This window comes from Varroa jacobsoni, unplaced genomic scaffold (assembly GCF_002532875.2).
Source record: "Varroa jacobsoni isolate VJ856 unplaced genomic scaffold, vjacob_1.0 scaffold_1403, whole genome shotgun sequence".
Classification (NCBI taxonomy): domain Eukaryota; kingdom Metazoa; phylum Arthropoda; class Arachnida; order Mesostigmata; family Varroidae; genus Varroa; species Varroa jacobsoni.
Genome location: NW_019214305.1, coordinates 2,884 through 74,972, shown reverse-complemented (window position 1 = coordinate 74,972; position 72,089 = coordinate 2,884). Strand labels below are relative to the sequence as shown.

At 44.8% G+C, this 72,089-nt stretch overlaps 1 protein-coding gene and 1 long non-coding RNA gene across 2 annotated transcripts; one reads left to right on the top strand and one right to left on the bottom strand.

Moving 5' to 3' along the window:
* The first annotated feature begins 24,539 nt into the window (after positions 1 to 24,539).
* On the top strand, positions 24,540 to 70,644 carry ss (aryl hydrocarbon receptor spineless). Its single transcript, XM_086972190.1, has 11 exons — positions 24,540 to 24,655; positions 27,666 to 28,135; positions 53,841 to 53,929; positions 62,939 to 63,031; positions 66,731 to 66,869; positions 67,108 to 67,181; positions 67,416 to 67,544; positions 67,849 to 68,017; positions 68,244 to 68,400; positions 68,678 to 69,945; positions 70,271 to 70,644. The coding sequence occupies exons 1-11, from the start codon at positions 24,540 to 24,542 to the stop codon at positions 70,285 to 70,287; spliced, it is 2,721 nt and encodes a 906-aa protein (XP_086828316.1). The 3' UTR covers positions 70,288 to 70,644.
* LOC111269660 (uncharacterized) lies at positions 37,857 to 41,551 on the bottom strand. Its single transcript, XR_015314667.1, has 2 exons — positions 40,865 to 41,551; positions 37,857 to 39,996 (listed from the first exon to the last, which is right to left on the bottom strand). It is a non-coding gene; the product is annotated as an uncharacterized LOC111269660 (long non-coding RNA).
* Positions 70,645 to 72,089: the final 1,445 nt, after the last annotated feature.

Here is a 72,089-nt window from a genome sequence, read left to right as displayed (position 1 = left end):
CCGCTCTACTGTACCGTTACTGAGCGAGACTAGCTATGAGTGAACGATAAATAGCAGACGGCAAACACAGACACACACGAGCGATGCTAGTTGCTTAGATAGCTTGAAATCAGCCAGTTGAAGTTAAAAATCATCTACTGATGAAGGTAACAGCCCCTGTGCCCCTCACGCCCTCATAATACAACACCCCACCAAGCCACCCAAACATCTACCGCAGCTTGCTCAATAAAGTGTTGAAGCGTTGCATGCAATTGAGCGAATGACATTGAAGCCTTTTCGTCGTGTCACCACCTAACAATGATGCCGGCGACGAAATAACAACAATAGCAGTGGGGGCGTCCGGGGGTGGGTGTTTAAAACGGACGGAACTGCAGCTGCGTCAGTTAGATCCGTGATTGGTAGCAGGAATAAATGATCACCACTTTCCTATCGAGGGTGAATGGGTCTGGTAGACTTTTTTGAAAAATGTTGGATGCTCCATTCAACAATGAATTTTGTCGACGGGTTTGAACGGTTTGTTATTCTCGGTACTACAGAATTTTTTTTATTTGGACAGAAAGTGACGTAGTGTGCCTGCCAGGAAGTCGGTTTTGTAGTGTAATCTCGGTCACATATTACAGAAGAAGATAGCACCTTGCTTTTTAAGATTAGATTAGAAAATCGTAGATTTCGTTCGATAACTAAGTTGTCTTTTAGGGACATTTGTAATAATTTCGCGAAGTGATCTCACTGGTTAAGCTAAATGTTTTTTTCTTGTCTCTGTTTGACTTCATTCTGAACATTAGGCCAAATATATGTGTCATATATATATGCCACAAGTGCTCTACGGGTCTACATAGACACCAGACAAACGTCTGCTCCCTCCATATTTCTACGATACGATTGATCTTGGAACAAGTTATTCAAGTGCAGCGGCACATCGTTGCCATCCCCTGTTGGTGGAGACAACCTTGTGTGTATCATTCTTGTGTTTTTAGGCCAACGAAAGATTAACAGTGGTACAGGTCCATGATTGTTTAATGGACTATCTTAGCAGTCGTCGTATCTAATAGACAGATAAATGTTTCTGTCACTCTGATCAAGCGATGTTGCTGATTGAAGAACGCAGCCTGCGACAAGTATCTTAATGAGATGAACGTGATTCAGCCAACTCATATAAAAGTCGTCAATGGTCACACGAAATTAAACCGAGCGGCTGGTTCTGAAATTATTCAACTTTTGCGCGTTAAATATTTAAATCGGGAATGGAATAGAGATGCCTATGGTGGAAGTTTGAAGCTTTGAAGCTATAGGTCCATCAACATCAATGTGTCCAGATTAGCCACCGTCAGGCTCAAGTAGACCAGTACGTGACGCATTGTTGTACCTGAATGGCGTTACGGAACTTGCTACCTAGACCTTCTTCTATAGAAATTCGATGTGTGTGTATATTATTTGCTTCGACCATGGGACAGATTCGGATAGAGGACGCCTCGAGGATTTTGAGGTAGTCAATCGAGCCCATCCATCGAATTGTTTCCATCATTTTTGTCAGTTACCTTTCTGCTTTTCTATTTAAACATCGTGCGTTCGTGTTGCAGGGGTATGATTGACATTTAGCGACTCCCCGAACATATATATATATATATATATATGCGCTACTGACATAAAGCTTACTAAAAGTAATAACAGTCACGTAATGGTACTGTGATACCTAGAAGAAAAGCTGCACCTCGCAGGCCTAATCCATGTTCTGTCCCCTAGTTTATTATTGATAGCGCTTTCGCTAAGGGAATCGAGTACACCTTCGTACAATAGTTCGTGTCCTTATTAAAATCGTTTCGTAGCATATGTGGTCTAGGAAATAAACAAGGCAAGCGTGCTGGCTCGTAAGATCCATCTGTCTAGTCTTGTGCTAACCACTAGATAGGAACTAAACGAATACCACACTCATCGTTAACGCCGGCGGGGGTCTGTTTGAATTTCGCGGCAACGACAACTACCGATAAATGGCAAATTATTGTCCTTTCGTAAATCGGCCGTACTAGCGCATATGCACACCTCCGCACGGTCCTGACAACCAGGACGGTAGTAGCGGCGACGTCCGCAACAGCAGCCACAGTCAAATGGGCTGATTTCTGTTTAAGTCTTCGTCATCCTGGTTCACTCATCTCACAATAGTGATGTCGTCGTCATGCTCCAAAGCAGCGTTTAGCACGCTATTCACGCTTTACCCATTATAATAGGCCCTATTGTCTCTCCCTATATTCCATCATATAGATATATATAACGGAAGCACTGTTTGCTACATTTAAAAAGTTCATCGATGCCCAGCAGCAGTAGCAGGTGTTCACTTGAAATCTGCTGAAATCCGGCGCGTTGTTGTGCATATCACTGTGCTTGTTACTGCTGGCCACATTGCCGTGCTTTTTTTGTCGATAAAAAAAATTATCCTCTTATTATTATTATTATTGCTGTAAACTAATCGAACAGTGCGAGACTACGAGATTGGCTATACAATCCCGCTTCCAGGTTAATACCAGAAGATTTTCGCAGTATGTGAGGAAAAATAGGGTCTGTTTAGGCGGCGGCGGCGGCAGTAGCAAACTTTGTTAAAGCGCCACTCCCTCCATTCGGATAAACTACGGTTCTGTCGAGCAGTCCGCCGATGGTTGTGGCGATGCATTGATTACTGTAGTATATATGTAATTACTTTTTTATAGTTGTTCTCGATGATCTCAAAAGGAGTGTCTAGGTGAGAACCTCTGGCGCCGGCGATTCGTTAATTTTTGATTAATCTACCAAAGTGGCCGATGATAACTGATTTCTGTGTCCTTCTAATCAGTAGAAAGGAGACATTTCGCCATAGGACTAGTTGAACGATAAGGACAATCAGAATGCGTTGAGAAGACATGTTTGCTTGTGGCGCTGGCAGAAACGTACTTTTTAAAAATGCATTATTATTTCAAAAATACCTTATAGCTATTTTTCGAAGGCTACCAGTGCACAACGGGGCAGATAATCGACAGACCCCGTGAAAAAGTAGAGCCATTCGAAATGGTTAAGCGTTTATAAGAGTTTATCCCAACTGTGCAACTGCACATTGGTGCTGATGGTGGGTGATGATGGTGAGTATAAGTGCGCAGTGAAATTTCCACGGCGTAGTCGAAGCTTACTTGGTCGTCTTTGCTTTCTGTCTTGTTTCTCTAATAGGCTGGCGTTGAAACGGGCGGGGGTAGTCGGGTAATGTCTGCGTACCGTCTGGTGGCACCCTGGCCCTGTGCTGGAGTCCTATTCTGCAACTGTTTCTCGTCTAGTTGATGCCAGGCCGGTAAAGGCGATACGAGTGCTCTTTAGCGGGTGATGTTGCTTGCGATCGAGATGAAAGCTCTGCCGGAGTGCAGCAGGATGGGGCGGGAGGAAGCTCCAAGGGTAGAGATCGTTCATGTTTGATGGTTGTTGCTAGTTCATTCTTGTCCGTTGTCTCCCTTTCGGGCTAAAACTCGAGCTTCACCTCGAGATACTAAGGAATGAACGAGGAATATATGTATACGAAGTAGCTGAGGGAATACCCTATCAAGGGGTAGAAAGCCGCACGGAGGGGGATGCCGAACGAAAAAGAAGACGAACGCCGCAGCTATCAGCAGCAGTTCATCCTGGTGCGCCTTTACTCGTGGTCATGATGTGCCAGTGACGGCAATAAGTAATTGTACGAGCAGCAGCAGCAGCAGTGACTCAAGTGAGGTCGCCGCTGCTGAAGACGAGGCAGATGGCAGAGCCCGTGATGACTGGCCGACGAGGCTGCACAGGGCTTTTAATGACGCCACGTCTCTGAGAAGCAGTTCTTAAAGGGATTTTGATTTTTCTACATGGTCGACTAGGCGTCTTTGATTGGAGCAAAGAAAGATACTTTTCTGCGTAGCTTTATGTACAGTTCCATGATCGATATCAGCGCAGACTAGACGTTGTGCTCAAGGGGATCAGCACAAAAACCAATACAGTTACCCTTCAGTGATTGTGTTATTATTTTACTCATGGTGCGCAATAACGAACGAAACGAATGTTGGGTGTTTCTTGGGCCACGTGTGTAATTTGTGTACACGTTTTTGAGTGAGTTACCGCGGCAACCATTACAATCTAAAATGCTGCTCTATTGTTTCAAATTTTAATGTTATTAAAAACGAGTACCAGATTTTAATGAAAGAAAAAACATAATGACATAAAGATATAAGATAGTATTATAAAGATCAATAGCTGCTTGTTTGTAACGCTTCGTAGACCTGCTGGAGAAAACTGAGGTGAGTGCAGCGAGGGATCCACTCTCAACGCTATGCCTGCAAGTAGGCGATTCCGAACACGGTTTACATACAATAAACAGTTAATAGAGGCAAATAAAAAAAAAAACAGCTGTATGAGATAAAAGCCCCGATTAAGAGCGAGGCTCGCAACGTCATTTTGCGATTATATGCAAAATGTGTAGATGATCATTTGGAATGATAGAAAAAATATCAAAGTATGTCTCTGTCCACGCCTAATCATAGGACCTTGCCGGCCTTTAGTATACAGGCACTATAGGCCGCATTATCCATTATAAAAGCAGTCCTTCAACGATTTTATGGAATGTTTGCTCTATGGCTACTATTTGAGACATATCCTAACAAAAGAAAATTGTATATATTGATGTACGTATAAAAAATGAATATCTTTAAAATTAGGCCAGACATTCTATCGTGTTGTCCTCGGTATCCGTAAGACATAATATGCTACTGACTGTGTCTGCTATATAATAGAACATAACACACTGATATAATAACAAGTACTTCCAGTTGTTTTTTTGTATAGTGTAGTGTTATACAAAATACTAGCTTATACGTACTAGTTCAATAATTACAAGCCCGCATTCTGCTATTGTTGTCCGTCCTCACTTCGGCCGCCCGACCGGCCAGTGTTTGGTTCTGAACATTCCTTTTGTCGATGAAGCCTTTCCCTGCATTCTCCGTCCCGTTCGGTTGTCTGACGGTTCCGTGTATTGAGTCGGCCTGTTGTTATCATAGTGCCAAATCTTGTGCACAAATTATGTTGCTGCTTTTTTCCATACGTTTTCTGCCTGGTCCGTCCATCCGTCCATCACGGTTCTGTTAGCACCACCATCGCCATCGCTTATTGCAGTAAGAACAGCAGCGGCCGCGGATTCGACACTGGCCGACGCTACTGGCGCTTTTCTTTCTGGTGGCAGCTTCGTTCGTTTGCCGGCTGGTCGTCGTCGGCGACGCTGCCGACTTGTCATCGTCGTCAGCAGCAACATTACGTCTTCGGCTTGGTCTCTCGATTTCTGTTGAGCAGAAGCAGCAGCCGTCCGTCCCTGCTACCGCAGTCGACGATATTCGTTCTGTTCCCCTACAGATTTCGCCGTTGCACCACCGCGATTGTGGCTGTGGTGTTCTGTATTTGTAGTGGTACCAATGTTGTTGTTGCTGCTGCTGCTGCCGCCTAAGGAAGGGACCCTTTCTTTTTTCGCTTCTTCGGCTATCGGGTAGTCAGCGAATGCAGTTTATCTAGCGTGGCCCATCGCTCACTGGCCGATGCTTTCGGGCGGCCACATTACCCCGGCGATGCAGGTTGTCGTTGACGCCGCTCCTGCTGATTCTGTCGCTATCCTAACGTCCATCTACTAACATCATGGCGAAGCAGATGAAGGCGAGACGAAGAAAAAGAACGACGATGACGGAGTAGAATACGCAACGGAAACCAACCAACTACGAGAACAACAACTAACCGACGATTCTCTTTCGTGTTCGCTGCGTGGACGACGAACCAACGCCGCGCACTGCAGACGCTCTGCCGCCGTCGTGAAAGAAACAGATCTCCTGGCGTTGTTATTGCTGCCGCCGCCGCCGCCGCCGCCGCTGTCGTCGTCCTACCGCTGACCTGCCGCCGTTCAAACGCAGCCGCAGCAGCATCTTCGCCGAAAATTCCGTGTGTGTGTGTGTGCACTTCAGCAGCCACTTCGCGGGCTACTTCGGACGTCATACAGCTACTGCCGTAGAAGGAGGGTGCCATAGTCGCTTAGCGAACAAGTTCCGTAGCTCAACTTGAACTAACCCGCAAGTTCAGCCCATCTCCTCAGTGACTGTACTATAAGATGGCCAATGGTCGGTATATGTCTGCGCACATATACATGAGGTAGACAGACGCGTGTGCGACGTCGAGGCTGCTTATTTGTTCTCTCCCTTCATTCTCGCTGCAGCTGCATCGGCAGCTGCTGACGACAACGATGGTGCCGTCGCTAGTTCGAATGTTGACTCCGCGGTTACCCGGTTCCATGTCGGGTTGTTACTGGTTTTCGCTGTTGTTTCTGGTGCAGAAGACGAAGAGATCGTAGACGCTCTCTCCTCCCTGTTGGTCCTTCGTTTGTTCACTCTGCTTCCTTTTCATCATCGTCGTTATTATTATTATTATCTGTTCTGATCTTGTCTTCTTGACTGGTGTATAGCAGTCGGCCGCTGCTATTGGCCTCGCCATCGTTGTCGTAGTTGTTATTGAGCGTCTTCTCCTTCATCTTGTTAGCAATAGCATTATCATCATTATTATGCGGCGGCAACGGCTCGGAAGACGGAGTCGCCGGCCGCGGCCAAAGCCAATAAAAACGGCCCGCTCTAACGCAACTTGAATAATAATAAAGTACTTTTGCTATAATGCTGACTTATTAACACAAGTTGTGACACGCATTAGTCCAGGGTGCTTTTGTCGACGTTTAAAGCACGCTAGAATGGAACGATCACACGACAGAACGTAGAAATTCGAACATATACCATACTAAAGCTATCTTTCTCCTGGATTCAGGCTCACGCTGTTCAAGTCTGATGCTTTTGCGATGCTCCGTGAATGATACGAGCATATTGTCGCGTCAACACGGGAAATCGATTTTTTCAGTCATGTTTCCATTAAACAAGCTTCCCTCTTACAATATCAGTTACCATTATCAGTGATCTTTTAAAGTTTGCCTGCATTTAACTTACTGGCTGGTGGCTGACGTTTAACCAGAGACACTGTGCCTGGCAAGTAGATTTATTTATATATGGCACATCTTAGAAGGAGCTTCATCAAGGCCTGTCTCGTACGATTCAGGTGTATACGCACATAATAATTATTACGTGCGTACACTATCTACTACCTGCATTTGCTGTTCCCTGTCGAAGCGAAAAATGACAATTGCAGGACAGGGCCTTGAAGTAGAAATGTAAGCGAATGCGACACAAGATATGACTCGCTACTGCTGCTGCCGATCCCTGACTCTCTTTGAGCGTACATTCAGCGCCAGTTTAGGACATCTGGGCCTGGGATGGGACCGCACGCAGATTGAAGCACGAGGCAACACAGGTGTTGCTAATGATGATGTTGTTGTCTGAGATGCAGCAATGGATAAGCAGTAATAGAGGCGCATCATCATAATCATTCTGGGCATAATCAGCATCATCTTCCCCTCCACCCGTAATACCGCATGATACTACCCAAGCCGTCGGCAGCAGATGTAGCGCCGGCGATTTCAACTCGATTTGCATCAGCCACGCAGCGAGCCCTCTGGTGGATGCTCGTACTAAAACCAGCAGGGCCTGCTATTACTGTAGTGCATAGTGTGTCCTGGTCTAGGATTACGAATGTATGGCTGATTGCACCGTAGCCGCAGTCTATCCGAAATAAAGGGGACCCAGCGAGAGAAACAGACGAGAGATTATACATATCAGTCCATGATCTTTGCAATATGACCAACCTCCAGAAGAAGCCTCGATAATAAACTATTCTGTTAAAGCTGTTTATCGGTTATTTGATTTACTGTAATTTCGCCATGACGAACGTTTTATTCATTTTCGGTGCGGCAAAAGCACGTTTTATCAGTTCAGTGTTAGTCTAATTTTCAGCTTCAAGGACCACCAATCTGATTAGGGGCGCTTAATCAGTCGTTCGTTAGCCACCGTTAATATTCATGCTTACTCGGCTGCACCTTCAAAAGAGTATCGTTCTCCTTAATGACTCCTGAAGCTCTCTCTAATGAGCTAGAGCTAAACTTTCATTGCACCATCATCAACAACAGCGATGATGTCGGCGGGGCTATTATCGGTGGCCAGCAACGTCTTGTTGTGTTAAGACTAACTGTGGGCGTGTGAGAGCGCGTATGCGTATGAGGGACGTGTACTTCGCTCGCTGTGTCGGGGTTGCCTGTGGGTTACTGAGTATTATTGCCTTCTCTCGATGACAATCCTCTTCCTCTGACCCTGATCGTTCACGTCTGGACCGGCTTAAGAGAGGGAATCGAGTGGAGGAACAAAATGACCGCGCCACATTATTGGCGCATACGAACACACACACCCACATGCCCACACGTATCCACATATAGACGCAAATACGTACACACACACACACGAACAGACGGACCCAGAGCGATGTCCTGTCTCAACGAGTTTTCTTCTTCGGCCCAGTCCCCCGCGCCCCGGCGTTGCCTCCAAATCTCAATGCTTCGGCGTCTCTCTGCTCCAGCAGTCGGCCGGCAGATGCAATGAATGGCTATCGAATAGATTCGAAACCCTCGTTCTCATCGGATGGGCTTCTGAACGGTACGCGTCTGTATTGCCAGCGGACCACTGCCATATTAAATACACTGTTTTTGGCAAACATCTAATTGCGGTAAATCTTAATCAAGTTCTGGACGACTGGCCGTAACAGAGAAAAGCTACGAGCAAAAAAGTCATTGCTGAATAGAAAAAATGGAAACTATTGAAGAAAAGTAGCGCCCATAGACAATTTACCTAGCTGCGTATTTATGATGCTGTTGCCATCCAGGAAACTAGGTAGCCTTTATTCTTTCCAACACGGACACATATAATGATTGGCAAAAATTTCCAAAATAAACTTTGTATCAAACTAAGCTGAAATTAGTGAGCTTTGTTTTTGCCGCTTGATGTGTAGAGGTGGGTAAAATTAATTTGCAAAAAGCTCACGCTCCTCATAATCTACTCCATTAAGGTTTTTTGATAGAGCTTGCAAGCATTGCTCTGCCAGTTGTCACCTAACCTCGCATCAGTTTGGAAGCCGATCGGCATACGAAGACACCTGTACGCTCGAGTGAAAAGGACCTATTGACAGTCAGGGCAAATAGGCCCTATGCTAAAGGTCGACAAGAGCTCACTCAAACGCCAAATAAGCGCATCGAGCGAAGCAGGACTCCAGAAATATTTGGAACGGTAGAAGAATGAACAAAAACACACTCATTTATTTTATTTACCCTTTTGCAAGCTTTTGGGCTTCATTTCTCGTACCACCATCGACCAGAAGATATTGGCAGTAAAAATGGGCTTCTACAAGGTCATGTAGCCCCATAGTTTCTTTTTTTAGACTACCCCGTAATTTCTCATGGTGGTACAATGTATCGGCTAGCCTTGAATTGGCTTTGTGTAGCAAGGTGAGCTCTGACCGCCAATGAAGATTCGTACGGTATTTTTCTGTTCTAACGGTTGTGCTCCTGCGACCCACCAAGCACCGTGGTTGTGCGTTTTTTCTGTCCCATTGAAATGAGTGCCATCGCTAGGGACATCAAGAGGGTCTCCCCTCAGTCAGTTTGGATGACAAATTAGACTCTGTCGAAAGAGAGAATTGAACAAAAAGCAGCAAACAGAAAGAAAAAAGAACGGAAGATAGGAAACATCGAAAGATGACGCGATGGGGGGGGGGGGGGTAAACCCGTCCAGTTGTTTTTTGCCGGTCCTTGTGAGTTCCTGTGAGGACTGACGCACTTGCTCGTTTGCTTCGCCGATTGACTGCCCGTTTACATAAACGGCTCGAGTAACTCATGGTTCAATAATGTTGTAGAATGAAACTAAGGGTACAACTGGCTGAGCAGCTGGTTGATTTAACACTGCTGTGGGGCATTTTTGATGTACCCGCTGTAGGAACAGGCTGATAAGTCAGGATCCGATATGTATATTTTACGTACGGATCTGCACGTTATTGCTTGACGAACGTGTCACAATTGTGCTATATATATTTCAGCCTATCAAAAGAAGACATTTTCAGCCGAAGTGTTTTTTGTAACTGCTGCAACAGTGACAAGGTCTGCGCCTACTGCGAACAAAGGGCTGAGTATCATTTCCTTTGTATTATATTTAAGTTTTCTAGTTATGCCCACCGGAACTGATCGAGTTCACAGCGCTTAACGCTCTCCCTATATATATCGGGAAACATGAACATATAGTATTAATGACACCTGCATGGCCGTTCAGGTGAATTTCTGTGGCCTCTACACGTTTAAACTATGTGTCCTAACACCCACAGACTTGGCAACTGAGATCTGACGGTCACATCGAATAACTCTGATCGCATCGTGATCTGTGTTAGTATGGACGGACTGACGATTACGTAATTGATTTAGTATCTTGTTGATGTTTTTTTCTCATAAACATAAGGCTTGCTTTCAGCATTAGCATGACTCAGCTGTGCGAGCTGAACGCGCAATTACTAGTATCTTTTCCCTATACGTAGAGAAAGTTTAATGGTGGGTGCGATAAATACTCCAACCAAGTCAGTCACGTGAGCAGATAAGGAAACATGTAAAGCTATGGGTAGTGCAATAGCACAATCGCAACGTCCTGAAAAGTCTCTACATGGCGGTCGCTGTGAGCATAGTTGCTTCCAGTTGGGTATTCTTACAAAGTGGGTGTTCGAAGCCCGGGCGCAAACAGAAGCACGATGCTTTATTGATACTAAAACTCTAGTTACTTTTAAGTTAAAATGTTCGATCATCGGAACATGATTATGACCTACACAGACCGAGTTATGCATAAAATCAAATTTTTGTCAAACAGAAAGCGTTTCTGTATATGCAATCGATGAGTAGGACAGCGCGTAGCGGTTGGCAAGCTTAGCATCAAGTAGTACTAATAAATACTTATTATTACCAGTATTATGGTTTGTAAAGCCGACACATAGCCGGTGTTCGGAACAAAATGGCTGATGAAGTGACAGTAAGTAAACGCCCATGACGTTTGGGAGCATCAAGGAGCCGACTGGGCAGACCGACGAAATGACCGACGAATTGGTCGATCAGTTTTGCCCCTTTTACTCTGATAAGCGTGTTCGCCTTAGAACTTGCGAAGAAATAACCTCTACTTTTTATACTGTCAGCTCATTTCTCTGTCGTTTCGATTATCTGAAACGATATAGCAAATAATGGGCATTAACAACAAAGCCTAGAATGGGACCCTAATTTGTCGTTTGATGCGAACTATGTTAACAGTGTACAGAAGGATTGCTTCTGACATGCTACATTGGAGAAGCTATACGTTCTGAAGACCAGGCTCCACGAATCGGCAGACGCTTCACCCTACGTAATAACCATGTATAGAGACCGATTAGCATAGGACCAACCAGATCATAAACAAGTCCCTTCTTATGAACGGTTACTGTTGTCGCTTTTATATAAAGTCGGTTCACCAGATGAGCTATCTGAGAAGTAATACTCTGCATAAATCTAATCGCTCTTGTATCGAATCGCTGAGCGAGTCTGCTTTCATGGATGTCTTTGTGTGTGCGGCCGTAAACGCCTCTTCGGTATAGCACAGCCCAAGCGCCGTACCGGACTCATCTGTCGATTCGCCCAAATTTTCTGGCCCATGCAGAGGCAGCAACGAGTCGCTGATGATTCCTCCGACATTCTGCACTAATCATGGTTGGCCCCGGCCGATCAATCAATCAATCAATCATTAGCGAACCGGAGCCGAAGAACCAAACCGACTCTACTTCGGACGACAATAAGAAAGAAGAAGGAAATGGAACGAGAGTTTTTGCTTCGAGTCGTTGCCTATCGATCGGCGGAGTGTGACCCTCGGGAGGGACGGCAAAAACAGCCGTCCATCGATAGCTACTATGGCCGCCGTCGTAGGCAAACGTGCCGAAAGGCCGTAGGGCCAAGTTACGATGACGGTTCTATCGCCAGTCAGCCAGGGGCGGGCACGGAGATAGGTAACCAATTTGCACCGTGTGACGTAGCTCTGCTGGCTCGCTTTCCCGTTCACTAGCTTCAAGCTTGAAGAAGTTGAATAACAACGAAAAAAGACGAGCAGGACCTCTGGCTACAGACAAATGGACGAATCCGAAACCTGTGGCAAAATATATGAACAGAAACAGACCAAGGGGAGGAATTATAATAAGCTTGAAGCGGACAGTCGGTCGTGTCGTTAATGTAAGACAATAAACAACAGTTATATTTCTTGGCCTTTGTTGTAACGGCGCCGCGTATCACACAGCGCTATAGATGTTAACTTCGACTAATTATGTCACGTAACTCGCTTCTTGCCCCTCTGTAGCCTCCGTGTTTTTTCATCCGATTTTTCAGGCTCGCGACAAGACAGCCGGTACCGAATCACTACACATGGCGAAATCTTGCCCACTCTAATGTTCGCTGCCGGAGACGCTGTATGTTAATAGTGTGATAATGATGCGGCCAACCAATTGTCTGCCAGGGAAGTTTAAGTATTAGCTTATTTTTTCAGCTCCGGGATCTGCTATTCCAAAATTACATGTTTTTTCTCTTCGTACAAGAATATTAGAATCGTCCGGTGCACTGACATAAAGCCCAGTCGCTCCATGCGGTCCTACTGCATTTTGTTAGATATTGTTTGCTTCGAAGTTGCCATTACTGAGGCTTTGTTTCAAGTTGGATAAACTGGGATACAAACAATCTCAACCTGTACTAACCAGATCATCTCTACCGCTGATGTCTTATCTGACACGCAGTGGATGCAACTCCTCTGATACAACGCCTCCGTTTAAATATGTATATATATATTTCTGTGTGGATTCAACGTGTGGAGACATAAGCTATATTATGATGTTATCTGTATGATCGTTACTCCTCGGGTGTCGATTCTACTCGAATTTGAAGCATTAGCTTGTTCCACAGGCACAGCCTGGTCTGGTTCGTTGTCGCTGATACCTGTGGGCCTATTCGCCTCAAACCTCGAGACCTCGAAAGACGATCGTGCCGAAGTGCAGCGATGCATGGCCTATGATGCCATAGCATTTGTGTCTATTGAACAGATTACGAACTGGATGACTGAGTGTTCCGAGGCATCCAGCCGATGCTAAAGCATAACCATTGACGGTGGCTGAATGAAGTCGATCTTCGAAGGGGCCAAAGTATAAAACAGCACAAACATATATGAAAAGATAGAAAAAAAAAGCACACGCATCCGTTCTATACGGGCTGCAACCATTAGTAGCACTACGGCGGCCACTGATGTCATGGGCAGCAGCAGCGGCCGATCGGATCCGATTAGAATAGAACACTATACCATGCAATAACATATGCCAAAATGATAAGTAATTTGAAGAGGAACACAGATATAATTCTGCTACAATGAAAGAGACACGGACACTTGGAAAGTTGAAGAAGTATACCTTGAGAGTATTGTTGTTTTTAGACTGGTGTATGATACAGTATGCGTAAGTTTGTTAGTTAGCGAACTTACACGGGCATCGCTATGTCACTGCGGCGCTCGTTCTATTATCCTCCTCTAGGATAATTTATCTCGATCTCATCATGAAGAAATGACAACTAGAGGTGATAGATAGCTCTGCTCGTTGCATGTTACAGAACTAACAGAATCTACTGAGCGCCATCTTTATTTGAGAGGAGCATATTTTATTATCAGAGTTGATCAGAAGCCGTAGTACTGTAATATTCTACATTTCAAACTGCTTCTATTTCTAAGAAGTTACTAGAAAGTCAATTCTTAATGAAAAAAACCGCATTAAAACATCCAGTATGTGTAACTGAAAGCAGTATCTAAATGACCATATCGGACGGATGTGTACACAATCATTGAGATACGTAATGAAAAGAATGACAGCACAGGAAACACAGTGCCGCTGGTCACATTCAGCGAATGAATGGCTTCCCAGAGCACACATTCGAGTAGATCGGGCAGCGCCATCTATTGTCATGTGAGCTTATCACGATATGCCACTATGGACGGTTCATGCGCATTGAACCGAACACAACATGAGCTTATTTGCGGGATCGAGTGGGGTGGTCGGTGTCATTCAATAGCGCCAACATTATAATAGATACTCGCAAGATTTGGCTTTTCCATTTGGTTATTTTATCTATTGCTCACATGCAAGGAAGCTATGTTTAGGGTATTTTCGTGGATAATCTTCGGATGTCGTCCCGTGGCATTGAGTACGAGCTTTATTCATAGCGAGTCATATTAGGGGACACAGGTGTCCTTCGGTTGGATGCGTGAGGATATACTTACTGTTCTATACTAAATATCATTAACTTTGTTTCGAATAACACAACGCTTGCTTGTTATGTTGATAGCAGCGACTGCGTATCATCATTAATTAACCGGGATATTATGCTTCGATGATCACCATTGCGTCCTTTAACATTGGCGCTCTTTTGTAGCCCGAATTTTTTCTGCTTTGTATATGTTAAGCGATCGGCCCATGTTCAAGATACAATATTGTGACATAGATTAGCTTTATCCGCACGATTGGTTTCAATGATCCTATCCAAATCTTCAGTTATACTTTGAAGGTCATCATCATTCTAGTAATGTCTTATTTTTTGCCGCTTTTCAGTACATATCATGCTACTAGTTTATGAATTCGCCTGCTGGCCAACTTGGCTAGGCTCGTAAGGTCGTCCAAACGCCTCCTGCTCTTTTGGAGTTCACTGCTAACCAGAGGTCTGGCCGTTGGTAATGGATAGTTGTTCACGTTCTCCTGCTTGTTTCTTTACGCCATTTGTCCTTGTTATGGCGAAGATATGCAATTAAAACAGTGTCAGCAACGATAACACCTGGCGGTCAGCTAGATAAATTAGCATGAACGTAGACTGAGCCGATCGTATATAAGCCCTCATTAAACTGTCACTTAAAAAAAAACTCGATTGCACTTCCTATACTGTTCCGTAGCATCGCGTGTGAATACGATCACAATAAACACGGTATACAGAGGAGATGAAGACTTCAGCGATTGTCTACAGTGTGACCATGGAGACGAAACTCAAGGTCTCATCGACGTGCTTAAATCGGAAGTCACGACTTCTGACCTTCTAGGTCCCCCTGAGGTTGTCTTTTCTAATTTTTTTAGTGAAAATGGTGCATTTGTACGTTGTCCGCTGTGCGATGTGGGCCGTTAGTTAAAGGGGGCGCGAGTGTTCTGATGATGTGTGTGCATGTCTACCTCCAACCCCCGGTGTCATCGGCAAGCCATTCGGCGATTCGGAACAATCGGCTTTGCGCAGAAACCACCAGTGTACCGACAACTCTTGACACTAAAGTCGTTCTTTAACGCAGCCACGCACTATTCCCTTGGCACGCGAGAACCGTGCACCGCCACTGAGCCCCCTCTGCTGCACGCCATAGCCGCCACAGCTATGACACAACTACACTCACCATCAGGAGCAGTAGGTGCAGCACAAGGGGCGAACAGCCACATAATCAGAGGCAATGCACGCACTGCCACCACTTCGCCGACACGTCATAGGGCTGTCTCTTTAAGACAAAACTTTCAAAGCAGTTCGTTCATCCCGTCGCACGGCAGTGGTCACTAAAGGCCGAATTGGAATGGAGGACTGGACAGGGGCTAGAATGGAAAATTTCGACTATCACTGAGCCCGCAAAGGGCAGCCGAATTGGTGCCCCCGACTGTCGCCCCCCACATTATGTATATGTACGTAGAAAGTGTCTTTAGAGACATTTTGATCCTAAAGCATTTTTTGCTCAGCGTAATATTAATAATTTGTTGTAGTAAAGCTGGGTAACTACATTTGACTGAAAGTTCTTCTATATATAATCATAATTCGGACCGTATTCAACTTTTCAGTAGATCTTTTCAGTGTTGTTGAAAAAAGGGAACTCATTTGGTGGCAAACTTATCCTCTAACTAAACTCTGGTAGACAACGCAGCTAACTTGTTCTTTGTACGTGCGTATACAGTCACTCCTGCTTTTTGTTAGTTTTTTTTCATTAGCTATTATTTCTGATCTGCAATATAAAGTGGTTGTCAAGGAAATTGGAAACGATACCCTCCCTAGTATATTAAACAGAATAGGCTAGGCCCATTTTTTGGAGGTTAGTCGAATGTAGGTTTTAGGACGATTACTAAAACTGGTAGTTGATACAAATTGCCGCTCTAATTAATGTGCCAGTTTTACATGAGAATAGAAGATAAACAATATCAAAGTCATATAATTGAACTACAAAGCTATATTCTGTAGACCATTCCTTCTTGGTCAGATTTAACAATCATGACAGGTAACAAAAAAAAAAAAAAACACCGTTCCATTTTCTAGTCCATATAGGTAATAGGTGTTCAGCTTGACGCACCTCTCTCAAGTGCATGAAGTGCTAAGTGCGTTGACATTGCCATACCCAACTGTGGCCCCTTAGTCTGCAAAAACACGATAAGACCTCGAAACGTTTGATCACAGGAAGCAGGCCGAGCGATACTGGCTGAGCCAATTTGAATATTATGACAAATACAGCCCGGAAACGATGACAACGGCAATATGTCTCCGCTGACGACCGTAATTGTAATACTGCTACTGAGGTTATTGTGGTTAGTGATGCGTTGTCAGCTTTGTAAAATCAAGTTTCTCATCGCTTTATTTTCGTCGTTCCAGCTACTGTGCAGTCAGGCTTTGCTACCTCCGTCTCGAAAGATTCGTTCGGTCACCCCCGCCTGACTAAATGCTTCGTTGATTTTGCCGTAAATTAAAAGGCGGACAGATATATAGTGAAACTTTTAGCTCGAAAAGTTAAGACGGCGGTAACTGACTCGCCCGACACCTATAAGCGAAGCCTAAGGTGAGTTGACGATGACGATGTGGCCTGTGACGCCTTGTAGATGTTCCGTGGTAGGGTCACCTTGTCGCATCTGTATGTTTTCTACCGTATTATAATTCTATTGTTATTCTTAGGAATGATGAAGCAGCAGCAGTCGACATTTCAATGCTGAATGGATTTCTGTGAGGAGTAGGTGGTCGAGACGGACGATCCAAGCTGAATTGAGTTTTTATTTTGAACAGCAGAACTATCATATGATGAGATGAGCGGCTTTCCGCTCTCATCGTCATGATTATCATTCACTGACGTCGTCATTTGACTGTTGGCCGTTCTATTGTACTTCTATGAGAACGGTAAAACAATTTCGCCGCGACCAGAAACGTGTTTTACTTAATGTTTTACTTAATAAAGTTAAATGCTGAGCCATTATCGGGCATTAGTTGTTGTCCCGCCCTGTTCCAAAAGTAGGAATTGTATCACCGTTCAACATCTCACAGCTTACCCCTTATGGAGCTGGAGATCTAATCGTGTATTCATAGATAGAGTCGATTTGTGAGATGCCTCCTACATCAGGTTGAATTTGGTCAGAGGTCAAAGAATTGTCGCAAGACATTCGACCGAACGCTAGTGTGGACATCGCTGTGGTCTGCGGGATTCGGGTGTCTCGTTTGTATCCGAACCCCCGTACTATAAGTTGTATACGTATGTATGTGACGATCTCCCCCGAGATTCCACTCACCTGTCCTGTCGCCTCCGCCTCCGCCTCCGCCACCCCCCTCGCCGAGCTGTTCGACTATATGCATTCAAGTTGATGAACTCAAGCGTCTAACTGGCTGGGGGAAGGAGTATAACTTTACTGATACGAACCACAGAAGTGGCGCACTTGTTTACGAGAGATCAAAGAGTAGATATAGAACAATCCATCAGTCAATTATGCAAAATCCCTTCATTCGACTGCCCCCACCCTGAAAGCCATTTCAACTCGTAAAGTCAACGACCATTGTCTAACTGGCCAGCCATCTAACCGACTGGACTATATTCGTTGGTTATGCACTATTCCGAGCCATGGTCGCTCCAAATGACACTGCTGCGCTTCGTTGACGCTCTAATAGATATCCATGTAGATAGACGCCATTCTTTCGTATCACGAGCAGTATATCAGTGATGCTTGACACGATATCAGAGAAGTGTCTACAAAAACATTATTAATGCCATTCTACAGAACTAATAGCAGAAACGAACCTTGGTCCTGACATCGAAAACAATTAGGATAATTATACGCAAAAAGAACAACAATTCTAGTCTGCGATTAGACAGGAATTATCAGTTAATACTACGGCAAACTAGAATCTTTCATTTGGCACCATTTTAACCTATCAGTTTCTCAAAGTCACGAGCCGCATGCCCAATCTCTAAACCGTCGTGTGCCTGGGGAAGTGCGCAGTGGGTAGATAATTCAAGTAAATCTTATTATAAATTTGTATAACCATATATATAAGAAGAGAGTCGATATGGATTTATTGGATTGAGGTGATCGATCGTTGTGTCTCATATTGTAGCCAATTTGTCACAAAAACCGTCGCGATAATACGGCATGTTAGTTGCCTAGCTATTATTGCTGATTTAATGTTCATGTTCTATTGGTATGTATAGACAGGGAGAGAGAGAGAGCGAGAGAGAGAGAGAGAGAGAGAATGGCCCACCTAAAAACACAAGTATTCTCTCGGGGAAAGGGGGCATCCAGAGGATGGCAGCTCAACTGGGAAGCACAGAAGAGCTAAGAGAAAAGCCAACGCAGCCAGGTAGCAGAGATGCACTATGCGGTCCGATTTTGACGACATCATAAACAGATCGAGGCGATCAAGCGGGCTCTGAGGTTGACCCTTAAAAAGCCTCAGCGATGGCGGCTAAAAGAAAACAGCTCTAACTGAGCAAAATGATGATGAAAACCAAGAGAAAGAAGCGGAGAACAGGTCCCGTCGACCAACCCTCTCTGTCACCCCCTCGGTTTCGTCCTGTCTGAAGTCATGTTCCCTTCGGCTAACCGGGTCGGCCGGTAAGCCATAATAAAACATTTAATACGAATACTACTATTATACTGTTATTATGAACCTCTGGGCCGCTTGACCCTTCGGCCTCTACACGGAGAGTAGAGCCCTGCTCGCAATAACCTATTCTACCCAAGGCAAGCAAGCGTACAGAACACGGCACGGCACGGCACGGGCTAGCAGTATGATGGCCGCTCTCTATCTTCAGTACCAGTCGCGTCGTCAGCGGCAGTACAAGTAGCGTCATGATGAGTATTCGTCAGGGGTCTCACAACGTCGAATAAGCTGAAAGCATGTCGAATAATCGGCAACCCTCCAGGTTTGTCAGCCGGCCGGTTATAAACTACCTAAACATTTACCGCGTCTCTTCTGCTGCTGACAGACTTCATTGCGGACCGCGCATCCAGCACAGTCTATCTATAAGAGCCCAGCACACGAGCAGGCCGGGATGTATCTTAGACCGCCAAGACAAGCAAACACCTTCTCTACAAACACACGAGGAACATAAACAAGAATAACGAATGGAAGAGGCAGTGGCGGTGGCGGCTTCTTTTTGCACAAGCAACGAAAACGTGTTCGTCTTTTGATCCTTTGTGGGACCGGCCCCTCTCAGATGTTGACGAGCTTGACTGACTGAGCAATGGCGGCCGGTGTGCCACCTGCTGAATCGTAAGGTGCATGAAACGCCTGTGTACATCGTATAACAACTAACTAAGCAGTTAGCTAATCATCTATTGCACAAAACACATCCGTTAATCGAGCTCAACGGTCACAGATGTCTGCCGCCATGCTAAAGCGTCATTCTTCCAAAGCCGCTTTTCAAAGGGTCGCTACATATCACGTTCTCATAGCTCTAGTGCACGACACCTCCACACCGCACGGCCATTGTGCGTGGTCACAGTCTACTTATGTGCATGTCTGTATCTGTGTAAACGAATCAATATTTTAGTATCCACAACTTTCACATACGTATGCGGTAAATAGTTAAGGCTAGGATGTGATGGCACAGCAGTACGATGTAATTGTTTATACTGTCTCTTTTATACGTTCACCTCAGCACCAGCGTCGCCAAATACGTTGCTATTATCGACTGGCGTTGATAAGAGGGGACGAGGTCAAAAGGGAGTAATCAAACAAGCTTCGTCTTGTCTAGTAGACATCAACAAGGTCATAAAATCAATGAAAATAGCTGCTGCGAAGCCTCAAAATTAGCTTCCATTCGTGTGCAATCGAAGTTTCGTACCGTGGCTGCTGATGAAAGCAATAATCCGACGGTTGAACACCTGAGAGCTAACGCTAATTGACTGAGGGGTACGTGAAAATATCCCCTTCACGCCATAAGAAAAAATTTAACAGCATTTTCGATGCCGCTTCTCAAATCTGCCATAGGCAATAACTAACATTTGAGGATAAACCCGCTTCGTTTTTACGAGGCTTGTGAACGTACTATCTTATTGGAAGTAATGCAGTACTGCCATCATTGATGCATAATATAAGCCTGCTCGTGGACGACCTCTGTTTCACACAAGTCAATACAAAATGGCGACTCGGTACGATTAACACGCGTAGGTATACAAAGACCAAGGTCTACGAGTACTTCACGTTTCCACCGGTGTTTATTATCACATCACTCCTTCCACAACATGGATATTGGCAGCGAAAATGTTAGGGAGTCTTGAGCTGCTCGTCTTTTACGAAGCAGATATGAGAATTGTGCTAAGCCTCAATTCAGTATGACAGCATCTTCTCTAGGGATGATTAAACCCTGTCTACGCCCAAACACTGCTGCCGCTGTCAAACGTCCTGCTGTTCTACATTGCTACAAAGGCCCCGTGGTCTCACGCCCATCGGCCCGTTGATTGCCAGCCAGCCAGCCAGCCAGCCAGCTAGTTACTAGTCTGCTGATTCACAGGTTTTTCGGCTGATAGGATGGTTCAGCTACATCAGATTTCTAATAGCGCTGCTGCTACTTCTACTAGTGGTGCCAGTGTGTAGGGACCTCCACCTCCCGCCCTCTGTTGTCGTTGTCACCAGTGTTTCGTTTCAGGGCTCACCTATCTCCGGTAGAGACACGTCTATGGCTATTTGAATCTGTCCTACATGGCCATAAAAAAGGGACGGGGTCGATATAGTTAACGAAAGTCCTTTGGGCCTGTAGTGCACAACCTCAGCTAAACCTCATCCATGCGAAACACATGAGCGTGTATGATGAATGTATACGAATATATTGGAGGTACATGAAGACAGGCGGTTCGTCGTTGATGGCTTATAATAAGCTTCGATTTCAAAAAGATGAAGGTTTCTTTCGGAAGCGGACATCACTGGATCCCAACTTGCCTCGATGATGACCTACAAACTTTCGGCGACGCGGCGTCCCTGCGTAAAAGAAGGAGCGAGAAAGAGGCCAAGGTAGATCAATAGCGTGACAATGTATTGATAACAAGAAGAGTGTCATGTGGACGAAATGACAAAGTTCGATCATTCTGAGCATTATCACAAGTGAATTATTTCTTCGCGGTAAAGCAGTATCAATTGATATCCACGAGCGTTCCAACATAAGAAGCCGATATTTACCGTGAAAAGGGACGCGAATAAAATAAAAAAAAAAGCTTGATTCTGTCCCCTTAGCATATATCCGCTAAGTGACCAGTTTCATCGAATAAACTTGGGTTTTCGGGATTTTACTTGCTATCTCTTAAAATATTTGGGAAATTGACAATTGTCCTGGAACTATCGCATAACTGCGAACTATGTTGTCTGGGACGGTGTCGTGATGTGGAGTGCTGACGGGGGCGGTCCTGATGCGCGATAATTGAATTTCCAGTAGTGTAACCGCATTCAAAATCAATAGATAATTCTTGTCAGGAACACATAGGTAAGTATATTGATTTAACCAATTCACGGGAGCTATTGTAATAACTCCACACCCTTTCTGATACGATTGTTAGCAGAAACAACAAGCGACTTGCTTCCACTTCGCAATGTGGCGGTCCCGCTACACGTCGGAGGTGGACAGAAGGGAAGGCCTTGATGCTGTCGAGGCTGGAGTGCCTATCGACAGCTGATTAACGAGTGGTAGATGGACACAAGTCTTAGTTAGATAACGAACGAAGATATAATTAACGAAAGTGAGCTGTCTCTCACGTAGATAGAGCGAATAATTAAGGGATGGGGAGGGCTCCCAATGAGAATATTGACTGCCTGAGTGTAACAGGTGTATAATACTGCAATTTACGCGGGTGTACAAATTGGATATTCGACATGGATTCGTACAACCGGCCATCTGACTTGAGTCGTATAAAGTGTACTTTGTTGCAGTTTGTTGTAAGCGAACGAAGCAAGGACATGATGCCGTCTGCGCTGTTCAGGACACAAGCTACGGCAATGGTCGCTCAGCAGTACATTACCTGACTAGATGGTAGCTCTAAGGCCAGAGCTGGACAAGCTGCCCCGACACAAGTAACGACTATTGAAAATAGTCCTTGTCGAAAAGATTAAATGATATATTAGAAAATTGCTACTGTTTATGCCACATATGCTGACATTGTCGAAGGGTCGTTATCACGGTCCATTCGTAAATCTCAGATTTGCTTCTTCGAGCGCGCCTTCAGACGATGCTGAGCCAGTAAATATGCGCTTAAATGTACATACGCGGCTTTCTTCAACCTGATACTTTCAGCGTTTCTGACGCACAACTAGAATGAGTAAATAAGTAAATTGACAACAATGTTATTTACCCAACCGACCGTCCGTCTCTAAACGTCTAACGATAACGATACGGGACGAACGAGCCACGTGAGAACACTCAGCGATAAGAATGATTGCAGTACGGATAATCACATCACTATATCAACACGAACGCGACTGTTACCGCCGTACATCAGCACTTCAGTAGCGGCAACACAATGCTATATCCAAATCAATACGATACCATTGATCGCTGACGCTTGTCCTTCGCATTGTCACAGGCCATGACGGTTACATCACCCCCCACCAGCAGCAGCAGCGTAACTGACCGATCTTTGTCTTCAAATAGATGAGTTATTTGAATGATTTTACGTTGCCAGCGGTTTATGCTGTAACAGCAGAGGCAACTCAAGGAACAGATAGAGAAGAAGAAGATCTAGAGAAGGAGGCATCGAGATAACTTTGGCAAAAGTGAGACCGATGGTAACAATCACGGTACCGCTAACTCTGTTGACATCGTTATGATCAGACACGTATGTCGCTGTTCATTATTCCTTCCTACAAACTCACTTCTGATTCTTCTTGTTGTCGCTGTTGCTGTTGTTGTTGTTGTTGTCGTCAAGGCTTGGAAGTGTTTCTAGGCGCGACAGAACCAAGATTGCCAGCGGAATTAGGGAAGTCAAGACAGTCATGGATATACAGATGTAACAGGTTAGTTAGGAGTGTGTACCTGCCTATTTTTATAATTACAACGACCGCTGATAGGACCAAATGACAATAACGTAGTAGATACTGATTTGAAATATCCGTGAAGAGCAGATTTGAGGGAGAGGTTAAGGACTAATTTCTACCTAATCCTATCCTAAGAATTCCTCGAAGGTTATTTCGTTATCCACGGAGCTCCGTATGCACTCACGAACAGCTATATAGAATTGACAATTGCAAAGATAAGTCTTCTCAGAAAAGTGAGGTTATTTAAATCAAGATCAAATGATTTTCCTAAAATCCTTTAAGGCACGAAAGTGCCGTTCAGATCTTTTTGTTCATTCGCTGAGAAGACGACAAACGTGTGTTCTTTGTTCTGCATCAATGACAGAAACGTTTACTGATCACCTTCCGCCTATGCGTCATCGAAGAGCGCGCAGAAGCAAAACGGGGGGAGGGTGGTACGTAGAGAAATGTGGGGGGTGTATGATAGTCGAAGGAAAAATGAAGGGGAACTAGAACCCCTAAGCGCGAGAGGAAAGCGGGCACTGAGGAGTGTGATAGACAGATTTGAAGCTAAAGCACAACTGGAATTAATTAACTGAACGCTATCACCCTCATTAGGTGAGTTACGAATTCGGTCGCTTTCTTGTAGTCCCAGTTAGCAGGCTATGTACAGGGCTGGATATAAACGCCTCATCTATTACACCCAAGACAGTTTAGGCATTTAAAAGGAAAAAAGAAAGCTCGCTGGTAATGCTGCACATCGATTTATACCAAGTAAGAATAAACACTGTTACCAGAAGCATCCGAACCACAATCTAATTGCGCTACAATTTAGGACAGATTGGCACGTTTATACACATATACATTGGTGTGGTGCGGATGACGAATAGATTACTGCGCAGGGCAGCGGTTCTCCTTTTTGTTGAGATCATTTCAAACTAAAAACGAAGGCCTAAATATCTCGATGTTAAGGACTGAATGCCGGCTGGCGCGAATCTCGACGATTAGATGGACTTTGGCACCAGCACAGTTTCGCTTGGGCTCACCCGATCTTCTCTAGGGGAACGAGTACGCCTCTAGCCTCTGTCTAGATACGTTGGGCCAGAGAATCTGGAGGAACTTTATAGCAAGCATTTGATGAAGGTGCGGGCGAACGAACGCTCCCGGCCTTCCCACTATCTGTTGGTGCCGCAATCCAGATTTAGAAATGAGGTCTCTCTATAGTAGCCCGTTTGGTATCCAAGACGGACGGTGGCCGTCAACAGCGATGTCCGTTGTGGCCACTGGGATACCTCGTCCGCTTAATCGAGCACGGTGGTCAGTTCGTCCGCGCGCCGCCTCTCCGCACCTTAAGAAGGAGAGCCTTCTAACGCCACCCAGTGGGTGAGTGACGGCGCACATGAGGAATGTCAGGAGGTTCAGAAGAGCGGTGTACGGGTTGCCATATTCGAATAGCGTGTGTGTGAGAAAGTGAGTGCGTACTGTATCCAAAGCCAAACAGGCCCTAGGCCGATCACATGTGTTCTGTACTGTAGCAACACTATAGCACTATGTGCGCTCGAAAACTCACACGATCTTTTTGGCCTAGACGAAGCCAGGCCCCTCGTCACGGCTGCGAGGAAATGCTTTGCTGGCCGTCAATAGCCTACAAGCGCGGCTAAGCGGGTTTCTTGGTAGCTAGGGAACCACCTGAAAAAGATGGTTTTGAAGAAACAGCCGTTGTTGATGCTGATGGGGAAGTTGGCGTGAGTGCGTCCATCATACACTCGACAAGAGTGGCAGCGCGAGACCAAGTTTGTGCATTAAATTTTCACGCCACAAACCTGGTTGGTAGCTGGATAAAATTAGAGCGACGCGGCCTAAACCGAGAAAGGACCTACTCGTTTTAAAAGAAAGGCGTATATCGAAATCCGCTTGACGAGTGCCGAAAAACAATAGCAGGTGTAACTATTGTAATAATCAGCCAATAGAGTGTCCAACGGTATGTGCTCCTCGGTTCTAAAGTATAGACTAGTTCGCGACCGCTAGGATCCTATGCCTTCAGTTGGCTTTCATCATACGGCGTCACAGTTATTGAAATTAATTTTCATTTCACTAAACCTTTTCAAATATATTGGTGGCAAATTAAATGGCAATAGTGTTACTTCACCATTGATTAAGTCTGCCAAATTCAAGAGACGGATCAATATCGTTAAGAACCATGGTATTGTGTCCGTATAACTTCAGAAAAATCTAGTGGATAATCAAGCAGGATAACAAGCTTTCGCTTTGTCTTTACCAAAGAAAGCGCTCGTTAAATTTTAATGACAAATTTGACTGACTGGTAAAACTGGCCCAGTGGGACTGATGGCGGCCGGCAAAATAAAATCGCCCACGGCAACAGCAATATCAGCAGCAGCTATGTAGTCAAAAGTAGGTTTTGGGTTTGAGAAGCGAATAGGCTTCCTGAAGGGAAACCATTTCTGCCTCATAGAGCAATTCGGCGGCAACGATACTCGAGGGGTTGGTTGGCAGATCTCAGCGGTACTTGCCATTGTAACGAGTCGAACAAGGAACAGGGCATAGCGAGCTAAGGAAGAAGGAGGGGCAATAAGGAGACAACAACCTCCTTCGTTCAGGACGACGATGACAGGGACGAAGCAGCAGCAAAGCTCAATACGAGTTTAGAAACGAAGGGGGAAGGGTTCGCCTGGGGATCGCCTGGGGATGATGGCGTGAGCAGATGGCATCGCTCACCCCTGCCCAACCAACGGATATGAGAAGGCACAGCAGGTTTAACAGTAGCGGCGGCGGCGGCGGCGGCGGCGGTGGCGGCGGCAGCAGCAGCAGCAGCAGCACTGCACCGCCGTCACCGCCGCCGCTGATATAGCCACAGTCGGAGCGAACTATACACAAAAGCAGACGACAGGGGCAAGGGGACGACGATACAGGGATGAGCGCATCGAGGATAGCGAGGGGCGCGGAGAGGTTGTTGAGGTGGTCTGGATGGCCGATCGAAAAGCACGAAGTTATGGAAAATAGAGGAGGGCTATTGAGAACAGTGGCGAGCGGACGGGACTGATGGTGGTTCAAAGGGAAGGAAGAGAATGCGTGGCGGGATTGTTCGAGTTATTGTTGTTCTGATAGTATCTTCTTCTGTAAAGAGATCCAGCCCAACCCCTTATTCCGGTCGCTAGTGAAATGCTCGGCCTGGTTGGGCCTGCTGTTTCCGTTTCTGCGGCGGTAGCGGCGGACGCAGCTAGCAAGCCAACCACCATAATGCTACATACATACGTATTGTGTACAGTATACACACACAGACACGCACGCTCAATGACAGTGGACCATTGGCCGTCGTCGATTTCTGTTGTAATCGACCATCGACTGCTGCTGTCATGCTTTCCCTCTAAAAATGAGAAGCGCAGAAAAAAAGAAACGAAAAACGGCCAGTAACTGAGTGGCCGCTGGATGGCGCTGTTGGAAATGAACGGACTGGGGGACACCCCCAGTCCGTTCATTCTTAGGAAGGTATTTCAGTAGAACCACAATGAACAAAATACGCGAAACCTTGCAGGATCAACACAGCAGCAGAGATCTAAAAGACAAATACGTAAAACTTTAGCAAGATACTTCTCTCCTGCTCCCCCTGCTGTGTGTCTCTGGTGCTGTGGTAACATGCAACGGGCGACTCCTGCCACCGAATGCGCGATACAAGCTGCGTTGATATGGATACCTTATAACAAATGATACACTGATACTGAAGGAAGATCTCCCGACTCGAAATTGCATTAGTATATTACTTGCTTACACAAAATAAGAGCTTGTCTTATGCAAAAAGTACAATTTAGACAATCTTTGAAACAAGACATGATATTCTATTAACTAAAGTTAGACGTACCATACAAATAATTTGGATATAGTCAATGGTTGAATGTCATTGGGAACCGACCTTTACCCGTAGAGAAGCAGGGTTAACCGTAGGACATATGAGAAGGCCCTAACAACAATTAACCGTAGAAGAAGGCATGATGATATGCTCATCGGTCCATTGGGCCTGTACAAGCGTTTTCGCTTTCTCTTAATAATAAGTATTTAAGCGATTAATAAGTAAGCCAGTGATCTATTTTCTGTAATTCTAGGTTCAGCCATGGTAAATCGATTGCTACTCCCATCGAGAGCTTAAAAAATAAATAGCGTATTGTACAAATGGACGATTAATTAAATGTTACTTACCTAAACGTATTTTTTTACACCTTCTTTAGGTAGAGTAACAATATTTACTTTGTTAACGCTAAAGATGAATGTGGTTCATTCATATCATTTTTGAATTATTTTCGTAGAATTTTTAGGCACGTAGTTGTATGCAATGTAGAACGCTAATGTGCATCTATTTTTGTCCGGCGTGTCGTTGTAGCAGCAGCGGCCGAGTGAATGGGTCGAGTGTGACAGTCGGTTCCGCTGTCTCCCTGAAGGAAGTCCATCTCGGCCTCACTAATTGCAGTAACACGTCTCCGGTACCGCCTCAAGCGTCGCAGGTGACGCCGGTGTCGACGACGAACGGTGGCGGCAACGGCGGTTTGGGCGTTCTCGGTTCGTTGGGTGCAACAGCTGCTTCCCTATCATCGCCTCTTCTCGGCGCTCCGACGACTCTATCGACCAGCGTGTCAGGCCAGTCAGGCACAGGTGGTTCACTCGGCGGGGGCGGTGGCCAACAGACGCAGACTAAGTCCAACCCATCAAAGCGCCACCGCGAGCGTCTTAACGCGGAGCTGGATTCACTCGCTTCTCTACTTCCATTCGATCAGAGTGTGCTATCTAAACTCGACAAGCTCTCCATCCTGCGACTATCCGTATCCTACCTGCGCACTAAAAGCTATTTCCAGGGTGAGTACCAGATGAAGCTCGCTTGCCTTACCATTCGCAGCAGCAACAGCAGCAGCAAATATGTTGCTTACCGTAAAACGATTTGGGCCAAGCTTGTGGCAGAAAAGGGCAACGCGTCCGGAAAGTGCAGGAGTGCAAAGTTAGTAACTTAAGGCGTACAAGAACGCTGCCCTTTGAGTAGATTTTGCCATGTGAAAAGAACGCATTTTTCTCAAGAAATTGCGCTATACGTTCATCGATGATTAACATCGAGAGTTGTTTGTTGACCATTTAATTATCTAATTAGTTAAATATAATTACTGTGGTTTTATAATAATATACATGCACCTTATAAAACATAAGGGGCAAATAAATGGCTGCGGGATTGGATGAAACACATCTGTTCCAGTGAATAGAACCAGTACGTCGATATACTGTTTGCCATCGTTTATAATGGGGTTCCTTTAAATAACATGGACACATCCTTTTTACCGTAACGAGAAAACGAGACTGGGCTGCCATGATAAATGCTAGCGTTCACTTTAAAGGAGATTTATAAGTACTTTCGCTAGAGGGAATTCAGGCCGTAAACAAGGATTATTCGCTGTATCGGACAGGCGTTTCGATGAAGAAATCCCTGAATTTATCCAAAATCGCCCGTTATCGTCACCGCATCGACAGGGTTGCATTATTCTATCCTAAAGTAGAAAAAAGAAATGTTTGATTCGTACGTTATCGCTGCTGGTTCAGTTAATATGTGTGCCGCCGATGTTCTCCAACGTTACATTTACAAACCTCGACGTTTGTACGTATTTTTAATACACTATCTTTTTGTGCCGGTGATAAACATTGTACATGTGTTGCTACTATTATGAACACTACCATTAAAAATGGATTGTTTCTTTTCGGTAGATAGAAAAGGTGTGGGGCTAGATAGTTTCCCATGTACCTGAGCTTTATGCTGGAATAAACATATTTGTAATTAAATAGGGATGATAAGGTCACTGCCCATTCGAAGTCCAGCCATTTGATCTTACTTATAGTCTATTGTTGTTATTGTAATTGACAGTTATTGCAAATTTTTCACACACTATCCACTTTTATCACCCCAGGTAAGAGACCCATTCTGTTGTTTCTCAGATACGTGGAGGCTACATAAATGAAGCCGATCAAATAAAACAAGGCCTGGTAAATAGGTATTGTTAATAGACGATAGGTGGAGGGGGATTCCCTTTCCAAGCGAAGTTATTGAATCATGAAATTCACTAATATAAATGAAAAATCTGTGTTTTGTTACGTTTCGATGAATGATGGTGGTTCGCCGTTTTGCACGATACGGCGGGTGCCATTCTTGCCCTCTCAGGCTCTGATCTGTGAATGACAGATAACGCGTTGCTATATTATCATGACGCTGGTACCGGTGATGATGGCTGTTGTACCACTGGTACGAGATGTCGCGTATCGCGGTTGTTATTCAAGCACCAGCATGAAGCATTACTTCAATACCTCGTGATGACGACCCCGACGGAATGTGCCTATTTAACGCGTTTCATCGTTTTTTAAATGATGCGTGTACAAATTAGCAACGAGTTAGGAAGACAAGGCCAATATCGTTAAGTAGGCTCTCTTTGTTCATAAATGATTCTAATAAATTATATAGCTTTAAAAAATCTTCTGTACATCTCTATGTAATCGAGTTGGTTATGTCGACGATGGTTGACATCGCTTGGTAAAACAACAGGGCAATAGAGACAACAAAAACTGTTGCCACATGAACCGGTACAACTAAGCGCTTATTATTAGTGCAGTCTATTTCCATTTGTTGCTGGTCGTCTTCTTACCCTGCGACCATTCGAGTGATCTTAAGATGTTGGCAGCGGTGACAACGATCTCTGCAAGCATAGGCCTTGCCAAATACCAGCAATAATAACGAGAGGACAAGAGCCGTCTTGTCTTCATGAACGGAGAGGAGCAGAAGGACAGCGATAGGAACAAAAGCGGTTTTTGCATGTTGTAAAACGCACACCCGCTTCAGCGTCATAAAACGTTTCCATGAAGCAGATGTTGAGAATGGCGTAAAACAGAAACGGAGATGAACGAGGGTTGGGAGGGCGGCGACGGCGTTTAGGGGTCTCAGCTACGGCAACAAGAAGCGCCGCCAATGTGCGCAAAGAAGATGAATAGACCCACAGCTTCGTGATGATCGAAAGTTGCGAGGAACTGAGATGAATAACGACCAAGAATGAAGAGCGACGTCGAAGTTTGCAGGATCATCTGAAGACGAGAATAAACCGGTAAGAATAATTGACCCAATAAGTCGGAGCCGTCGGGATCATATGGGCTTTATTACTGCCATTACTAGCAGGTTCGTGGCGGATATCAGCAGAATTTAGCAATCGACACTCTTGTTAAGCTGCATCCCTACCGACATATACTTTTTCTCTAGTGATGGAACAGATGAGAACAGTATTTAAGAAAAAGGACTAACTGTGATATAACAAGCATATGAATGCTTCCAATGGAATCACTTAACCCATAGACAACAATGCTGCCTCGACCGATTTCTCTAAGTATATCCAACCATGTCAAATGAACATGATGACCTCAAAGGTAGACAGGAAGGAAGAGATGGTGTCGGGCCAACAAACGTGTTTTCTTCAAAAAGAATATTTATCAAATCATAAAATCTATTATCATATCACGACACGTTTATTATCAATGTTATTAATTGGCATTTCGTAGATTTGGCCCTCGGTGGCTTTGTTGGTGGCATAATTTGCGTTCATTACCTAAGGACAAGCCAATCGAAGCGCGAAAACGCTACGTATAATTATGTATTTTTAAGCGTTGCGTTCAAATAAGAGCAGCGGGGTGTCCTACGAAGCGTGAAACCCACGTTCGCAGTATAATTATGATTATGTTTTTATCACTTGATACTTTTTTCCTACAAAGTTTGACCGTACGCAGAAATAAGAACTGAAAAGAAACCCTTTAACAGCGACAACATTGCCTCGTGCTTAGCACATCGTCAAATTTCGTTTTCTCTTGTTTAACAAAAACGTCCCGAGGCGTTATAAAATTCGTGGCTTTATTCGTTATATTGCACGTATGCATGCTAAACTATTTTGATCTTCGAAGAAAACAACCAGCTGCGCTGCCTCTCGACGCGGAATCCACTGCCTCAACCCTCTAGCGATGGGAAACCAAGAAACAGAATCTAAACCAAAATATATCCCTCTCGATACTTTCGTCTTGTCGTTTAAAATTAAACGGTGGTGATAAATTCCATCTATCGTTAGCTGTTTCTTAAAGCAATAAGTGCAGATGATTTCACAGGTAGCGTCATATGTTCTAGATTGCATTCAATACGCTATAAATGAATAGAGTTATTGAAATCCTATAGGCTGTTGTATAGCATTCTCCATAAGAAAGAGTCTTGTTTATTCTCTGGAGGAATTTCCAAATGACTGCATGTTGGAATAACAACATGACATGCTCGAAGACTCTCCAAGAGATGTATTAGACACAAGCACACTTAGTTATCAGATCTCGAAGGTCATGTTTTATGCCTAATGGTATGTAGAAAACTCGACCTTTCTGCAGAGTTTGCTGTTGTTTCGGGTCGTTCTAATGGCCGACGCGAGGTTCGAGTTGTTTGATGGCCGGTAGCCCCTACTGCAACTGTTCATCCACATTGGTTACACAGTTCAGTATAGCCTTCAGTGGGGCATTTTGTGTATCAGCGGCACCTCAAGCGTAAGACAAACAAAAAACATCTTCTCCACAACGGCACCACTGGCCATAGTAATAGACTTCCGCTGTAGACGACTATTGTGAGCAAGAGCCAGATTCGTTTTTGTGACTTGAATTATTGCCTTCGCCTGATACATCAATAGGTTACGTTAATTTTAATTTATAAAAGTAGTAGGTTAATATGGTAACGGTTCAGCGCTTCGCAAACAACACGAGTGTGCTTTGAAGACCTCATGCAGGGTATGCGGTATATTAGTCAATTCGATCTACTCAAGGCCAGAAACGATTTAGATTGTGGTACGTTCAACAGTAGCAATAGTGATTATATAGTGGTGCTTAATCGTGGGCGACTACATCTGTTCGCGTATGGCGGACCTTATGTCTGCTTTTATGGCTTGCGCTAGCACCACTGCATGACAGACGAACTTGTCATCTTGCTCCATCTCCTCGATTTGCAGGTAGGATTTCACTCCCTAGCAATTGTTCAGTGGTAAGCTCACCTCTTTCTTAAACTTCTACGATTTAGCTCAAATGGAACAAAGCTATGCGGATTAGAAGATCGAACCTTGGAAAGGCGAAAACAACCCTATCAGTTTTATTTTTCTCAAAAATTCAAGGAATTTTGCGCAGTACCCCGCCAGATTGTGCCTTAATTACAAGAGAGAAAAGGAGGACATCTTCACACATGACTCAGTATTAGCTGAAGAAACGTTTTAGCTAAATACGTTAACCGTTCGAGCCAACTAGAGGGCAATAGCTGTTACAGCATTGCGGCAAGACCAATCATTCAACGTATCAACAAATTTTAAAAAAATTTCACAAAAATAATTGGAAAGGGCGAATAACGATCGGTCCACTATTGGAGGCAGAGACGACAAAAACAGATAAATCAAGGGACTAGCTCAATGTGCGGGCCATAAGCAAACCGCAAAGGTACCGTTAGAAATAGAGATGACAGCCCAGTCCACTAAATGGTCATGGCTTGCGCAGTACGGGCAGCTTTTGTGGCCCGTGGACCGCCCCTCTGATGATACCCTGTCAAAACGGCAACAACGTTGTCTCCGAGAGTGGGGACAAGCTAACAGCATCCTATTCTTCATGACGCCCTCTCACTGTGTGTTCATGGTCCTTCTTCGACATTTCATACTACATGTACATCTGGGCTTCTTTTTCCTGGTAGGACTACTCCGAACGGTAGATTTGGCATTTGTACGCGGGCAAGCCTTTTACCGTCTAGTACTAACATCACGAAGCATTCGACCACCCAATACTTCTACTATAGTTGTTTTGTACATATTATCGGCTTAAAAATCAAGGGTTGCTCCTATCTAAAAATCAATTCAGTTACTCCTTTGCGTTAAAATTTTTTGAATTTTTGTGTTAAAAAAGTGTAGATGTTAGAAAAATCCTCCAGCCAGATTTTGAGACCCCGTCGCTATGAAACGTACTATTATTATAAATTCAACTGCCTAATGGTCTGAAAGGATAATAACCTTTCGGCACGAGGTCTAGAGAATACATGAAAGCGATTGCAAAACAATTTCCCGTTTGACTTATCAGACGGCGGCCTCTGTTATCTGTGGTCTGGGATTGTCCTAGAAAACGATAACTTTCCTTTTGCCCATCGAGCCTTTTTTTTTTTTCAGTTAAATAGCCTCTTTCACTCACAGACAGTGAGAAGTTGTGTTTCTTTGTGTTTTATGCTCAGTTTATGAAACGCCCGTGTGGCTTTTAATGTTTAAAGGGCTGCCATATGCTCCAAATGCCTGACGAGTGTCACATGACTGCACTTCATTTTGTCGGCCACTCCACGAATTGTTTGAGGGCTTTTATAAGCGTCTCTAGATAATCCTCATGCGAAGTCGGATGGCCGACCGACGTGGCGCACGCTCCAGTTCCAAAATCCCTCCCTTATTGAACCTCTTAAACCATTATTTTGAACAGTTCTCCTATGCGTAGAGTTCACACTGTACGTGGCCCAAATATCCTGGGCTGTTTTGGACCTTTTTGGGTTGGCGAAATGAAGTGGGTGCCAACAGTGTGCTTCTCCAACCAGAAGCATCAATCTCTAGTGCCTGAGCTCGAAATACAATTCCATTCACTGTGCAATAAAAGTTACAACTACCTACGGGGCACAAAGGGACGACGAGCACCTTCAGGCTGTATATAGAAGTAAGTAAACGACGGAGAGATAAAGAGGGAAAGCAAGCATTTAACAAATAGCTAGTATTTATGTATCAGACTCATGTTATTCGAACTGGGCAGTATGTTGCAGGAGCTAAGCTTATCACTGACAATAGGCATTCTATACGTATTTGCCCTAATTTACATACATTATCATACTCATCTTCAGTAGAAACCCATACGTAGACCTGAATATTACTAGCCGTTTATTTTGAACAAATACTAAAGATAGGGCTAAGAAGCGATCAGATTAGCGTAGGAAGGCCTATATTTGGCAATGTCTGCTAGTGCCTTTATTATTAACATAGCTAACATGTTAATTACGTTACTTTATCACACAGCACGTAAATTGTCCATCACGTACCGCGGTTTGACTAGGGTGGTAACAATGATGAAACTACAAGCCGGTTTGGCGTTACTCGCATGTTGGAATCTGGACGTCCGCTCAGAACACGTTGGAAGAGATCTTTCTTTGGTTATGATGATATTCTACAGAAAGAAAAAGATGAAACAAAGCCGAAATGTCCATATGGAGGTTACATGTAGCATCGAAAGTAGTACGAAAGCATCACGTAACCACGGAAAAGTAAAACATGCTTCAGAGACAAGTCCTGGCTATCAAACTTCGCTGCATTTCGGTCAAAGCTTATAAACTAATCAAATAAAGAATTTGATCCGTTTTTTCATCCGGGTTAGCTAAACATACGGCTCTCCATTGAAAGCAGACTCCAAATGGCCATTCCCATTTGGCTTAAATCGTACTGAACGATGCCATACGAAGCTGATCACCTTTCGACCTGATCAAGGAACGGTTTTGACGTTCCGGCCTTTTTTTTCCAATACATCGCATTTACGTAGACGGGTCCCGCAGTTACTTCCTTGTGTATGGAGAACCAAGCTCCGCCTGTGCATGCGTGCCTCAGCGTATGTGTATGTGTGGTATAAGCACAAAATGGACGCTAAGTGTTTACGTCGTTGTATCAGGCCGCATTGTTATTGTTTGGCTTGACGCCTTGGTGATGTTGAGAGTCGTGCATTGAGATAAACTGAATTTTTTGCCTAAGAGATACGGATGAACACGATCCCATCACGAAATAGGTACTGTCTACAGGGTATGCCATTACTACAACAGCAACTACTATTGGATGTTACATAAATATAATCTGCCATGAGTCAATTTTATGCACGCAAAAAATCTCATCGGAATTCGAAAAGAAGTAGACATTACCATTACAGATCATTTTCTAATATTATTTCAGCGCTATAATTACTAGTCTGGTTTAATGTCTGCCTCGAACGAAAACTAGTAGTAGGTAGAAACACAGCCTCAGGTAGCGAATTTACCCGAATAAATAAGTAAATAAAATAAAGTAAATAACCAAGCTATGCGTGTATGAACGTGGGTCTAGCCTGCTGCCTGCCGTTTTTTGTCGAGTGTAGATACAGTATGACTTTAGCAGCTAATCTCAACAGGAGACCTCGTCTGTTCGGCAGCCGTGTTGTGCGAATAGGTAGAAATGTATTCACGCACATGTTGGCCAAAGTCTATAGTTGCCAAATACAGGTAACGCGTAAATGCATGCATATGTATACTGTGTTGCTTGAAATTGTTCTGCCGAGAAAAAGCCAGCCCCGACGAGGTTGAGTTCCTTCATGTAAGAGACGAAAAAACACAATGATTGTGGATGCTGGCGGATGTGAGCTATATCTTTGACATCACGACCTTTGAGGGGCTGTTCTTTAGCTGGAGGCCACCGTGCCATCTTTCTATGTTCTGATTCTACTCTGATGCACGAAAAAGAACAGAATTTGGACGGCTGTTTTCATCGATGATCATTGATAACACCTGAGAATGACTTTGGATTACATAATGCCAATGAGTGACCGTTTGACAACTAGGCTTAATGAAAGTCTTCGAGGAGTAATACAATTAGCGGTTCGAACCATAATGATTCATAGTAATACAGCGGAGGCACATCGTAGAAAGCGGGTGACTCTTGGTTAAATTTCGAGAGGCAATTCCATGACTCGTGCGTACTCAATAGATCGGAGCTGAATCACTGCAACGATGCCAAACGCCCTTGCATTATCCGCTACTACTATTAAATTAGTCGGTTACGCCTGCACGTCCAGTCAGGGGCAATACGAGCGGCGTAAAAGGGTAGTCGTAGAACGAAATGTACCCACAGCGGCAACGGCCAGTTAATTCTGTGATACGAATCTGAAATTTGCTATTAGCTTCCTATTGAAATTATATTGTTTTAGTTACATATTTATTTCACGACGTTTCCTAAGGTATCGAATCATTTTGGTACAAGTAGATCTTACACGTATCTGGCCTACGATCCATGTTATAGGTCTCTTTAAGGACTTGCTATGCATTGTATACGATAACCGCGTTTGTAGTGATTTCGTCGTAAACTTCTTGCCCCTCACTCCCATTCTTTTTCCTTGTGTGCATCGATTCGATGGATTCGTGAGGTCGCTGAAAGAGAAGAGGCATAGTTCAGGGAATGAAGGGACCAAAGGCTGCAAGGTAGTGCAACAAACACATGGTCCAAATGAAGGTAGTGCAAGTTGTCCAGGCTGTCCATCACCCTCAAAGGAATAGCCATCCGTGGGATACCAGATGCACCTTGCTTTTTACTACTTTTACTGTGCAAGGCAACGGTCGACTCAAGAAACAGGACGCCTAGTTTAGTCTATTATTGCCCCTTCTCCACAAATTTTCTTCTCCTTACGAAGTTTTTTGTTCCTTTTCACTTCCGGGGCAATTTCATTTTCCATCAAATCGACCAAAAAGCGCGACGATCACAGTGAAGAGCTGCTATACTTGCTACATCAGACGTTGATTTTCCTGATGAGCCCTCTGTTTCAGTTGCTTCGAATCGATCTTCTTCAGTGAAGAAGCTTTTGCGTCAAGAAGTTGTGATAAACGGGTAAAAGATCAAGCTATAGCTTTCATTGTTTCCTATACCACCTGCAACATTCGGACATGAAATTCAACTAGCTGCTATTAGTAATAGTATCAATTTGGACTCCCAGAAAATACGCTGAGTATATTTTGCATGCTCGATTTGGACCCATTTGAAGGAGTCAAAAACAGGGCTACAGCTCACTGATATAACATGCCTAAAAACCTTAGGCTGTGCCTCATCCGATTTCTACATATTTAAGCGAGGATATTAATTATTAATGCTCATAGTGCTTAAAAGTTAGATGCACGTAGTAGACTGACTCGTGAAACCTATCAAAACCTTTCGGATTCGGCAAGAGATCGTAAATATTTGAGGTAGTATTCGAAAGTGTCTGAAGTCCTAACTTTTCCTGAAGTCTTAGCTCATATTAATGAGCTCATAGATACATCTTATCTTGTGAGTGTTTTTGCATTCTACCCAAATTGGGGCTCATAGTACTAGTCCGTTGATAGGCCTATAATTCTAGTAAGTAACGTATGTAATACGAAGCTTGACTTCGAAGTAAATGTAATTCTATATCAGCAGAGTCTGTCGATAGACGGAAATATTTTAGATAAATATATATATATATAATAAATAAAATATGGAGCTATTACTTAATCCAACCGAGCATATTTCCTCCAATGTTACGCCATCTTCGGATACTTCAAGTAGCCCACATTAGTTCTACTACTTGATGTTACCAATAGTATTTAATACACACACACACACATACACGCCGTGAGTCCCTCGATAAAAATATAGGAGAGCATCAAACAGATTTGAAAGGACTACGGAGTAGCTCCATGGAGTCAATTTGATTGATCAACTAGAGTGATTACACGTCATTACAGTGGTGACAATCAATAACGTTCGGGCTAGAGGACCTTTTAATTGACGCCGATATTATATCGCCTATTGCAATATAGAATACTCCGATGACTTGTGTTCCTTCTTCATAAAAGTATAGATCGATATCTACATTACGATGTGCACATCGGTTTGGATGTATCAGCGAAGCTTGCTAAGGAGATGGTTAAAAGATTTATTTATAAAAAATCTAAGTATCAGGGGGTTAGTCCAATGGTGTGGCCGTTCATTTGAATGGAACTGACCCGAGAATGGTCGTGGTCGTGGTCGTGGTCGTCGTCGTCGTCGTCGCCGCCGCCGCCGTCGCCGCCGCCGCCGTCGCAGAACCAATGTTCATTATTTATCACGATACCGATGATGATGATGATGATGATGATTAGAGAAAGACTGGCCTAGATAAACTGTGCTTCGCGATAAAAAGGCACTATCAAGATGGCGATCACTAGATGTCCGGGTTTGAGTGGCGGGCCTTCGCTCTTCGATTAATCGCTCCGTTAGCCGTGCGATGCTCATCGGCCCGACTAGGAGCTCGGCATCTCGCTTTATCTTTCACCGATACCCAGCGTCTGTGAGGTATTAGCGTGCCTCACATGTTGTCATACTCGAACAGAGGAGCGTTACCTTTGAGGTAAAAGTAGTATAGCCGTGAAAATGATAACGCCGGTGGTTAGTCTGTCACAATGGTGTCGAGATGTGCGTCTTGCTAACAGAACTTCTATTCAGCTAATATGTATACATATATGCCTATCTACAGTTATTACTATTGTATATAAGACATCAACTGCGCACCGCATACCTTCAGCGTTCTAGCTTTCTCGACTAAAAAAGGACTTTGTTTATATAATACATTACAGCCTCCTGCTGCGATTGTGTACTGTACTATAAATTATATATCATTATATATCCAATGCTATCTGTTACAGTTACCTAAAATAGCTGCCTATAGACTATATTGGGCCTAAGCGTCCATATTCAATTTACATCTCGCATCGTATGTTATTGTCCTGTTTACCATTGTCATGCCTTACGCACACAATAGCATTGGTAAGCTCGGTACTAATAATATCACGTTAGTAAGAACTTGTGAGATAACCGTTTGTGTATGTAAACCAAATCACGATAATGACGGTCAGGGCAGAGTTGCGGCCTAAAACTAAGTGATCTGTAATGATGAAACAAGCCGCTATCTTCCTAGCTAGTAGAAACTTCGGCCATTTTAAATACAGGCATTAAACAAGGGCAGCTGATATATCAATTTTATTATCTACATATTTGTAATATACTACAAACGCTATACACGACGCGGTGCGTGCCTGTGATGAATGAGACAAAAGGACCAGACAGGAAACGGTCTCCATTTTCCAAATGATGGTGATCACTCAGCGGCTAGTATTGTTGTTGTTGTTGTTGCAACAGCAGCAGACGAGAGAAAAACACAATAGAAGCACGAACGGCACATACACACGCGTGATAAGAAGTAAACAGACAGACCGCTCTAGTCGACATATACATATAGGCAGAACGCAGAAACCTTCTTCGCCGCTCCCCCTCGTCGTTGTTTCTGCTTCCGTTTCTCTCTCATCTTCCCTCCTCCAGTGTCTCAATGGTCACCGTCGGCGGCGGCGGCGGCGGCTGTATAATCATCATCATCATCATCGCCATGTTATAAGATATACTTTACTGTGTTACCTTGTTCATTACGACAATAGCTCTCATTGTGCATTTGCCAGCTACCCGCTGTCGATGCTGGTTTCCTTTTTCATTATTTTGCTTAAAGATAAAGTCATTGTTACTGTCGCTGCTGCTGCTGCTGCTGCTACAGGTTTCGATTCGTTCGATAGACGCTTACGACATTACGACGATAGACGATAGAGTACCGTAGCCTGGTTTCCGGTAGTCTTTTGCTTAAACGGATTAACTCATGCGGTGCTTAGGTGACTCTTGGCTTCATTGCCGTTGGCGTCTAAAAGAGAGGCGGAATTTGTGTCGCCCAGTTCGTTTCTATATGCGTTACCAGTAGCGATTACTGGAGTTGATAATATCGACGAGCCCGTCAAGCAGTACAAATTACGTTTTCAGAGCACGTCTATTTATCTGTCTGGCTAAAAGCATCGTACACTGCAGAAGGAAGCCAAACATCGTAGCTAATTAGACTTAACGTAAACTATCAAGGCATGTCGAATGCACGATAGTACATCTTGATGCCCATAGACTATGCAATCATTTCTATAATGCTCATCTGTGAGCGCAGAAAAACGAAAGAGAAACTCTTATAGTACGAAGAGTTACGGGCACAATGTTTCTCAGCAGTAGAACTAGGAAGCTTGTATCGCGGCTCTACTTCAACGTTGATTTGTTTAGGATAGAAAAGCCCTACCTACTTTACGTGCATATGTACGGGGCTACTAACTTCTGGCCGCCGTTCGACTGTTATTGGTTGACGATGGACACGATTTCAAACCTCATCCCCTACCAAATCCAGCTAACACCTGATGCGATCATTGACTTAACATATGAATCATGGTACATTTGAACGACTTCCAAGTTATTTATTAGCACCGACCTAGGGATGTTGTGTCTCTGACAGCTATTGTCGCAAAAAAACTATGGTACATATGGTTGGGAAGCGATTAACGACTAGCCGTTACCGAACAGGATTACCGAGACAACAACTGGGAGGCTGCCTTTTCTGATGATTGCCAACTATAAAAATACCCCCTACATGTACGGGTCAGGTTAGATGATGGGTCTTTCCTTTTGTTCGCTGGCGTGTACTAAATACATAGACACCGGAAGCTTTATGGCCACCAACCGTGATGACGCCTGTTTACGAGCTAATTAACACGTCGATTGATGCAGGCTGAAAAAAACTATAGAAATGATGGGCGACTCCCTGCTACAGTCAACTCACCGATAGCGAATCCAAATGTCAATATGTGGAATAAGGTACATTGAATTTAGTCAGACTCACTCGATTTTTGCCTACCTGCTTATTATTGCACCACTGCTATTGTTGTTATTGCCATGTGTCAGTTTCATTGGCGAGGTTCACCTTCGCTTATCCCGGGAATGTTCTAGCCGCGACCATCACTGAGGGCCTTTAACTCTTCATGACGACTTCGCTTAATTTCTGATCACTACCTTTGGTCCTCACCAAAGATGGTTATGTCGTCGACCGCGGGAAATAAACAGGGAGATTCTAGTGGAGGGAAAGAGGGCCGGCCGATCTACCAGCGGAGAAGCAGGATTAGTTATTTTGTGGGGAGACGATCGTACATCACCTCGTCACAGTCCGTCTACAGCCATAGCTTCTTTCCTCTGCTGAGCGGGTCCTGCCCACCTCTTTGTTTCAACTGCAAATTTCCCACTGTCTCCGCGGTCCTGGGGTATGTTTTGCTGCAGCGGTTCGCTAACAACAGCCCTACTGCGACCGTAATGGAGACCCAGGACCGCCCCCCTAGCGCACGCAATGGCGCTCCCACTAACAACGACAACAATATGCCGGTCTATGTTTTTCGTTGTTTTTGCGAATTCGATGGCATCGAAGCTGACGATAAAGCGACGGCTGCATCAGGAGCAGAAGCTGCATGAGCAAGACGCTCAGTTTTCCGTGACGAAACTTAACACAATTGGTCAAGAAGTCTGCTATGCTTTAAATGAAGTGGCGAACGAAATCTGCTTCGCTTCGAAGAGAATAACTGAAACAACAAGGATCCAGCTATCCTATCGGTTCAAAGTCCAGCGAAAGGACGATACAATCATCTACATTATTGTCGTCATAGTCATCATCAGCGAGGTACCAAGGTAACTAATCATTACACAAAGAGCGAAACTCCGAAAATACCGATGTATGCTATGCTATAGGTTGAACTGATACTAAACACTAAGTTACCGGTTAACCAGCGCCAAATCGCTAGCTATGGAGACACGGACGATTCACTTGCAGCCTAAGCCCGCTGTACAGGAGACTGTTCTGCTTGCATGTGCAAAGGCCTGAACACCGCGGAAAGCCTAAAACAGAATTAAAGGACGTCACTCAGTTAGACATACCCGTGGAGAAAGGACGATGGGAGCCGCCGGTCGTCGTGAAAGATCTTAAGAATGGCTCGAACGACGTTGAGCCATTGTTTGTCTAGTAACGATAATATATATATGCATATATAGTCGATGACGGAAACACGTAGATAATCGGCCAAAGACAATTTCGAACGAATTCAACCTTCGTTACGTAAGTGTGAACGGTCTGTAGCGATGAGGAGCGGCTAAGCAACTGCTCACAATTGAACGCTACGAAAGCTGCTACATATATTGCTTTGATGTGATACTATATATTGAAGAGGTACCATGAATATAGTCTCTGTGAGGCAAGTGTTTCCGTCATCGGCTATATATAAATACGAATAAAATATACGAATTGATCAATTTTATGTTAATGCCTAATCATAAAATGAGCTATAATTAATGATATTATACATCTTATTATATTATACAAGGATGCCTGTTCTAATGCACACTGAAAGTAACTAGCTTGTTCCAGTCTATCAGGGTGGCAGGTTTGGATCGTGTTGCATAACACTGTGGCTTTACTCTATTCTGATTGCTTTTTTCAGTGTCAGAACTTACTTGAAGAATCTGTGTGCCCCTGGAGCATAAACTTAAACAAAAAAGGGCCTGCTTTACAGGCAGCGGCTTCTTTTTTACAGCTCTACCTTGGTGTTAGTCACAGCCTCAAGTGGCAATCATTCACTATAGACGTATATGGTCACAATGAAGAAGTATAAAATATATAATATTACCGCGAAACAATCTTAGAGGCAAATGGTGTATCAGTCTTAAATAGATAAAATCCAAGTCGGCATCATTAACCACTTAGGCTATTTACTGGATAAATAACATAGTAATGGCGCTCGTGCTTGGTCGACTTCCCATACAGTCTCTCTCCTTCCTTCGTATGCATCAACGAATCTCTGAATTCAAGCTATAGAACAGCGCTGCTGGTATGCTACAGCGGGACGGCTGAAGAAAAACCTAAAAAACACAACGTATCAACTAAACTAGTAATACAAAGAGTAGTGCGTAAAGGAGAGGTTCCAACGCCATCACGGTAATCGGTGAGGTGATTTGAAGCGGCGGATGAACAGCAGTTAGACCTTGTGTGTACATGTGCTGACGGGGAAAGGGGGTGGAGGCGGAAAAAGGGATCATTTTGGAGTTTATGGGCAGTTTTTTGGAACTGCAGCACGGGAGGAATAGAGGGAATGGTAGGAGGGAAGGGGGTGTCCTATATCCCCGTAGGTACACAAAAACACACGTAGACGATAGGGCTCCTCTCCCGGTGGTGGCTTGTAGCATAGGCTATAAATTCGACTGAGCGGATAGTTCCCAGCGTGCTAAATACCACGCCGTCTAGTGGTATCGAGGTGGGCCTCTCGAGACCGCAGCAGCAGCAGCGACTGAGGGTAGGTGAACTCAGCCGTGGCCGTACGCCTTACCTAATCGATAAGGGCTACTACCTACCTAGCGCCTGTTCATCGGAGCCTCAACGTTAACGATGTAGCGCAGATAAATATGAGCACATCCGAGCTCCTTTCATATCCTAAACTGTATAGGACTTCATTCATATAGTCTACAACGATAGGGACGGCTGCAGACACCTTCGTGGAAAGTTAACGGATAAACCACCGAAAATCTCTGTCTACAAAACAGAACTAAATAATGACTATCGTTTTTATATGGTCGCATAATCATGCACCTTTTCAAGCGCACTTGTTAAATTAGTTGGCCTTTATATGACAAGTCCGTAATACTTACGGCATAATCAAGTTCACAGCAGAGGAAAGGATTAGGTTAAGCCCTCTTCTAGGTGGACTGTTTCCATAATTTTTACTGTCTGAATTTTACATTGGGCGACTGAAAGTATACATCGTCGAGTGGAGCTGCGTCTCGAGCGATAGATACGACGAAACTATTATGGCAGCCGAGAAAATAGCACTTTAAAAAATACTGTGCAGTTACGAGATCGTTTGGCCCGTTAGAACGAGCTGATTGATAATAGCAGTTGACTGGCCGCATTCGAAGCGGTGAGTATCTGCCAGCTATACTCGTTATCGGCCTGCGTTTGCTGGGGCTGTATGTAGAGATGTTATGGCAACTTTCACAGTCGCTATAGCTAACTAGCCTTTGCCTGTGCTATAGTATACCAAGGGATGGATGGAAGACTTTCTCTTGTGATCGGCTATCGATTTCTCTCTGGTCTGATAGAGTCGAAGTAACGCGTCAAACGGTTTCACGAGGGCGGCGCTTACGGACTACGTCGAAGGTTCACTGTGTTACTGAACTGGGAGAGCATAGAAATGAATCGTTTATGTATGCGCGGCTGTGCGACGCGCATTGTCGTTGGGAACAACAACGTCCGTCGTTGATCAGCTGCGATCAGGCTCTTCTTCTACTGTACATCTATAGCACTGTCGCATTCACTCGTGGCCTCGTTTCCGACGACACATCAAAAATAGTGGCTACAACTAATAACCATCCGAGCTATCGTCAGAATTCAACTATAGTCGGTAAGATAACTTTGCCCAGAAAACGAGGAATTTACCGTTAGGCTTAGCTTCACTGTGTTGAAAGCAGTTGGTCGTCTAGGTAGCGCTTGTATTTAGCTTCGCCCAACGACATACGTCACCAAATGGACGAGGTCTGTGGACCACGTGTTAAACCAAAAACAGAAACAATATTGTAAGTTTTGATTTCTGTGGGGGGCTATAATGTATCTGAATAGATTTAATTGAATTTATGATTGATTGAACGGAATTAAGAGAAATCAGCATACAGTATATCATCGGCTATTTCTTATGAGGCTGCTTGTGTTGGATGCGTACGTGCGGCAAATATGATTCGATGAGACCATTGGTGTTCCTAGAATTAGCTAAACCGAGCGATATGGCCGTCGTCGTCATCGTCGATCAGTTTGTCTCTCCGTCCCACCGCACGATTGTGCGATACTGCTCCTCGTTTGGCTGATGATGATGGCGCTGCTGTTAGTCCCGAGCTCTGCTCCTTGTTCCTGTTAGAGATGAGGTCGGACTAAAAGAAGGAAAGTAAGTGGAACTTAACTGCGCCGTACCAACGGCTGACGTTGTTTGTAGGGAGGATTGGGTCTGTGGATGCGGGATCAGGGATCAGAAGTGGAGGGCAGTGGGTGGATAGAAAGGAATTCTACCGTTATTCGTCAGATCCCCCATCCCAGCCCATCATAATCATGGACGGGATGCAGCAGCGGAAGCTTCAGAATAGGAGAGGGCATGCAGGGTGATAGATAGCGGGCAGCATCGATTGTTCGAGCGAGCATCGCGCAATCAGGATCGAGGTGGAGTGGAGCTGGCTGGCTCCTATAGCAGCAGCGTGGCACATCGTCTTCCTCGTAAGCTTCCCGCACTCGAGTCTGCAGAGAAAGGAAACCTATCTTCTGAGCGTCCACCCAGCGTCTGGGTGACCAACGAGCGTTATAAACCATGGTTAAAGCCAGGCAAAGAAAGCTTTGTCCGAACTAGCAAATTTCCCGTTACCGCTGCCAATTTCATAGAAAATGCTGATCACACAAATGTTAGGCTAGCCGTATATGGGCTGTTTTCACTGTACATTCAGATCTAGTTGTCGCGTTTATATATCGCGAAAACGGGAGTAGTGATTCCATCCGCAGATGATGTACGATCCTAGATTTTTTAGATTATTATACGTGCTATTCTCATACGTTTTTAGCTAATAGTAACGTTATTTATGTGGGTCAAATAACTTTCTGATGGAGGAGCTTTCCTAAGCTCACCTCTTACTGTAGGAGCCAAAGGGCGCAGGAGTGTATTCAGGAAATCAGTCGTCGTAGAACCATAGTTTTGTCGGACCAGCAGTCAGTAACCTTCTGAAGCATGGCTAGTTTTTTTGTTGATCGCGGTACAATGGCACAATACTGGTGGAGTGTGGAGCGGGTTGGACGAGTTCGTGCAGTCATTGTAGCTACTGCGGAGGCAGTGGCCCAGTGTAACCGCCTTACCATCTCGAGGCGTTCTCCCCTTCCGTCCTTTCTCTCGGCAGACCTCAGTCCAAGAATGGGTGACTCACGAGGGTCACGAACGACCGAATCGCTAGGCTAGCTTGGCCGCTTCTTCGCCTTCTTGTTCTTCTAGTTGGCATCCGTAGCTACCAGCGATCAGGCCAAGCGGCCAGTCAAGCCAGCAAAGCAGCAGCTGATCTTGGTGCAGTAGGAGACAGCTCGTGCAGAACACACAGACAGACAGACAGACAGCCAGCCAGGACAGACAAAATAGAACAGACAACCTTAACTTCTCTCGATCGGCTGATAGCTGAACGTGAACAAACCTTCTCCTTCTTCATCTCGCACAATGGTCCCCTATCACTCGTACTGCTTCGTGTTCCTTAATTTTTCTGATCTCTGTGGATATAGTTGTTGCTTTTTTTACCTCTCACACACGCACATGCATGGTACTTATTATACTTACGAGTATGGTACATTTATGCACGCACAAATGACTAGAGTAACGACACAAGAGATCTAATTGTTGTCGCACGGGGTTGATGCCTGTCCCTAGCGGCAGCGCTATATGCTCCTTGAATGCAGCGTCTCCGGCAATCCGACATCAACGGAACAGGGCCATTGAGAGAATTTGAACACCATTACGTTTGTTTTCCACTAGTAGCATTAAAAATCCAGTAAAGTGCAGTGATGAAAACCATCATCGTCACTAGCTGATGATGGGAGTTCGCGTGCTCAGCTGGCTTATCGTGTAGCGTGTGTGTCTCGAAGGGGCTCGTTTGCTGAAGACAAGCTGCATTTTGATGTCAAGGTCTGCCGATAAACGAACGAACGAACGTACACGCATAATACTTTAACTTGACCCAGTGGACATATTCATCTGTGGATTCGATATCAATCCGCGGAAGAAGCGGCCAGCTAATGCTTAAGACGTAATTATTTACCCTTGAAAAGCTCACACTACGACTTTTGTTGCGGGTAGTATCACTTCTGTGTGACGGTAATGCGGTTTTTTTCATGGAACGTCATCGAAAATGTAATGAACAGGTGCGTGTGTTTTGATACACCGCCTCAAGCTATATACTCGTGATTATGTTACAAACAGATGACAATTATAATTGTATTATCCTTCTTTACAAGGCAGATATAGCAGATGAATTAAACTCTTAAAAGTCCGAGATAACAGAAGTCATCTACATAACACATGCGTGAACCATTAATCCAGAATAGAAATATGATACATTGTGTGTGCGTGCGTGCGTGCGTGTATGCTTATGCCCCTGTTTCCGCCCCCCGTCTAGCAGCCATTCGTGTTATGAGCGAAAAAGCGGACGTCATGAGAAGAAGGCTACCGGTGCTATAGCTTGTAGCGGTGCTGTTCTCATTACACAGTGCCATCGCTTCGTTGACTTTGCCCCGCTGCTTCCTCTCCGGTAACTGCCCGTTACAGCTGGATCGCGTCCACCCGGTGTGACAACATAATGTGTCGTTGTCGTCGTCTTTTCTCGATCTCACAGACAATCGGCAGTAGTTGTGATGCCGCTGGCAGACACAGCAGCAGCAACGGCCAGTTAGTTTACTAGCTGTCTAGCAGTTCGACCGTCTGGGTGATTCGTGGGCTCGGATCACGGGCTACCCGTGGGTTAGTGCGGCAGAAGCAGCAGCGGCAGAGCAGTCTCGGGGAAGTGATCCCCTTGCTCTCCCTGCAGCGACGAGATGTCTTCAGGCTAGCCAAGTAAGCCACGGACGAGTCGAGTCGTACAGGCTCGGTCCACCACTTTGTCGCCAGCAGCAGCAGCAGCAGCAGCACACTATGACCCGCCCCGTTGCGGGTTCTGCTAAAAGCCGTCCCCTTCCCACTTATCTCTCCTCTGTAACCTCTGCGCATCCGATCCCATCTCCCGTCGCTTACCCGCCCTCGGCTACACACGCACATATGAGCATACTAGGCACAATATACATACGCTCGCTCGCACACACACGCAGGAACACGCGTAGTGATAGAAAAGTCAGAAGGGGAGGGTAGGCAACCAATTCGGAGGCCTTTGCAACCCTATAACGAAAACTGTCCCATTATGTTTTTGAGTCTTCCAGGTCCACAATACCTAATTATCATACCATTAAGGCTAATGAAGGGGGAAGCAATATGTGATTGAATTAGCTAACTAGTTGAACCTAACTTGCTCTTGTTATTTTAAGCGACTGGCAGTCCAAGCAACGCGCAAAGCATCGCTAAGACTGAGCAATAAGTTATAGAAGTTGACCATACCTAGGTAGACACGCATCCCAGCACAAGAGGGTCCAGTGGAAGAAAGATAGAAGGGAAATAGAAGAAAATTGACAGGATATCATATTGTAGCTGATATAAGTAATGGCATGTGAAATTAAACTGTCTGTTATGAGAACGATGCAGCGTTAATAAAAGGAACGCCTATATATAACTAGGTATAGATTTAGCAGTTAGGTGCAAGCAGAAATGTTTATCACGTGTCATAACCTTCGTCATAGACTGGAGTGGTAAGCTGACCCTTTCTGTCCACACGGCCATTAATAAATTCATTTTTTCAACGAGAATGGGCGTCTGTGGGCGCGACTCTTAGTTGGAGGCCTAGGCATAGGCATAGCGCGCATCGGGCAACAGGGTCATGTTTCCGCTATTACTACGACCGTCATCACTGGCAGCGGCGGCAGCTGCTGCTATGACGACCGCCATTGGCACCACAATTGCGAACGAAACACGACGGTAAGAGAAGAAGGTTGCGCCAACTGACAACAAGCAGCCATTTGCCTCTTCGTAGGCCCTGCCCCGCCGCTCGTCATCGCCAGCATCCACGACCATGGTGCAACAGCAGCAGCAGCAGCACTAGTGTATTCATTCGGTTCTCCGACGGCCTCAGCAGTAATGTCCCATTTATATTCCCACTCTAGAATCCATTATCGTAATAACAAAAAAATTGATGACGTTGAAGCAAACACCTGCATGATGGTCGTGTTCCGTCGTATGCTCCCTGTCCTAGGCCACACTACCCATCACAAAACCACAATCCAGTCGACCGACCGACCGACCGACCAAGAAAGAGAACGTCTGGACGACGAGCGTCACTGCAGCCGTCGTGAAGTCGGCTGTTTAGTTCAACATCGCAGAGCCTATCTAGCGAGCAGCGGTGGGCGCAGAGTATAGTAAGCGAAGTGCATGTGGGTATGTGTAGCGAGGTGGCAGCGACATTCAAGAGAGAGAACTTGCGAGAGAATGGGAATACGGTATGCGAGACCGTTTCTATCTCTTTAGATATAAAGATACATATTCTGTCTGTCTGTCTGTCTGTCCATCCATCCATCCATTCATCCATCCATCGTTTGTTGTGTTCCTCTCTCCTTTTTGGGGATGGCGGCTGCGTGGGCGGAATATTATTCGTTTCCGGAGAGGAAATTGAGCCATTTCGACTGTTCTTAGCCTGTCTGCCTGCTACGACTTCCGACGCCCGTTGCCACCCCTTCTTACACTTGTCTCCCCTTCCCAGCCGTACTTTACCCCACAACTGCCCAAAGTTCTAAAGCTGACACTACCATGTACCTCTGACTCGGCTAAAGTCAATAGACTATAGAGTGCGGTCTAAAGATGGGAAACGGAGTCCAGCTATACATATGGCAATGGCACCATGATCGTCTTTGCTGGGGTGTGGCGATCTTTCTTGTAATATTTTCGATTTCTAAAAGTAATTTCATTCAATCTTTAATTCAAATACGTATCGTTTTTACGATAGAATTTACAGTAGAAATAGTATTACATGGTATGTATAACACAATACGGTCAAGCCGTCGGTACCTGCGTTGTAACTCTGTGTCAGAGATTAGAAAAAGCGCTCTATTGCAACTAAACCCCAGTAGGAATCCGTTGACGCACAGTCATTGTGTGACCGATACAATAGTGCCAGTTTAATTGTTATTATCTTCTTTTCGTTGGTCGTTCGCCTACGGCCTCTGTGGCATGCAGTACCCCTGTTTCTGCTAAATACTTCCGAGTGGCAGATCCGAAACCGTTGTTAAACTACGCGACAGATATTACTTCTATTAGCACCCGTGTCGCGACACATGAAATACCACTGCTGCTGCTGCTGCTGCTCCTGCTGTCGTCGTCGTCCGCTGAGTGATGAGACACTTCTGGTTTATTATGTGCCGCTGGCCAGCGCCAAGTTCTCAGGAAATCATAGCAGAAATACCGTCTGAAATTACAAAAAAAAAAAACTTATGTATGCCTTAAACACCTGAGGGCATACATTAACTAATTGTTCTTATGTATGTGCTTAAATACCTTATGTATATATCTGCATGAACAGTAGACGTGCGCACTGCATGACGTACGCAGCTACTGCTGCTGCTGCTGCGTCATTGTTATCCTTCTTGCGCGTTACACAGGAGTCATTAAATAAACGAGATCTATTTATCCTATCCGGCTGAAGGCCGTTCCACTCCGACTATTCAGCGAAAGCAGATAGCGACAGGTCGAGCGTACAGCAACGGCTCCTGTTGTGGTTCGTTGGAAATCTGAAACGAGAAAAAGTTTGCGGGAAAATTTCGGTCACCTATGGATAATCAAATCGAACGATCAATCGAAGTTGCGTAAGCTTCCCCTAAAAGGAAAGCAACTCGACATCTTTCAATCCGTCGTGGCGCTAGTAGTAGCTGTAACGTACTAGTTCTACGGAACTTCTTCCTCGTGTCGGCAGCATCGGAACAAAGTAACTGCGATGCACTGGCGATACTGGGCCGCAAAATGAAGTTGTAGCAGTCGTAATCGTAGAAACAGAGTTATAACGAAAACGAGTAGGAAAAGGCAGAACTGCTATTCTCTTGTCGTCACAGACAAGAAATGGGAAAATTAGGTGAGCCAGCAGCCAGAGATGAAAGGGAAACAGGGGGAGGCAGAAGATCAACAGAGCCAAGAATCAAAATAGAAGGTAAACGGGGGCTAAACGGAATGGGTAAGGGGTTAACAGAAGGGGAAAAGGAAGACGCAATAGAAGAGGTACCTTCAGATGTGAGGAACTGGACAAAGTAGGAGGAGTATTGCGGCCGAGGAAAAGGGAAGCTAGGCTCAGCCATGTGGTGGCGGCTACGTTCGCAGCAGCGAAAACGACAGGGGAAACCAAAGTCGAATTTTTGAGGGCACGCGATTCCGCCATGAAGTGTAACAGCGGAAGCAGCAGTGCAGAGACGACGACGGTGACACACGCGCGCGCGCGCCACAGATCTGTGGTGGGCGGGAAGTCCGAACGGAGGAATGATGATGTCGGACGTCGCCTACTCCTTTGCTGCGGCTTCTTACAGCCAGCAGCAGTGGCAGCGGCCGTATGCATTGGGGCTTCTGAGAGTGCTTTTTCGGCCATCTCTGATTTGGAGTTGTCGAGCAGGGAAACCTAGCGGTGGATTACGTTGCGTAGCACCCTACCACACTGGCCAAAGTCCCGGACGGACAAACTGATTAAATGAAGCCGGGGGCCGGGGGAGATCAGTGCGGTTGTATCATCCGCGTCCTAACAGATTCGCTATTAGAAACTAAATATGATTATACGGCAGTGCTTTGGTGGCGATGAACATTTACAGCCACAGCAAATAGAGCTTGTGACTTGTGGAAAATCTAGTAAGCCAAACAAAATCCATAGACATTAAACCATTTCCGATGTTACCTTACAGCTTTTGTTCAGCTCAACGATAATAGAGAACAAAAGAACAAAGACGTTTCTTTCTCGATCACTATCAGTTCTGTATGCTCATAATCAGCATTGTTGTTTTTCCGTCTTGTTACCAACATCTGTTTTTTGTGATTGAGTTTAAATGGCACGGTAGCAATAACAACAACGATCACGATACCTTTTCTAGGTCTGTGATAGGACTTAAGTTTTTTTTACGACGGCTCATGCATTAGTTCATAGCTCTCTTAACCGAGACGCATTTGTATGGCTATGCAGCAGGGTCCGTTCATACATGTTTCTGTGAATTGAGTCTAATAGAGTATGAGCGGTATTCATGAAAGCTTCGTGAGGAGTAATACGCTTTAGATGGATCCTATATGATCTTGGCACTAGCGGCTGTGCCGCTGCTGCTGCTGCTGCTGCAGCTTCTGGTATCGACGACGGTGACGTTGATGGTTGAGCCACATATGGCGTCACCTTCGACAGTGCGTGTCGTTCTTCTGCTTGCTATTTTTCATTGGTTCGTTCGTTCGTTCGTTCGCGCTCTTCCTTGTCGTCATCGTCATCGTGAAACTGATGCCGCGGCATTGAAAAATAGAGTGGAGGTATAATGGTACCACAACACAGTGGCTTGTACCCATTTCAGGATAGTGTGGTGTAGTATATTACGATAGATTGGCGAGCAGGTAGTAATTGCCAACTGAAGGGGGACGAACCGCCCTAAGCCGTTTTCTAGAGACCACAGCGTGAGGCTGGAACGGTGGCGACGGCGGCGGCGGCGGCGGCGGCGGCGGCGGCGGTGGTGGCGGCGTACAAACAGTTTAATGGAAATCGGCATGTCACCTCGTCCCCTAGACCAGTGCGTACTTGAACACCGAACAGAACCTTAACTTGCCCGCTGTTGCTGGTACGTCAGTAACCGACCAGAAAAGATAGAATTGATTCGCGCTCGGTTCACTACAGCCGCTCACCCCCCGGAACGGCAAAATTGGCAGAAGCAGTAGAATGGCCAACAGCTACGAAAAGGCAAAGAAGGCAATAGTAGTAGATGTAAATGGATTGAGTCAGAGCATATACATATCGAGTATAGTTCTTACTATCGACTCTGTACGCACCCGACTTCCTTTTGTCGACCAAACGCCCGCACGCCGTTTATATTACCAATTGCCCCTGGTCTGTGGTACATGCACACCTTGGGCTAAACACGGATATCGTTGTACGAGCGAATTTCTACTGTTACCGTTGTTCTTAAGTGAATCACTTTAGAGATTGGTAAGATGGCATCGGGAAAAACATCTGGTATGTGAAGACCGATCGTCGCTGTTTGGTTCCGCATGAGCAATAGTAGAGATGTGGTGGCTTGGAAATGTCTTCATCAAGCTGCGTTATTGTGGTAACCATAACGTGAAGCTCTACTATTAGCTGTATATACAAAAAAAAATCCAGGGTAAAAGTAGTTAAGCCATCTATTAGGCCGTTCGATACCAGTTACATGCTAACGGCAATAATGTATGTTTTTACTATCCTACATCAGATACACATATATGTCACCTACATCGGTGTTAAAAAATCTGATTGGGTATAATTAAGAAGTAGATCCAAATGTATCTGCTGGTAATTGAGTACGACCAGTGGAAACAACAGGGCGAAATACACTGCTGTAACTACCTTAAAATTGGGCTGAGATGGTTCATGCCGTTTTATATGAGATAGCTATAACGGCTGTTCTCTATGGCTAGAAATAGAATCTTCTGTCCACTTGTATCATTGGAATATCAATTTCAGATAAACTATCTGTCTGTAGCATCTTGTGTTGGAAACAACAGGCGTCGACACACACACACATAACTGATCTTATCTGGTCCCACCTATAGTTGATGTATCAAGTGGAAGGCTAAATACCAACCTGTTATCTGGTCTTCTTAAAGTGATTGGACGCATTGATACCTCTACACTGCGAACACATCTAGCCCTTGCAATTAGAAATAATAATAGATCATGTATTATAGAAAATTAAATCTCCTCTTATCTAACGCTAGCACTTCGAACGACTAATCTCTTCATCACTGTCGCCCTTACACGACGACAGGCTATCTAGAGTGGCCTGATCGTAATAATGGCCCACGTATAGTTGTTATATGATGACTATTCAACTGAAATGATAAAAATCACTGCCAGCTAACGTGATTCCAAACCTGTGTTGTTATGTGTCTTATTTACAGCATCTCAAGCTTTAAGTGGTCATCATCATTCAAAAAGCCGCGATCTGATGTATCTGGAATCGCTCATTGAGGGTGATCTCATACTACAGGTTGGTTCAGAAATCAGACAGAACGCTAGTTATTTGCTAGTTATATTATTATATAATTGAGTGAAAAAAAAAAAGTTATGAGAGGTTCCAATACAAATCAAGTCAAATAGTTCCCCTAGTGTATACTGGAGGATAAGAGATATCAGTTTTTCAACCTGTAGACAAATGTAGCGTTGCGAACGAACTATAATTAGCATATGGCACGTTAGGTGTTCGCTGTTATTTTTCCACTCCGTTCCACCGTAGTTCAGGTTCGATGCTGAGGATGCAGGACACCGCAGAAAAGTATTAACGACCTTTGCGATGTGTGCCCCGGCACTGCCATGGAGATAGATGGCTTGCTTTACTCTATAGGGTCTTTTCGTTAGCTAACGCAGTTCGCTGGGCGTAAGTAGCGTAGTAGTAGTGGTAGTACAAACTCTGGTCGACCAGTCTGTTTTTCTCGATCATCTGCTTCCCTCTGTGTAAAGCCCATTCCGGTCGCACCATGTTCGTTTTGCGTTGGGACCAGACTCAGTGCTGGAGGGCCGTCTTTTGCAGACACCTAGTTCATCCCTCAACTATAGGCCTTTTCCTCATCAATTGAAAAATAGAGATGCGCGATTGATACAGTGTGTGCGCCGGACAAGACGTTGACGGTCCGAAAAACACCATATCACCTAGTGCCTTTCCCGCGGCTTATGGGACACCTGGAATACTCTAAATCTTTGATGAAATGCATTAATAATTATTTTCACTGAATTAATACACGCCAACGGACGAAAAGCAGATCGGAACCTTGAGAAAAATCCGCTTTAGTCCACTTTTTTGTATTTCAAACATGAAGAGGAAGGACATCAGTTAGCCACTCAGACGGCGAAAGCATGTTCTACCATTTCTATATGGGTATATGGTTTAACTAAACTCGGCAGGTTTATTTACTGCGCATGTATGCCTTGTTCTATTCGCCGCAAATGATAACGCGAAAAACTTAAATATTTCTCCATGGTTACAGATATTTCAATTGCCGTATAGACATTTGCTTCATGAAACGGGGACGATAGTTTTTTGTGACTATACCTACTCCAATGCTGCCGACAACATAACGTAGCGATCAATTAATTATTAATTAATAAAGTAGTCTTATCTATTTTTTATATTAAAGCTGCGTTGAAAGAAAGGTGCAACGGAAAGCGAGACTTGTGACAAACGCTCGTTTTTTGTCTTTACCTTTTTGATTTTACCCGGCGAACCGGTCCTACCTTGCGGAAGAAGCGACACGCCACAACATAGACGTTTGTAACGACGAAAATAATCTGGGCATCAAATGCATTACGCTACGACAGAAAACGTCCTAGATACAATAACACATCGTGGGAAACCCGCATACTGTTACACAAACACACATCTAGAAGATACGCAATTGCATGATGGGGCGGAAATGTTCGTTATAGTGAGTATACGATATATATAGAAGATAACGTTAAAGCTTGGACTGCTACTGGCTATTACGACTGTAACCGTTTGAAAATTGATAACTATTAACAAGCTAACTATTGCGCTGGCTTTGAACCGCGTATATTCACTCGTTCTGCTTTGTTTTCTCTTTTTTGGCCCCCCGTCACTCCTTTTCTAATCAGCAGTGATAATTTATGCTGCCCTCATGTATAAACTGGCAGCGTGCCATTGTAATCTGAGGTCCTTGCATTGATTTGATATTAAAATGCAATGTTCTTCAAGCACGGCTGTTGAATTCCCTGACGATTTCGGGTGGAGTCATTATACTTTGCCTTTTTTACCAGTTGAGGTAAGATAGCAGCGAAATCTCACCGTTTCTAGTCGTTTTTTTTTCTATTGAAAAAAGCAAAATACCTGTCCCATTTTGTATCACTGGTGCCGCCTGTCAGGATACATCCCCGTATGGTGTCCCCTATCGGCTATCGGAGACCTGCTTTTTTTTCTATCATTTTCTCGCTATCGTTGTCGGTCGCGTCCGATCGTCATTTCTGTGCTCTCTTTCTGACGCCAGAGAGAGCTGATGCTGCGTGCTCTCGAAAAAAAAAGGCAATGCCAATTTAACAGTGCGCCCAGATAATGAGCAAAGCAATCAGCTTGCGCCTCTCACCCGTTTCCACCTATGCCGATACCACCACACGATCACCGCCATTACGCCCTCTTCAACGCTTTGTTAGGACCGACAGCAGCAGCCAACAGCCGTCCGGGCAGCTTGTCGACCAACCAACAAGCAGCGGACGATTCTCGGGCCTCCCCGCGAGATTACAACCGCTACACGAAGAAGTAGTGAGAAGTCAGCGAGCCCTGTGACTGGGTGAATGAGGCCCATAAAATGACTCGGGACTTCCGCTATGCGTTGTCATGGTGATAACTTTGTTGCAAAAACAGGCTAAACTACACGGCGCTCGCCCCGCCTGCAACTGCACCAATTTTGCCAGCGGGAGCCGGAGCTGGCCGACGAGAGCGCCATTGTGCTGTGGGTCCTTTCCTAGCCTATTCCCTTTCTTGCAAGAACAACGTGTACCCACTATTACAGCGCCACGACAGGCGGCTGCGGTAGACAACGCAGACGGTCCGATTTGCCACCTCTCTCGGTGTCCCCTGTCGGTTGGTGCTGCGCAAACAGGCTGCAAGTCAGGCGGAGCGAAGACGGAGCAACAGACGACAGCCCCTGAGCCATTGTTTCTATGACCCCTCGACTTACTAGTTAACTCAAGTTGTTGTAGCTGCTGCGCGTAGCACCGCTGGCTACCGCTTTCCCGACTTATAGGCTACTGCAGGAACACAACCACGGCAGCTCTGCTCGACGTTCTGGCTGCCGGCCTTCGTCTAACAGACAAGCACAGACAGTCGCTCCTCGCCGCTGTCGTCCCTTGCGAGCCAGCGAATGAGTAACGGCGAGAGAGCGAAGGGCGAAAGAAGTGATGCCAGCATTGCTGCTATACTTATGTACATTGAACTTATCGATGCTGGGGGGAACAGCCGACAACCTTCGAGGTAATCGCCGCCTGATTGAGAACGCAAGCGCAGATGGAATGAATCAGTCTAGTGCGTGTTCATAGGCACGTGTCTATAGCTGTATGAGTGGCAGGCGAGCCGAGGTGGCCGCTGAAGCTGCAGCCAGAATCGCCGCCAGTATGATCACAAAACGAACGCTTAGTGACGGCTACCATCATGTCAACGGCATCCATCCTTTTTAGCGGACTCTAAAAGTCGATACCGCTGCCTCTCTCGCCTCAGCGTTTCCACTAGCGCTCGAATTTTGCTATAATGAAACAGAGAAGTCGACGAAGAGGAGGTTGTACGAAACCCTACCCAGTGCAATGCCAGGGCCAGCGGAAGTTAGTCAATACAGTGTAACAATGACTGGCTTAATAGCCCGCTGATATTTTGGAAGTACAATGCAATGTACGCTCTGCTCTTATTCATGCGAAGCTGCACCCGGTAATCTTTAAATTTTCAGGCTCGAGATTAATAAGTTCGTTTCTAGAAACTGGCCTATCGCTATTTTATATAATGTTGTTATACTATTCGATTTACCTATGTCTGTAGACAATTCATTAAGTACAAAAAACAGCTGGCCTTTTGTTGTAGTAAATCGGAGCTCATGTGTCGATGTACTGTCGAACGAGCATGTCTGGGTTACCTCGGGTAGCTTGGAACTCAATCGCCTTCCCTCCATACCCTGCCGATATCACAGCAGAACGATACATCGCAAAGGAATTGTACTTTCGGAGAGCCGTGACGTTACGCGTTTAAATGCTGTCGCAATATCAACGAACATCTTTACCTATGAATGTAAGGCGGCTGAAAATTAGCTAACGCATACCCATTTGACGATCATCTCAATATTTTGATTCAAATTATATCTAAGACAAAATTCAGTTATGGGTGCAGATACAGCAGGGAGTGATTTTTAGATTATGACGAGTTGGCAGTTTGAAACTTGACAAAGCAATTGGTATCGGCGGTAGTCGGAAATAACGAGTGCACAATAAAGAGCCGGCAGGGGCTAGCCCCGTGACCCCTGAGAGTAGAAGCGAAAAAGACAGAACGAAAGCTAAGAAACCGAGAAGCGGAGTTTATGGCACTGCGAGCTACCCACAAAAAGAAGAGCGCGAAAGGAGTGGTAACGAGTCACTGGACAGGCAAGGGTAATTCTACAAATGGTACACGGGGATCGCTAGCGTTCTTGACTGGGGAGTGCTAGATAATGAATCTAATAAAAAGAGGACAATTAAACGAGCCAATTGTGGTAGTAGCTAAATCTATCCGAAGTATCCCGAAAAACATACCAAATAGTTTGCATTAGGTGGCATACCTACATTATAACAACTTCTTCAAACGATCGTCTTCTAAAAGCCCAGCTAGCGTGTAACAATGTTGAAAAAAGCAAAAAAAACACTGAAACTCAGCGGTTGTGCACTGAAAGCCTTTTTGGGTCGGTTGATCGCTGGCGACCGGCAAAGAAGAGTTCTTCTTTTCCGTTGGAGGAGGAGGAGGAGGAGGAGGAGGAGGAGGAGGAGGAGCTAAAAGAGAGAGGGTGGATACTTGAGAACGAAATAAAACAAGGGGCAGGGAATGAGGAAGGTTAGAATACACAGGCTGGCTGTTCTCCTCAGTCTCGTCTGTGAGCAAGGACTCGGAATAAAGTAAGAGCAGGCAAAACTGGGTTAGGCCGAGCCGCCTGCCGAATCACACAGCGCATCTCTCTCATTTCCCCCATTTCCATCACAACCCCCGACAGCAGGCGCGGCCGCCATCGCCGTGCTGGCCCTAGTCGGTGGTGCGCGTTCGAGCAAAGACGCGGCTCTGGCTGCCAAAGCCGCTGTCCCTGCATTGCTTGCTAGTATAGTACACAGGGTCCTTGCTTTTGGTCTTATACCTTCCCTAGCGTAGAAGAGAAGAAGTCTTTGCTTTGCGCACGGCCCGAAAACGGAGGGCGAACCATACGAAGGAAAAGACCACAATCTTCCGAATGGCTCGTCTATTACGTTAAACTCCCAGGGGAAGAAGAGAAAGACAGTGCCAAGCAGGCGAGGCACAAGGCGAAACATCTTTGTTCCTGCAGAGAGTTGCCAAGGCGAAGGTTGGTTGGTTGGCTATCCGTTTGCTCGTCGGCTGTAGCCCTTTTCTATGATGAGGGGAGAGAAAGCCCTCTGCTCTCCTCTGCTCCCAGGACAAGAGCAGGAACAGACCCCTGTCCCAAGAGTGGCCCCCGTCTTGCTTCGGCAGGATCGGAGCAACGAAGAACTATATTTTGGATTTCTACTGCACCACACCACTACATGTTGGCCATACACTTTTTCTTTGTGAGCGCGCCTATGAAACGTCAGAACATCTGGGCGGGTTCAGCATACGCGGGTTTTCGCCGAGACCGCCTTTTGCTATGGTAAACTGCAGGCAAGATGTTCACAACACTAGCAGCGACGGCGGCAGCAGGGACTTACTTAAGACGACCGGCCCATTCTATATGTCCTTTCTTTCTTTTTCATAGGCCCATGTGGTTATGGTGATGGGCTGCTTAGGCTTGACAATGACCTCGTAAAGTAAACTGCCAAAATATACCGACGGTATGCCAAGACAAAATGATTTCAATATTACATACATTTAGCCAGCTCTGTTCATCTGTGTCTACGCTGAATTACCATTTACGCCTAACGTAATACTTAAATTTAGTGTTAGAAAGAGTGCATATTTTCTCTTGGCCTGACACAAGTATCACAATAGCATATGGCTGTTATTTACAGCCACGTATATATGTGTACATATACATGTATACATATATGGCTGGTATATGTACATATATAAAACAGATACGCATGGTTGAGGGATTCATTGTTGGACAGACGCGGGTTCTACGTTTTGACTAGACTATACATTATAATTGGTCGTAATTGAAGCTGCGTTTTTGTAATGTTAGTTCTCAAACATGTGGTCAACTGCTGTGGAAATATGTGTGGTATTGTACTTGAGTTAGTGGACTGAAATTTAGAACTTTGCTATTTTTATTTTGTCTAACTGTCTAAGACAGATTCAGCAGGGAGACAACTTCATCATATATATATATATATATATATACTGTTTAATATACTGTTTTTAATAGCGCTAATGTTGTATTAGAGTTACTTCTGCTACGTCTTTTTTGATGCTTACCATAACTATTTTGGCAAGTTTGATTGGATATTATTGCCAGACCTAAAATGGATAGTGACTAATATCCAAGTGCCTTAAAGGTGCTCTTAGCCAGCGATCTTCACGGCGCACCAGTATCTTGTTATCGATCTGATATCGGCAAATCATTATATACGACTGGCACAAGTACGCAGAAAGTAACTTATTTGATGACACTGGGTCAGCAGGCAAACTATAGCAGCTTGTCTGATCGGCACTAATCGGGGTTCTTCGATTGTCTCTGCACAGCGTCTACAACAAAACCGTGAACTACATTTTAACTAATAATAGCCCTAGAATATTTGTAGAATTTTCCCACCATAACTACTGCTATAATTAAGTTTCGTATTCTCTGTCTCCCCGAACGTAAACGCCTGATGAGCCGTCCAGCGTCTGTTACGTTGAGATAACGGACGAACATTACGAACTAGAAGCTTGCTTACCCTCTTCCATGTACATACTACACACATATACGCTTCCAATACGCTTACCTGCCTTAGCATCATAGGTCGAAGACGGTGGTCAATTAGACTAGGGCTGCGTAAACACTCCGTTCGTACATCCCTAGTAGAGTACTATGGCTGTTCAAAGCAGCTTTGCGCCTGATCAGCGAGCAACCCGAAATCCGAAGTGGCAACTGTTCGATTATTCGCAGGCTCGAATAGTTCTCCAAAAAGGCGGCGACCGTGTCCTTTATATTATGTAGGTTGGAGACATCGAACGGCTATCCAACAGTACACAACTGACCTCGAAAAACACGGTGTTCACCACCTACTTATTGACCACGCGTGGCTATCAGACAGAAGAACAGGTTCAAATTCCTAGTACGACCTGGTAATGCAGCGTGAGTGATGCATACCCTATGAGCATGCACCGTGACCTGATCAGTAACTGAGATAAAGATAGTTCGAAGTAGTTATACTATAAAAGAAGGCCGATGATTCTAATTGTGTATCCATCTCATATCATATAGAAATTGATCATAAAGCTTCGTTCTCCATTTCTATAAACTTGGATTACATATCTTTTTAGAGTCAGACATCCTCCGTGCCGAAGTTGCCTCATAATACCGCAGGAAAAAAATGTAATCTAAGTCGAGCTTTCTTAATTCTTGGGAAATGGATAGTACAACCATGGAGAGCATCCGTTTCGTGAGTGAAGAGATAAGGGGAAAGAAGGGAGCGGGGGTGGTCAAACACGAAAGATGGGTTTATAGCGTGTGACATCATATTGCGCAGCGGAAGCACGAGGCAGGCATCACTCGCTAAACTCTGTGGTTCAGAGAAAGTCCCGGGGGAACGCTTAGGGCATTGTCAACGGATAATTCTGACACAGTGAGGCCCCAAAGGTATGAAGATTGGGATAATTCGCATTGATAATAACTAACAAACGGCACAGTCATGTAAGCATATACGTAAACCGAACTTAAGCTATCATAATAGTATCTAGGTAGCTCTCCCTTGTAGGAATAGCAGACTTCATCGAAGCTTCGTATTATGTTCGCTTCCCCAATACCTCTGAGTCTTTAGAGTGGGCCAATAGATCAGACTTACACTATCGTTTGAAAAATGTATTGCTATAGACTTTAGATACGGCAGCCCAATAAATGAACGTCTGTGAGAATGTATCGACAAAGCGCGCTGGCTTTCAATATTTATCTGAAGAAAAAGGGTTGGGAATTCGATTGATTCCTGTTAGTTCTGTATGTTGGGATGTATCAACAAACATGTCCTAAATCTAAATAACTGGCAGGTTTCACAATACCCAGTTTCTAAAGGCAAGTATGGCCACTGCGTTTATCGAATTATTTAATAGTAATCATATGTCATACAGCGCATTGTCTGCAACTTTAGTGCCAGAAAAACTATCATCCTCGACACACGTTACGCTTAAATGATCGACTGTGGAAATTCGGCGTCATTCATATTTGTTCCAAAACAGTTGCCGTCCTATTTTCCTAGGAGTCTTCTATTTCGTACCGCGGTGTTCACATTGACACCTTGTGTCAGCTAGACAAAGTGTTATCATATTTACAAACAAGTAACACAGAGGTAATTTGTATATCTCCGATCTCCAATCTCGATTCGTTCGCTTGATTTCTTCCGCCCGGAGCGGCAAGGCAGCAGTGCGCGTCCAACGCTATCTACGGACCCCATCAGCGCCAACATCATGACTGTCGCGGGTGGGAGAGGACTAAATTCATCTACAATTCAATGCATCTACCTGTACTAGGACCCTTGTCCCACCATAGCTATGATATGTAATATTATAGATCTGATGTCGTACGCGGCAGCTGGCTCCTCTTATTTGTTCGAATAGATTAACAACTACAACGAACTGCGCCAGCCACAATTAAAAATGCTTCTTCTTGAAGATTTACCCGACTATGCGTATTAAATCATTAGAGCATCGTCTCGCCTCGCCTCGCCTTGCCTAAACCAGCCCAGACGGCCACTGACTTGAATCAATCAATAAAATGCTTTCTGAAACTAACTTTTTGCTAGGAAGTATGACATTATCGTCATGAGGGCAGTACAAGTTAATCAGATGCGGCAAGTTGAACGATGAATGAACAATAGCGAGTGAGTAGCATATTATACACACAGAATCGTATTCTATTCCATGCATGTGGACCAGCCACTATCTTCACAAACGTAACTTGCTAAAAGCTGAGTATCTCAAGTTGTGTACGAAGTAATAGTTTCAAGATCTTCAGATGAAATGTTTTACATAGGGAACGGCTGTTTTTACCGTAGATTCTCTTAATCTCATCGTGATAGGGATGAACTGTGATTAATACACTGTCCCGTTGCTATCCCTTGTTTGCTTTGCAATACCCAGCAGGCTCTGAATGGCTTTCTGCTCATTCTAACGTGCGATGGAGAGGTGTTCTTCGCATCGCATACCGTGGAGACCTATCTCGGCTTTCATCAGGTAAGATAATAGAATGCTCGTTTTTGCATGTGCATGTCAAGTCCTTCGTGTTTTGCTGGTCAAGACATCCCCCGCTGCTTGATGTAAGAGCGTTATGTGGCATGAAAGTGACACGCTGTCTGACTGAAAGCGCCCCCATGTTTACACAATGGCACGTATGCATATATCGCCAACTGGAAACGTGTTCGGTGGTGTTCATTAGGGAAGAAGTGGTCAAGCCGTTGCCTGAAGGTGATGATCATACCAATAGATATGTCTCGGTGGCAAACAAATGGCAAATCAATGCTGGACACTCTATTGTCTCACGTCTTGTTTATTTGCAATAGACGGTAATAATAGCTGTTAGTTGATAGCAATTCGATTCTTCGCGCGGGTCTTGCTTTGTCCTTCTAACATAAACATAAAAAAGTGATTATGGATCGGAGCGTATGCATAACGGCTAGGTTAGTTCGTGTGTTGAGGACCCCGCCACAAACGCGGATGTACACAGCCGCCTAAGTCGATTTGGCCCCCACCCCGAGACCTGTGACCCCGCAAGTCGTCGTTATGGAACTAACCTACAGAGTCTTGCTTGGTCAACCGGGCTGCGCGGTTCTGCTCTGCTAAAAGCATCCGCACTAAGAATAAGTCAAGAGGAACTATCGCTGTCAGGACGTGGCTATGATGAACTGGGCCGAGTTTGGCCGACTCGACGACGAGGGAACACAATGCAGCATGGTACGACCGCGTGCAAGCTGATTGCTGCTGCTGCTGCTGCACACTTCGTAGCAACTCGGTCGCCGCCCAACCACCAACTGAGCGCTCGACGGCGTCCCCTCAACAACATCACCCTTGCTCCCCTTCCTCCTCCTCTTCCATGCACTCCTCTTCACATCTCCCAAGGCCTCCCTTTTCGTTGTTCAGTGCGCTGTCTATGTTCGTTGGCCTCAAGGCAAGTGCCCTATATCTCTGATGCTGTTAGCCCGTGACTTGGTCGCTTGCTCGCGAATGACGGCCAGATCGCAAAGGCCAAGAAAGCAGTCAAGGCGCCAGTGGCAACATCGCCTAGCGCATTACGCCTTAGCTTGAGGCTTCCGAAGAGGGAGTGGTTTCGTTCGCGGCTGCTCAATCAGAGGGTGGTGACCAGTACTAGTAGTAATGGTAGTAGGGGGATAATTATAAATAATAAACTCCGCCCGCTTAGGATCCTCAGGGCAAGCCCGTAATACCATTCTCTCGAAGCTCGGTGGTCGGCGCATGGGGCATGTGTCGGATGTGCAGCTTCCCCGCGCTGGCTATACCACCATGGATTGGCCCTTCTTCGTGCACACGTATACTAGCTACTTCCATAGGCCGTTGCTGATTTGGACCATCATGTGATGACCATGTGTGGCGCTGACCGGCCGGCCAGACCAGCCGAAGAGGTAAAAAAGCAGATAGGAAGAAAGGGAGAGGTTGTCTTTGGGTGGCGCTGCATGACGGACCGCGCCGTCGCCGCGAACGCTCTAAGCTTAGCTCTTCGCAGTGAGCCTTGGAGAACGAACCGAGGCTTAAACCATCTAGACCGTGCTCAGTCCCTTGTTTTCGACTCCACAACCTACCCGTATGAATGTAGTTTTTTCGACAGGCCAACCGGTCGCAGAATAAGAAAATAGGTGTGAACTTGCACGATATAACCACCAGGTGGAGATGGCGATGACCGTTTTAGGACATTAAGGCATGAACGGGAAGAAGACACGGGAAGACGGAAGGTAGAAAAAGAAAGGTCTCATTGAACCTTTTCTACTTCGCTTGATTTCCGTAAAAGTGTGGTAAGATAAGGACGAGTAAGAGCTTCTACTGCATTTGACTGGATCATATTAGCAGTAGTTCTTACCTGACCTATTACTTGTTCGAAGAGAAATAAAAATACAAATTGCAAGTGCCTAAAATGGGGCAATGATCAAAGCTGGAAGGAAATTAAGAAGCAAATACCTCTCATCCCACCCGACGGAGTGAATATGCCATTATTTATATCATAAATAATACCGTCTTCACAAGGCTTTCACGAAATCGTGTTGAACGTTACTACTGTTGTTCCTGGTAATGAATATCTGCTTATTATCATAATATTTATGTTATTATCGTAGTAATAACCAAAGAAATTATCTGGCCCATGTTTGAATTATGCGAAAGAGAGCAATTAGTAGCAGCTGAGAAAAAATCGTGTGTTTAAACTTAAATATAGAAGCAAACGAATGGAGTCACAATTTTAAGTACTCATATATTTAAAGAAAGTAGCTTTTTGCAAACAAAGGAAATGCAATTGAATGTCCTACCTATATACGGTGACTCATAATGAAAGCTACTTGACCTACATTTGTAAATCATGCGGCCTTAATTATGACAAGCGAAACAGCAGCTCTCCTAAAAGTGTGCAAATGAGCGTGAGTATCTTTTCCAGCGCCGGTCGTAGTCGCTCCCAGCCGCCCACAATCCGAGGATTGTGGGCGGCTGGGGAAGTTTTCACGTCGCGAAATTTCTTGAAAATTGGTTGCATACCTCAAATGTCTGCCTTAATCTAGAACGAAGTGTTTCTATTTTTTTTTTTCATACTATACCATCGCAACGCTTGAACTATATCTAATAATGCCTAGATAGTGGATTCTAAATACGTGATATAGGCCAAAATAGTCGTCATAACCTATTACACGCTAATTTTGTTGCACATAAAAAATATGCAAAAAATTAGAACCTCGTTGTGTTCATTTCATTATTATTGTGTTGTCTGAAATCAAATAAGTGACGCATATACACAATGTCTTTGTAGGTTTATTGAAGTCTTTTATTCCTCGACAACTTCCTTTACGTTGGTACATGCGTTTTTAATGGCAAACGTCTTGGTACAGTTTACCCTTCACGTTCATTGAAATTATATCGTACCTTTGGTATTCAATTCTGCCGTTAAGTCGACCTCACGATTTACACGATATAGTGGGAAACTCTGGTAGCATTATTCTTAGATAAACTGCTGTTTCGGTTGCTCTCGAAATAGATCTTCAGAATTTTTGCATTTTCATTACGTTTGGCCTCGGTTCTAACCTGTTAGTTCGTTGGTATTGAAGTTTACGCGGTTGTCCGTTGTGCAATATCCTAGTATTTAATAGTCCTTCTTGGCACAAGCATCTGGATTTCCATGTTCTAATATGTGCTAAAAAAAAAGCGTCAAAACATTGGCTTCTAGCAACAGTTAACCCTAATATTGCTCTGTATCAAGCAGAAGCCAATAGAAACGGCTGATTAAGCTTTGTTAGAATCAAATGTCACAATTTTTAGGATTATGACACTCATCGCTGCACCCACACAACTTAAGAAAGACGCGTAAGTTTAACTATATTGCCACAGTTTTTTTACGCGTTTAATTATCCAGCCAACGCTTAGATTTCAAATATAAAATGCCTACACTTGTGTTACTGAATAGACCGACTTTATCCGGCGCTAATATTAGAGACAGCTTCGAAGCTGTGCTTGCATGGCAGAGATATGTAGTAGTTTCCTAACAGGAATCCTAACGTTCTATACAAAATGTATGTATATATATATATATATACGTACGGTCAGACCTACTGAGCACTTGATCGAGCATGAACTTCACACATGAGCCTCCTAATGCATAAACTCAGAAGAAATAAGATTTCAACAAGAAAAATTAACAAAAATCAAAAATGATTTGTTTTTCAGTCCGATATTTGTCACCAGAGTGTCTACGAGCTAGTTCATTCTGAGGACCGCGAAGAGCTACAGAGGCTTTTAATGTGGAATTCGCAGTTGCCCGCAGATCGGGCTAACATTTCTGTGCAACATATGCTTCAGTCGTCAGGTAACTCCCAATTACAACTTACCTTGTAACAATTTTTCTCCGTCAATACAGAAGAGCGGAGGTGTGAGCATACAAAAAATGCTACATTAAGGTGGTAGCGTGTGCCTGTGTATTCCGCTATTTACGTATTCAGTAGCACAATAAGAGACGAATTATTGAAAGCAAACCAGCCGCTTTGTTAATGTAGCGTGCCGTGGATAGTAACTTCGAACATTATCGTCGTGTTTTGAACTTTCAGAACTTCACCGGCATTTAGACCGAAATTTTACAGTTCGGTTTCGATGCCTTCTTGACAACACTTCAGGATTTCTCGTAAGTTCACAAAATCGGTTATACTTTGCTATGCGTTAAGTTATTATTGCCAATTACTAATACGTGAATCGTATATAGTTACTTGCTGCTAAAAATACCTTCGAGTAAGAAAAAGAAAAAAAGAACCTTCGAGTCATTTTTTTTTCACAAAAAATGATATCTGTATTGTGCGTATACGGACATACACGTGCCTGTGATACTTGTTTCTGATCGGTATCGCTCCTTGCCATACAGCGTTTGGATATTCAGGGCCGTATCAAAGTACTTCACGGACAAAACCATAAAACGGAAGATCCACCCCTGGCACTGTTTGCGCTTTGCACCCCATTTGGACCGCCATCGTTACTGGAAATGCCGCAGAAGGTTAGAGATCGTTTGCTTTCAGGTTCTGTTCCATACTTCCGATAACTAAAACAACTTTTGATTCGCCATAGTATTAGATAATTTCTTTAAGTGGCACTTTGCTCCTAAACTGCAAGCAGACACTCTATCTAAAGTTAGATTGAATAAATCAATGAACAAATCAAGTTCAGCATCGTTCATGTGATATAGAATCATTGTCAGTAACAGCAAAATCCCTATATATTGGATATAAATGAAGACAAAGCATTGATTCGTCAGAGAAGATGTATGTAGGTTAAATTAGGCATTGCTTGATTTTCTATAGGAGAGCATGTTCAAGTCGAAGCACAAGCTGGACCTGTCGTTAGTATCGATGGACTCGCGAGGCAAAGCGTTGCTCGGGCTGACAGATCAGGACATTGGAGCGATGCGCGGAGGCTATGACCTTGTCCATCCGGACGATCTCGCTTACGTTGCATCTGCGCACCAAGAACGTAAGCTCGATAAATGTTCACCTTTACTTGACCAACTTAAAACATAACATTTGAACATCTAAAGAACGTTTTAACTCATTCAAGCAACATCAAATGTGGTGAGTAAAGAAACTAGCGTATTGTGGTCCGTACAATTGTACATTTTAGGCAGAACACTGCATCAGTACTTTACATTACTGCGTACATTATATCGTTACTCCGTCTTAATGTGTATGTGAAATTTCAGTGTTGAAAACGGGCGCGTCAGGTCTGATCGCGTACCGGCTGAGTGCTAATAGTGAAAACAATGGCACGAGTAGCTGGCAGTGGCTGCAGACAAGTACGCGGCTCGTATACAAAAATAGCAAGCCCGACTTCATACTTTGCACGCATCGGCCACTCATGTAAGTAACTTGTTGCTCAGCTCACCCCACGGCACGGGCTGCACCGCGAAGCGAACAAATTGTGTGCTACTTTAACTGTTTACAACGCATATCGAATAGACATTGACAGCCAACCAGGTGTACATAGATTATATCTTAAGAACAACACTGTATTACAACGATTATGTACATACATCTCGTACAAACAAACAACTAAGCTGATACTTTCCAACAGCTTTCGATATTTCGCCCGTATTCAGACTGCGACATTATTTTTCATTTTTTCTCTTTTATTCAGGGAGGAGGAAGGCCGTGACCTACTGGGTAAGCGGACAATGGATTTCAAGGTTACTTATTTGGATACGGGGCTGAACCAGCTTCTGGCTGGCTCGATCTCGTCACCCGACTCACCTCCGCTACCTGATTGTACTACAGTGGTGAACAGCAACGGTTGCAATAATGGTACAACCCGAATTATTAGCAACGACAGTGCGAGTTCCGAAAAGCCTCGAAGAAAGTACAAGAAGGATAGTGCTGGAAATAACAATAATAATAACAATAACCACCATCACCACCATCATCATCATCACGCGATGCTCGGGTCACACGCACCCAGCTCGGGCGGAGGTAGCAAGAAGCGAAGCAACAAAAACCCTCATTCACCTGACAGTTGTGCGCCACCACCGATGACGCCTATGGCAATGACCGCTGCAGCGATGCAATTGCCCACCGCCGCGACTGCTTACCACTTATCCGGAGTATCCACAATGGACCATTCTGACCCCGCTGCGTACAATGCCTCGATGTATCCCAGTCCCTATACACACCCTGAGCTCGGCGGTTACACGGCGGCCACGCAGGCGAATTTTTTGTTTGACAATTCACGTTCGTTCCTAACGGCGCCAGCCGACTTTCTACACTATCGACACCACCCCCTGAGCGGATACTATCCGACAAGCGACTATCCGCCGCCACCGCAGCACTATTCTCCATTCCCAGGTAACGCTGCCACATACGAGCATTCCAAGGAGACGCTCGACACACCGCCAGGTATCGCTGGACACGGCAAATACCAGCATGATTCGCCGCCAGCGTCATCACCGTATCATCACCATCAGCACACGTCGCCCCTATTGGTGCAGCCAACGCCCGGTCACGCTCACTTGCCAACGCTGCTCCCGACTGGAACGACAGAACCGATTCGCGTCAAAAGTCCCGCGTCTCCATTAACGCTCGATTCGACTCGACAGAGCGTGCTGATGTGGGGTCGTGGCGGAGGCGTCGGCATGGGTGTTGGAGTGGGAATGACGGTTGGAGGCGTCGGGGGTATGGCTCACCAGTTGAGTGTGGGCGGAATGACACCACAACCTGCAGTAGGGATGTATGGCGTCTCGATGGAGGTGTCTTCCCCCGGGCACACCGCTGTCGAACTCGCACCACCCCCAGCTGCATACACAGCTGACATGGTTAGCGGGGGCCCTGGAATGAGCGAAACCACTGTCGGAGTTGGTGTAGGTTGGCATCATCACCAGGAGGTGACGACTGCTCCTTGGAGACCGCATCTACGTAAGTTACCTTCATAACAATAATTAATCGTGGACGTTAGTAGCTAGGCCTGGATGAGTAGACGAGAGACGAAAACAGCTCTACGATCCTGTTTTTCTTGTGGGGTTAACTACTGAATGCATGTATACTTTAGTTCATAATAGTATATTGATTGTTTTACTATTTTATGGTTATGTCATGGTGCCTTAGCTTGTTTGGACATACCTCTTACTATGCATTGTTCGAATATTTTATCTTTCAATAATTTGCTGTTTGGTATGCTGATATATAAACCTCTATCCTGAAAACACAGCGTCTGTGCATTTCTGACGGCTTCGAATTTCAGCGGCTGCCCTTGGTTGAGCCATATCGCGTGGGTCCTCAAACAACAAACGGGGCAAAGCGGGCAAGGCACCGGACCACTGCGTTCTCCCGGCGGCGACCAATGGATCTTCCACCTCCCTATCGCTATGCTTGTTCTATAGCTGCTCTGCCCTTACTAGTCACTTACTAGAAATATCAAAACTAATCATAAACAGGAAGAGCACACGCGCGGGCGAAGGCGGAGACTTGACGTTTGCGGCAGCGTGAATGAAGCAAAGCGATGCTATTTGATGCGACGGTTCTGTACATACATACATTCATGTAATATAGCAGACACCCTTATTACTGCATGTGAAAAATAAAGTAATTAAAATAAAATCTGTCATACTAAGACGACATACGAGTGTCGTAATATATTCTAGATTAATCACATAGGAAAGGACTAAACAAATGACGATCCTGAACGACGTCCGCCCGTTTCCAATATTGAGAAAAGATTCAAGCAGCGTGACCAACGAAGGGAAGCTAATCGTACTGCTTTCCTTAGTGCAAAGGCTAGAGCCAGTGGGCGGGAGACAAAATAATTGAGGAGAGATGGCGATTTTTTTCCTAAATGCTACTCTCTATCATTCAGTAAAGACAATGTCCTTTCCACCACCCACAAGAGCACTCGTACACCGCCCAGCACTTCTGCGTGGCTTATAAACAGAGCCTCGTGTGAAAAAAAGCCGATCATAACAGTGTTAACCGTATTTTATGAGTCTCCTATATTATGTGCGCATAGATTGCAGTGAAAAAGTAAGTGGATCTAAGGTCCAGACAAAGGTCACGAAGTTGATTTATGATCATCACAATAGAGAGCGACCGGTAAATGATACCTATTTATAAATGACGTCTACGGTACAGATCCGCATCATCAGTAGTCGTATTCGAGATGACACAAAACAGTACCCTGAGCTGGTCACTAGCATAAACGCATGTAAATAAAAGCCTTTATATAGGATGTATAAAGTTGATACATATCTCGGACTTCCAAATTATATATCATATCATAGGGCCACCGTAGCTACTTAGTCTGTTTGAATAAGACGCTAAAATGATGACGGATATGAAGTCTGAATGCAACTAGAATTCATAGACACCTTATTGTCAATGCGGTTGTAATAGCTCCAGCAAGATTCAGATGGCTAGGGGCAAGCTGGCGGAGGGGGCTACGGCAGAACAGATAAACGTGATCTACGAAAAACAGCAACAACAGAAACAATAGTAGCCGAAACGGGGCCTTTCTTCTGCGAAAATCGCATACATTCAATTATACGTGTGAACAATCGAGGTCATTGATGATGCCTGCTTCTCAAACTGTTGGCGGGAACGGCGAAGCAAGCGAGGATACACCCTATTTAGGCAGGCGCTACTTGAATGCACCTACGGAAACTACGCAATTACATCGTTAAGAACGAGACAGAAAGAAATAGATGCCGGGCGGATAGAGCAAGAAAAAATGGGCAAGGGAGAATCGATGCGTGTGCGCACTTGAGAGCACCGCCATCCAGCACACGCGTCGCTGGTCAAATTTGTGTGTGTATATAGAGTGTACGTAATTCAGCTAAAACTATCTGATTGATAATACTAGTATGATATTATAATTACTATTACGAATAAAGTTCATATGCCTCCATAGCCTCTGCAACAAAGAAGGGCAATGTTTGGGGGTAACTGAATGAGCTTTGTATTTACCATGAAACGACAACAACGACGAAAGCGATGACCTTATTTACATCTATGTTCTATAAAGTGATGAGCAAAAGAATGTCAATGGTAATTGTGGTTCTTATTATGAT

Excerpts from the sequence above, each read along its gene's own strand:
- ss (XM_086972190.1), top strand. The coding sequence starts at position 24,540 with ATGTCCGTTGTGGCCACTGGGATACCTCGTCCGCTTAATCGAGCACGG. Across the intron at positions 28,136-53,840 it reads CACTAAAAGCTATTTCCAGG|CATCTCAAGCTTTAAGTGGT; the intron begins GTGAGTACCAGA and ends TCTTATTTACAG. Across the intron at positions 53,930-62,938 it reads AGGGTGATCTCATACTACAG|CAGGCTCTGAATGGCTTTCT; the intron begins GTTGGTTCAGAA and ends TGCAATACCCAG.